We start from the raw sequence: 64,477 nt of genomic DNA, 5'->3' as shown, positions 1-64,477 counted from the left end.
TATGGTAGTTTTGGACTTCTTTGTTTATGGTTCTTTTTGGGTTACAGGGATCTCAATTTACATTTTGATGCAGAGGCTCTCAACATTCGCAGCTTGAATTATATTTATTCCATTAATATAGATAATCAGGAAGCAACAAAATTGGGAGTGATGATGACCCCATTTGATTGATGAAGAAATTTTTATGTTACTTTATTTTAACAGTTTAAAGTTGTAATTTAATAATTATGATTTCCCGACAATGTATTTTATTAATATTGTATTTTATTAATGATAGATGATATGAGTCATGCTGAGTGTTTGATCAATTCAATTTCATGTAATTTTTTTAATGGCTGGATTTTCATATATATACAATTTTATTATATATTTCAGAAAGAACAGTGTTCATGTTATTTTAGTTGAAACTTGCATAACAAAAAATTATTGAATTAATAAATAAATTTTAAGAGAAATAAAAAAAAGTTAAGATGATGAGTTAACGTTTTTAATTTTCATTTTCAATCATAAAAAAATAATGATCAATTAGGGAGTTTGGGTGATTAATATTAAACTAATGTTAGTGCAATAAACCTCTTTATTTTTTTTAATAGATTCCTAAGACCATTTACATTACATAATTATTTGTTTATGAGTTACTTATTATAATTTTGTGGGTCTTATAATTTCATATAAATTTAAATATTTTAAATTAAAATTTACTCCTATGCTAAGATTACTTTATACTTTTTGTTTAACATTTCTGTCAATTTTTTTATTAAATTAATATCATTCTATATATCAGTTTGTTGTTTTATTTTTTTGTTTTTCCCGTTTATTGTTAATGGAAATATGTGTGATTATTCTATTACAGATAATTAATTAGATTCATACTTAGGGAATAGTTGCATTTCTATCTCACTCAGCTTTACACTGTGGTGTTGTTTTTTATCAGGGTCACATAATCTTGGACCAGTCATGGAAATTAATTTATGGATAATAAAATCAATTAATTTGGTTGAACAATCAATTTAAAATATTGATATGGAAGTCACAATTTCAAATTTCTCTATTCAAGTTTCAAATTCAAAATCAATTTGTTTGATTTAACAGTCAATCCAAAATTCGTTTGTGTCTATCTTCACTTCTATGTTTGAAAGTGACCATTTTCTTGACAATTCCTTATATATTTTATTGACATTTAATTAATAAACATATTTTATTCGTATTTTTGTTAATTTTCATTTTAAATTAATAGGTACTTAACAATCAATTTTAAATATTATGTTAGGATATAGACATAATCATAATTTTCAAATTAATAAACATATATGACTATAATCATAATTTAGATGATGTTTATTCCTAATTAGTAGGTACTTAACATTCAATATTAAATATTAGAGTATCAATTTTAACAAATTATTAAAACAACTTCAATTTTGTATTTGTTTTTATTGTAATCATTGTCAATTTATTGATGTTGAATTAATAAGTATATTTTATTCATATTTTTGTTAATTTTCATTTCAAATTAATAGGTACTTCAGAATCAATTTAAAATATTATGTTAGGATATACAAATAATCATAATTTTCAAATTAATAACCATATATGGAAATAATCATAATTTAGACGATGATTTATTCCTAATTAGTAGGTACTTAACAATCAATTTTAAACATTACAGTATCAATTTTAACATATTATTAGAACAACTTTAATTTTGTATTTGTTTTTATCGTAATCATTGTCAATTTATTGACGTTTAATTAATAAACATATTTTATTCGAATTTTTCTAATTTTCATTTCAAATTAATAGGCACTTAAGAATCAATTTTAAATATTATGTTAGGATATAGAAATAATCATAATTTACAAATTAATAACCATATATGAAAATAATCATAATTTAGACAATGATTTATTCCTAATTAGTAGGTACTTAACAATCAATTTTAAATATTAGAGTTTCAATTTCAACATATTAATAAAATAACTTCAATTTTGTATTTAATTTCATCTTGATCATTGTCAATTTATTAACGTTTAATTAATAAACATATTTTATTCGTATTTTTATTAATTTTCATTTCAAACTAATAGGCACTTAAGAATCAATTTTAAATATTATGTTTGGATATATAAATAACCATAATTTAGATGATGACTTATTCCTAATTAGTAGGTACTTAACAATCAATTTTAAATATTACCGTATCAATTTAATATATTATTAAAATAAATTCAATTTTGTATTTCTTTTTTGCCATAATCATTATCAATTTATTGATGTTTAATTAATAAACATATTTTATTCTTATTTTTTTTAATTTTTATTTCAAATTTATAGATACTTAACAATCAATTTTAAATATAATGTTTAAATATAAAAATAATCATAATTTCCAAATTAATAATCATATTCTATTAGGATATGAAAATAATCATAATTTAGATGATGATTTATTCCTAATTAGTGGGTAGTTAATCAAATTTCGTGCAACGTAGTATGGACAGCATGCTTTCCTTGTTTAGATGATGATGATTTATGCCTAAGCACGGGTTAGCTAATAGTCACTGCATTGAATAAAAAACCCCAAGCACAGTGGCTGAAAAGCTTCCGCTTTTGGTGAATAATAAGAAAAAAGTCATCTATCCAAAATTATCACACTCCTTTCTTCATCCAACAATATATTGGTCTATTTAAGGAAGATGATACACAGCATTATTGCACATCTCTGTAGAAGCAGCCACTATAGTAAACAATCTTCTCTATCTAAAATGGAGTTTGTTCTAAATTACCTAAATGCCACTGCCATTGGAGTTCTTTCTATAACCCTCTTCTTTTTGTTTTTGTATAATCCCTTCAAATTTGCATTAGGTAAAAAAGAGGCTCCCAAAGTTGCAGGTGCATGGCCAATACTTGGTCACCTACCACTATTGAGTGGTTCAGAGACACCTGATAGGGTTTTGGGTGCTTTGGCTGATAAGTATGGACCCATATTCACCATCAACTATGGTGTCAAAAAGGCTTTGGTAATCAGCAACTGGGAAATTGCTAAGGAATGCTTCACCAAAAACGACATCGTCGTTTCGTCTCGCCCCAAGCTTCTTGCCATTGAACTCATGTGCTACAACCAAGCCATGTTTGGGTTTGCACCCTATGGTCCTTATTGGCGCGAGCAAAGAAAGATTACAACGTTAGAGATCCTTACATCTCGCAGAGTGGAGCAACTACAGCATGTTCGTGTCTCCGAAGTTCAAAGTTCGATCAAAGAGCTCTTCAATGTTTGGTCAAGCAACAAGAATAATGAGTCTGGCTATGCGTTGCTGGAGCTGAAGCAATGGTTTTCTCAATTGACATACAACATGGTTCTTCGAATGGTCGTCGGAAAGCGACTTTTCGGTGCTAGAACTATGGATGATGAGAAGGCTCAGAGATGTGTGGAGGCTGTGAAGGAGTTCATGCGTCTGATGGGGGTGTTCACGGTGGCAGATGCTATTCCTTTCTTGAGATGGTTTGATTTTGGTGGCTATGAGAAGGCCATGAAGGAAACTGCCAAGGATTTGGATGAGATTTTTGGTGAGTGGTTAGAGGAGCACAAACAAAATAGGGCTTTTGGTGAGAACAACGTTGATGGAATTCAAGACTTCGTGGACGCCATGCTTTCCTTGTTTGATGGAAAAACAATTCATGGCATAGATGCGGATACCATCATCAAATCCAATTTACTGGTATGTATATTGGACCTACTATGAACATCTTTGGTTATCAGTTGAATTGAAGAAGTACTTTTAAATGGTGAATATATTTTTGGAAAATAAATTCATTTTGGTAAAATGTTTGGTTACTACCAAAAATGTGTTTGCAATGAAAATTTTGTGTTACTACTCAGTTTTGTAAAAGGAAGAATTGAATTGCCTTTGTAAATTTAAATTTAACTCAAACTAAAGTTTGTAAATTTTAATCCAAATATGCATTATACTGCTATATGATTAGGTTGTTAGCACAGATGACTTTAAATGGGACTAATAATTTTATGATTAGAACATTGGGCTATGAAATATGAATATAGTGAAAGAGGTTTAAGTTTTTCACAAAGTGAGAAACAATGGTTTAGATTCTCACTTATAGAAACATAGACTTTTAATTAAGGATATCAATTGAATGATTTAAATAAATTTTAATTAGTTCGACTATATATAGTAGATGACTTCACAATTTATTAATTTATTTATGATCTATTGGAAATGTCTATTTTGAGAGAGAGATTTTCAACTTCATGTACTAGAGATTCGAAGAATGTGTAACTACAAGATCTTAAGCATGCAAATATCATATCCATTTGCCTTGACTTATTTAAGCTCTCACTTATACGACATTCTACTTTTGCTTAACATATTTTTTTTTTTTATTTTGATTTGCAGACAGTAATTTCAGGAGGAACTGAATCAATCACTAATACTCTTACATGGGCAGTATGTTTGATATTGAGAAATCCTATTGTATTGGAAAAAGTTATAGCAGAACTTGACTTCCAAGTTGGAAAAGAGAGATGTATAACTGAGTCTGATATAAGTAAGTTAACATACCTTCAAGCTGTGGTCAAAGAAACTTTAAGATTATACCCTTCAGTTCCTCTCTCATCACCTCGTGAATTCATAGAGGATTGCACTTTAGGTGGCTACAATGTCAAAAAAGGAACTCGTCTAATTACAAATATTTGGAAGATCCACACAGATCTTAGTGTTTGGTCAAATCCATTAGAGTTCAAACCAGAAAGGTTTCTAACCACCCATAAAGACATTGATGTTAGGGGACATCATTTTGAGCTATTACCATTTGGTGGTGGTAGAAGAGTGTGTCCTGGAATATCTTTTAGCCTTCAAATGGTTCATTTGATTCTTGCCAGTCTTTTTCATTCTTTTTCATTCTTAAATCCATCAAATGAACCTATTGATATGACTGAAACCGTTGGATTAGGCAAGACTAAAGCTACTCCACTTGAGATTTTAATTAAGCCACGATTATCTTCTAATTGTTATCTATGAAAGCATGTGATTCTTGTCTTAGCTGTTTGTGGAAAGTCCATTGTTAAACTATGTGATCTTCTTTTAGTTAAATCAGTTTTGGCTGATAAATTATGTCGAAACTATGTATAATTGTCTCTCATTTAATAATACCATGAATTGTTAAGGAAAAGTCTGATCTGAAGATTTTTGTTGACGATTATTCGATCATAATGGAAATGGAATTTTTTAATTAAACCAAATTTATGTTTCTATTATTACCAACTTTTTCTAACTTTGATTATATATTGATATTTTAAATTATAATACATACAAGTAAACATTATTTGGATTGTTGACTAATTTAAGATTGATAATAGTACTTGATGCTTAAATGATAAAAAAATATTATTTTGATTTCTTAATGATGAAAAAGTAGTATATCTGTTTGGTCTCTCTCTAGTTCCGTTGCTGAGCTGTGATGGTGTCGTTGAGATTGCGACGTTCCTATGAATGTGGAGAGCAGCTATTGGTTGTTGCTTCCGATGCTTCGTACAGGCATGTGACGATATAATTACCCATCTAGATTTTTATTAGGATCCAAAAGGGGAATGGACCAAATATTTACTATCCGTTACTCAATTGTTTCCTCCAAAACGGGATTCAAAATGAGTGAAGTAAAGCTGGATTTTTGTACGTTAAAGTATTTAATTAATTATTTTTTTAATTGAATGCCTGGACATACTTGTTAATTAATATAGGTATATTTTAAGATTTGTCTTGTTTTTTTTAACTAACAAGTTATTTAAAACTTGGAAAATGTTAAACATACTCCTTAATTTTGAGGTGGATGAGTAAAAAGAAAAGGGAAATATAAAAAATAACTAAAAAAAATAAGGAAACTACTAAATGTGATAAATAATGGGATGAAAAAAAAAGATAAAAAAATATGTGAGATCCAAGGTGAGTTAGAAGAAAAACAAATAAATATTAATAAAATATTATTTTGGTAAGAAAAAATAGATAGAAAAAACATGTACATTAAAGTTACAAATATAATAATATTTTTTAGTTTTTTTTCCCTATAGTAAACAACAGAAAATAGAAAATATTTTTCTGGTGTATAATAGTTCAACCAAATTATATTTTCGTCAAAAGGGCATTTTTGGAATTCACAAAATTGTCACCATGTGGTGTTGTAATAAGGTGTGTTGTAATAAGGTTTAAAGCTTTGTGGGTTCTTTGTAATTCTCTTTTTTTTTTTTCGTGAAAGTTCTATGTAACTCCTAATTGTAAAAGTTCTATGTACGTAACTCCTAATTGTGAGAACCATGGATACTAAATATCAATGTATAATATTATACAAGTGATCCTTGCTTGTTACTTTCTCTTTTTTGTTTTAAGATCTTCTTTATAATCAATTATGTTCAACCATAATCGATTACACAAATATACATATATAATCACGAAGAGAAGCCAAAACCCTAGTGAAGCCATGACAGAAATTGAAAGGGCACTTTACACTGGAATCAATCAAAGCCTCTCCTTTAGTGCACATATCAGGCAGCGAGATTCGCGTTTTCATGGCAGAAGTTGAAGCCCTGCGGTGACAGCTACAATTCCAAAGAGAGACGAAATAGAGAAAGAAATGTACAACTGAAATGATTTGTTTTGCTTCTGGATTTGTTGGACATAGGCTATGTTTGTCTTTGCAATTCTAGCACAACAATGGAACTGACATGGATACATGACTCAATTTGAGCGAGTCGTTTAAACAAAGTGTATTTTTTTTTATCAGTAAACGAAGTGTATGAAAATAATTAAAACCCTAACATTTAATTTAATAATAAAACATATTTTAATATTTTATATATAACTTAATTCATATTAATTTAAATTTAAATTTAATTTATATTATATTATATATCCAATTTATATTTAATTTCTTGGCAAACTAAATGATTTTAGAATTTGAATTCATTATTTTAGTCATTATTGTTTGAAGAAATGGTCCAATGCTTATGTGCCTTCGTTATCATCCATTGGAGAGTCTAATATGTGATCTAAATTTTTAGTATAATACGCAAACCAACAACTCATCACCACCAACACTCTATGTGATAGCTATACTAGGAATGGATATGCGCAGTTTTGAAAGAAGAAGAATGAGAGAACCATTACCATCCACTAAAAAATAAAAGTTTTAGGTACCAAATACACAATAAATGTAACAAGATAAATGATTTATTATAGCAAGTCATTTTTAATGACTTCCAGCAAACCAACTATATATGTGGTGGTTCACCCTAGCCGGAGCCACCAAAAAGCAAACAAAATGTAAGGATACACTGCCAAAAACAAACGTACTCAACAAAAACATGGCATTGACCTCAAACAAAGCAAGTACTATATTAAACATATCAACTAAAATTATATATTTCGTATCAATATACAATAAGACAACTCAATGGCATAATCATCACCCACAACTTTTCAATGGAGACCAATTATTGAGAGACCAACGAGACTATATCAAATTGAATATTGTTTATCTGCCTTAAAATAAATATTAAAAAATTTATTTAAAAAATCAGAAAAGAAAGGATAAAAAATACATATGATCCTTAATATAAGTGTGTTTGTAAAGTTGATTGTTAAACTATATATGTGATCTTCTTCGGTTAAATCATATTTATCTTTGTAATTCTGTTGTAAGTGTCTTATATCCTGGATTAGAGAGTACATGATAAATTATTCTTGAATACAAAAATAGGATAACAAAAGGTTATTCCTTTCACTTTTGAGACATGTGTAAATAAAAAATATAAAATAATAGTAAATGAAAAATAAAGATAATTAATTAGATATTATTTTTAGATGTTTAAATAATCAAACTATACTATATGGACCGTCCGGCAAGAGGCCAACCCATATGACCGAATAAATGGATAACTAACATTAGTTCAACAGGCCAACCCATATGACCGAATAAATAGATAACTAACATTAGTTCAACATCAACACTAATTTCAGTTAGCTAACCGACAGAGACATCTCCATTATAGAGCCATGACTGCCAAAACATACATCTATCGACTGACCGAGGATATGGACACCAACTGTCCCAGGTAAGGAACATCACAATCCAGACAAAACTATATACTACCAATCACGTGGCTTCCAAAATTGTTATTTTTCATATATAAACATATATAATAAAAAATTAGTTATTTCTAATACTTGTGTCTTTTTCTTTAACTCAATTAACTTACAACTTAGGAAAAAAGTTACTTTTCAATGAAAATCAAAATCCATCCGTTGCTTTTGTCTGTCTAATATTTTTATATTTTTTCTTAACAAAAAACTGAAAACTTAAGAGAAATATTCTTCTTTTTTCGAATAAAAATCAAAAGCCCCTTCATTTGGTTGTAGTCTGGTTTCAGCAATTTCAAAAGACTTATTTTTCATATTAGCATGACTTATCTTTTTAAGCTTACACATGTTTTTATTTTCTTTAATTATTTATTATATATTATCTCATTTTTGTAATTTAGATAATTTTCTGTTTTGATATAAATCCATTGTTCCACTAATTTTTTTATGCACTGTTATTGCTCTTATTTTTTACCTTGACGTGCAACCTGTTAGCGACAGAGTATTTGAAGCTAGATTTTGAGGTCTAGCACCTCTAGAGAAAAGGGAGAAGCAGAATACGTCAGAATGAGGGAAGGTTTCGTAAAATTCTTATTGTTTTTTGCTTGTTATTACAAGGTTCTTATAGAATTCCTAGTACAGAATCATTCTAGGAATATTACAATAACCAATTCTGATAAGAAGTTGCTCCGCAGAACCAACAATTCCAAGCAAGGCGATTTGGAGAAGATTTGACAGAAGCTTCTGTTTTGGCCGTTTCCTCATACGAAATCGTGAAGGTAAGTGGGCCTCTTCACCTTTCTCTTGGGCTTATCTTCAATGTGCACCCCCTCTTTTGTGGTTTCCACCCTTTTAACTGCTGCGTCTTCTTCATCCTCTGTTGGTGTGGTTGTGTTCGTATCATCCCTCGATCCTTAGAGAATCACCTTATCCTCAAGGTGATATTCCTCTTGCAGCCTGGTCCAGTCTTCCCATGAGGTCTCATCCGGAGAGAGACCCTGTCACTGGACTAACACTTCCCAAGGAGCTTCCTGCGATGTCCTGCGTTGGTCTAGAATTGCTAAAGGATACACCAGAGGTTGATCATTGAGGAAGGCCGAGGGAAAAGCAACTACAGTTGGCGGCACTGGTGATCCTCGAAAGGGTTTGAGTTTGGAGCAATGAAAAACTGGGTGTATCTTAGCTTCTTCGGGTAATTTGAGCTTGTAAGCAACGGGGCCAATCCTTTCCATAACTTGAAAGGGGCCGTAAAATCGTTTAGCAAGCTTAGCAGAGGATGGGGAAGTACCCTTAGCAGATGACTGGCGGTAGGGCTGTAGCCGAAGCAGGACCCAATCTCCTACTTGATAATGCATCTCGCGATGTTTGTGATTTGGTTGTTTCTTCATGAGGTCCTGGGCTTTGAGCAACTTCTTGTGAATAGTTTGAAAGGTTGCATCTCTGTCAGTCAAGAGGCTCTCGACAGCTTCGATATTTGATGTGCTGGAGATATACTCAGGGAAATTGAATGGTTTCAGGCCAAATGTCACCTCGTAGGGAGTTGTACCCGTTCCCACGTTCCACGAGGTGTTGTGTGACCATTCTATCCATGGAAGGAACTTGCCCCACCTATTGGGTCACCGGTGAACAAAGGCTCACAGTTATTGCTCCACAATCCTATTGAGGACTTTTGTTTGACCATCACTCTGAGGATGGTAAGCAGAACTCATCCTCAGGTGAGTACCGCTAGCCCGAAAAGCTCTTGCCAAAAACGGTTAATGAAAAGGGGGTCACGGTCTGAAACCAGACTTCGAGGTACGCTGTGAATTTTGACCACCACTTCAACGAACAAGGAGGCTACCATGTGTGTCGTATGGGATGTTGGAAGCATGCCTAGAAGAATCCCCTTCGAAAAGCGATCCACCACGACGAGAATGATGGTGTTTCCATGGTAAGGGGGTAAGCCAATGATAAAATCGAGGGAGAGATCCTCCCATGGCCGATGAGGTACCGGAAGAGGGCATAGTAACCCTGCCACCCTCTGTGTTTCATACTTGGTCACCTGGCAATCCAAGCAATTGGTCACAAATTGTTTGACATCCTCCCGGAGGCCTAGCCAACTAAAATTTTCTAAGATTCTGGCCAAAGTTTTCGTGATCCCTGCATGACCACCTGTGGGTGTAGTGTGGTATTCCACAAGCAGAATGGAAGTGATTGGCAATCCTCTAGGCAACCAAATACGACCATTGGTCATCACCAAATCCTGGGAGACCGTGAAAGTGGGAAAATTGGCCGGATTCTGGATAATATCTTGTCGGCGCTGAGTATAGTCCGGATGTGCATTCAATTGATGGCAAAGTTCCTCCAGGAAGGTTAAGGAAGGAACAAAGAGTATCATGAAGAGGGAGGGGTCCTGTTCTAGAAGTCTCGATAATGCTTCGACGGCTTTGTTATGATTTTCGGCCCGATACTGAATGATGTAGTCATGGCCCAGGAGGCGTGCCAGGTACATGTGCTGCTCCGGCGTTTGGATGACCTGAGTGAGAAGTTCCTTGAGACTCCGATGGTCAGTCAGGATGGTGAAGCGTTGACCAAGAAGGTATTGGCGCCATTTCTTGATTGCAGCGGTAATGGCGAACAGCTCGCAGATATATGTTGAGGCACGAAGGAGCTTGGGGCTGAAGGGTTTGCTGAAGAAAGCAATGGGGTGACCGTTCTGCGAGAGGACCGCACCCATGCCAACGTTGGAGGCATCGGCCTCCACAGTGAAATGAAGCTTAAAATTTGTTAAAGTCAAAACAGGGGCTGTCGACAGAGCTGTTTTAAGGTGGTCGAAGGCTAATTGTGCCTGAGGTGTCCACTTAAAAGGGTCCCTCATGGTGAGCTTGACTAAGGGGGCAGCAATGGTGGCGTACCCCTTGATGAAACTCCGGTAGAAGCCTATGAGTCCCAAGAAGCTACATACGGCCCTGGTAGACTGAGGTACTGACCAGTGAAGGATGTCCTCCACCTTCGAAGCTACTTGTTCCACTCCTTTCTGAGAGACCATATGTCCCAGATATTCTACCTGTATCTGCGCAAAGAATCCTTTGGATAGTTTTAAAACAAATTGATTATCGAGGAGGACCTGAAATGCTGTCGCTAAGTGCTGAAGATGAGCCTCAAGGGAATTGCTATATATAAGAATGTCGTCAAAGAAGACGATGATGAAATGTCGAAGGTATTGTCGGAATATGCTGTTCATAGTCGCCTGGAATGAGGATGGTGCGTTACAGAGACCAAATGACATTACCTTGAACTCGTAATGGTCGTGATGAGTTCTGAAAACTGTTTTGGGGATATCGGGGCCATGCATTCTTATCTGATGGTAACCTTGTAATAGGTCAAGTTTCGAGAAATATTGTGCGCCACCTAGCTCGTCTAAGAGCTTGTCGATCGTCGAAATTGGGAACCTGTCACGGACGGTGACCGTGTTGAGGGCTCGATAATCAACGCAGAACCGCCAGCTGCCATCTTGCTTGTGCACGAGAAGGACCGGTGACGAGAAGGGACTCGTGCTTGGCTGGATCAATCCCTTCTGAAGCATGGTGTTGACCTGAAGTTCAATTTCGTTTCTCTGGTAATGGGGATAGCGGTAGGGTCACACGTTCACCGGGGTGGATTGAGGAATTAGGTGGATATGATGATCGGTGTCCCTAATCGGTGGTAGTTCTTGAGGATCCTGAAATAAGGAAAAAAATTTCTGAAGCAAGTATTGAATTGGTTGAGGGAATGGTGGGGTGTTAGAGAGGGGAGTGTGGGGTTCAGTGAGGACTGCGATATGGAAGTAGGAGATAGGTTCCAGTGTATGGAAAAGACGGAGAAGCTGGTGATGATTTAGAAGGCCCAATTTAGCTTCACTCTCCCCTTTTAACTTCACCAAGCGGTTCTGATGAAAGAATTGCATGCACAAGGAGCTGTGTAGTCAATGATGATGGGACCTAATGTTTTAAGCCATTGGACACCTAACACGACATTGGCGCCGGCAATTGGTAAAACATAAAGATCCACAGTGAACTCGATGTCTTGAATTGAAATGGGAACTGCTTCACAAATGGTGGTGCATTCCACGTGATGTCCGTTACCCACCATAACTCGTAAGGGTAGCGTGGACCGGCAAGGAAGGCCCAATTGAGTGACAAGCTGCTGTTGGACAAAGTTATGGGTGTTGCCTCCGTCGACGAGGAGCATCAGGCGGTGATCAGAGATGACACCTTCAAAATGCAACTTTTCGGAGGCCAGATGGCCTGCTAACGAGTGGAGACTGATTTGGGCCGGGTATGGGTCGGGTGCATCAGGTGGGTCGGGTTGTGGGTCATTAGGGTCATTATTAGCTACTGAGGGTTCCTCTTCTTCAGTGATGAGAAGGAAAACCCGAGAGGCACAGTGGTGACCCCGGTGGTACCTCTCATCACATTTGAAGCATAACCCACGCTCACGGTGTGAGGTTATCTCCTCCAGTGTCAAGCGCTTCATAACAGGGGCTGGTTGACGAGGTGGGGCGGGTAACAAAGAGGGAAGGTGTGTTTTTCGAGGGTTGTCACTGGGGTGGTTAGAGTTCGTGCGGGTAATGGGTAGTGGTGGTGGAGGAGGACGTGCACGTGGCGGCAGACGGACATCCGCAAGTTTCTCTTCCTGCAAGCATGCCAAGCCTGCTGCCTGCACCAAGGTCAAGGGCTGAAGGGCCTGAACCTCGCGGCGTATCTCTGGGGTCAACCCAGAGATAAAGCAACTGGGGATAAAAGGAGGCGGCAGCCCAATAATCTGATTGGTCAGGTCCTCAAACTCGGACAGGTATTGACTCACTGATCCCTTCTGAGTAAGCTTGAAAAGGGAACCCGTTGGGTCTTCGTACTGCGACAGAGCGAAACGGGTTTGTAATGCTTGTAAAAAGCCTGGCCAGGAGGTGAACTGAGCGTTGTTGGTCATCCATTGGAATCATGCAAGCGCTTGTCCCTCCATATAGAACTAGGCAATGGTGAGCCTGCCACATTTCGGTGTGCCATGGTACTCAAAATATTGATTAATCTTGAAGATCCAGCCGAGAGGCTCGGTCCTATCGAACCGCAGAACCTCGAATTTCATTTTCTGTAGTGTTACAGGTGCAGGGGTTGGTTGGTGCGGGTTTGGTGAAGGCTGAGGTGTGGGGGAGGGAGAGACCGGAGAAACTCTGTGTAGAATCTCATCTAATTTCAAGGTCACGGTGTGCATGGTGTCACCCAGGCGGAGGAGGATATCTTCAAGGTTACGGGAGGAAGGGTCATGGGAGTGAGGGTCTGTCATGGTAGTATGGACAACGAGAGCACCAAAAATATTAGCAACAGAGTATTCAAAGCTAGATTTTGAGGTCTAGCACCTCTAGAGAAAAGGGAGAAGCAGAATACGTCAGAGTGAGGGAAGGTTTCGTAAAATTCTTATTGCCTTTTGCTTGTTATTACAAGGTTCTTATAGAATTCCTATTACAGAATCATTCTAGGAATATTACAATAACCAATTCTGATAATAAGTTGCTCCGCAGGATCAACAATTCCAAGCAAGGCGATTTGGAGAAGATTTGGCAGAAGCTTCTGTTTTGGTTGTTTCCTCAGACGAAATCGTGAAGGTAAGTGGGCCTCTTCACTTTTCTCTTGGGCTTATCTTCAATGTGCACCCCCCTCTTTTGTGGTTTCCACCCTTTTAACTGCTGTCTCTTCTTCATCCTCTGTTGGTGTGATTGTGTTTGTATCGGTGTGGTTGTGTTTGTATCACAACCTGTGCTTATCATGTACCTCCGTGTCAGTTATTTATTTCCATTTCAATGTCCACAATTTTCATGCAATAATATATATATATATATATATATATATATATATATATATTTGTTTTTAGTTACATTATATATATTTATGTACTGAGTTTTTCTTGAGTTACGATAATTTACATGCATGTTCAAGTATATGGTTATAGATTTCATCTATTTTTATTTGTGATAATTATGTGAATAATTTTCTTTTTTATGTAATTGATAAAAAGTATTTTTTTTTCAACTTTGTACTTATATGCAACTTAAACTTTAGATATTGTATATGAAAGGTATATGTGTTAAATTTTATTTTGGCTATCCCAAAATTTGGTTGAAGCCCCGCTACAATATGTACAAAAAATTGTAAGAGTTATTTTTTTTTTTTAGGATAAAGTACTAGATATATTATTGAGAAGAAATAGGAGATGAAAAATAATCATGAATGACAAGATGATCCACTTGGTGTGGAACTTCCTCCGTCTTTTACATTTCATGAATATTTAGCTGGCATGTCAGATTTTAGTTGATAATTATCTCAATAGTGCACAAGTGCTAATACATAGTAGTTAACTATTTCAATAATTTATTCCATATGATAGTTAAGTTGAAAGAGACAATACATATACATAGCTTCAAAATAGTTTGAGACAAATCTAATTTAACCAAAATGGATCACATATACTTTAATATTCGACAATCCACCAAGATCACATAGCTACCAAAGGATCACTTGCTTTCATAACAACTTGGAGATAAACGTGGTTTAATAAAAATCTCAAGTGGAGTGGCTTTAGCGTTGACTAATCCAAAGCTTTCAGTCATATCAAGAGGTTCAGTAGACGGATTTAATATTTCAAAGGAATGCAAAAAACTAGCAAGAGGGAAATGAAGCATTCGAAGGCCAAAGGATATTCCAGGACAAATTCTTCTACCACTTCCAAATGGTAGTAGCTCAAAATGATGACCCCTAATGTCAATGTCTTTGTGAGTGGTAAGAAACCTTTCTGGTTTGAACTCTAATGGATCTGACCAAACATTAAGATCTGTGTGAATCTTCCAAAGATTTGTAATTAGGCGAGTTCCCTTTTCGATATTGTAGCCACTTAAAGTGCAATTCTCAGTGAATTCACGAGGTCCCGAGAGAGGACCTGGAGGGTACAATCTTAAAGTTTCTTTGACCATGGCTTGAAGGTATGTTAACTTACTTATATCAGACTCGCTTATGCAATTCTCTTTCCCAACTTGGATGTCAAATTCTGCTTTAACTTTTTCCAACACATATGGGTTTTTTAAAATCAAACACATTGCCCATGTAAGAGAGGTACTGGTTGTGTCAGCTCCTCCTACAATTACTGTCTGCAAATCAAATACGTAATCCGAAGAAGAATATATAAGTAGGAGTTCAAATAAAACTCATAACCTCTCAACTTTTGTAAACAAAGAAACAAGGCAAATAAATAGGATACTTTGATTTTTAAGATTTTGCTAGTCTGTGTACTTTTCATGTATCTTCTCTCTATTTTCGAAAGTACACATTTTTTTTTTAATTTTGGGACAAAATTATAGAGATAAGTATTTTTAAATTTAAACAAAATTTGTAAACAAGAATAATAAATATTCTTATTATTAAAAATAAATATTGTATTATATTGAAGGGAAATAAATTAATTTTTTTTTATCGAAATAGTATGTTCAAATTCAAATTTCAAAATTCAGACTTAAATTAAGATCAATTAATATTGTACAAAGTTTAATGTTTGAATATGTTTTTGAATATGTTTTTAATTCTATAAATTTGAGGTAAATCTGTTTTGGTCCACTAAATTCAAAATTAAATTTTTTAGTCATGTAATTTGAAAAAACCGTTTTTAGTTCCTATAGTCCTTCCTACCCAAACACCGGAAGAATAAATGGTCTTAAATGAAAATACACGTGTTAGAATTTTTAATATTTGAGTGACTTGCAATTTGTTAATCCTAGGAATGTCAATACTATTCTTTTGCACACTTTCTTTTTGAACATTTTTTCTATAGTTAACTAAAATTTATAAAAGTTTATTAATTTTGATAAATTTTATATTTAAATCAAGAGAAATAATTATCAAATGATAAATAAGACCCAAAAAAATGTGTAATTTTCAAAAATATCAACCCATCACATGCAGTATTAAAAAGAATATAAATTAGTGCCATTAACATTTCTCTTTGTAATAAATATGTAAGCAAAGTCTCTAACAAACTAAAACTAACATTTCTCTGGTTGATAACTACGTAAGCAAAGTCTCTAACAAACTAAAACAAGTACGTGCATGAACATATGCATACCAGTACTGTGGATTTGATCATGGTGTCGGCATCGATCCCATCAATTGTTTTTCCATCAAGCAAGGAAATCATCACGTCCATGAAGTCTTGAACTCGATCAACGTTTTCATCCAAAGCCCTGTTTTGTCTGTGCTCCTCTAACCACTCACTTATGATACTATCCAAATCCTTGGCAGTTTCTTTCATGGCCTTCTCATGGCCACCAAAATCAAAGCATCTCAAATAAGGAATAGCATCTGCCACAGGGAATACCCCAAACAAACGCATGAAATCCTTGATAGCATTTACACATCTTTGTGCCTTCTCAACATCATCATCATCAACAGTTGTAGCACCAAAATATCGCTTCCCAACGACCATTCGAAGAACCATGTTGAATGTCAAGCGAGAAAACCATTGCTTCAGATCCACCAACGCGTAGCCCGACTCATTCTTTTTGCTACGCCAAACATCAAAGAGTTCTTTGATCGAACTTTGAACTTCGGAGACACGAACATGCTGTAGTTGCTCCACTCTGCGAGATGTAAGGATCTCTAACGTTGTAATCTTTCTTAGCTCGCGCCAATAAGGACCATAGGGTGAAAACCCTAAGATGGCATGGTTGTAGCCCATATTTTCAGCAGCAACAAGCCTGGGGCGAGACGAAACGACGATGTCGTTTGTGGTGAAGCATTCCTTAGCTATTTCCCAGTTGCTGATAACCAAAGCCTTTTTGGCACCAAGCTTGATGGTGAATATGGGTCCATACTTGTCAGCCAAAGCACCCAAAACTCTATGGGGTGCCTTTGAACTACTCAATAGTAAGAGGTGACCAAGTATTGGCCATGCACCTGAAACTGTAGGAGCCTCTTTTTTACGTTGGGCAAGTTTGAGGGGATTATACAGAAACAAACAGAAGAGGATTAGAGAAACAAATCCAATGGCAGTGACATTTAGGTAATTGAGAATAAAATCCATCCGATTTAATTAAGTTTGTGAATTGTAAGGCCTGAAGAGATATGCAATAATGCTGTCCTTAAATAGATTATTCATTGATATGTAAAGAATGAAAAAGTCAAGTGTAGGGCAAGGGGTGAAGAGGACGTACATTAAAATTTAGGGCTCTAAGTCAATATTAATAAGACAAGATAAGTTTATAGGATAAGAATTGAATTTGATTTTCTTGCACATATTTGATGAAGAGGAATGAGGAGTTTAAGTGCATTTAAGCTCCTAAACAAAAATTAGTCTTATAATTAATTAGTCTAAAAAAATTAAAACTTGTGAAATTTTTTTAAAGATTTTATCCAGAAACCGACTCTAATTATATTGGCAACAAGAAAAATATTCGTGATATAATTATAATTTTATTTTGACGAAATGATATATTTATATTTATAAATAGAGTTTAGCATATTTTATGAGATAGAAGGGTATCAAATTAAAATGCATTAGTATCAGTATTAAGAAACCGATGTTTACTTAAAAAAAATACTGATGTTAAAATAAATAAAGGAACAAATGTTAATAATTGAATCATAAAAAATAGAGTAGATTACATTTACCACCATATGTGATTTTGTGAAATTACACGTGCTACTTTTTACTTTTTTTTCATCCTTACATTAACCTCCTTAATTGTTTAAAAAAATTATATTAACACCTCTTATATATTACACTTAATTCGTTAGTTGTTTGAAAAAATATTACTTTGTTTTCTTCTACGGGAGATTGTTATAAATGTTATAAAATGTATAATTTTTTGAATTTTCAAGAAATGTTAGCATAATTTACTCTCACGAATAGGTTAACCGGTGCTCATTTAATGTGTTGAATCCACTAATGTGTTAGCCTTGTAGTAAAGAATTTAGGGTATGTTGTATGAAATTATGATCAAAATTTTCATTTTCTTATTCATGGTTTAAACCTTGCCTTGGACAAAGGTTTTTGGAAGGTTCTTTGTGAAGTGGACGCAGTTTGAGCATTAACTGTTCAGATCATTGATGCAGGTACTTGACCTCTGTCTCATCACCAAGCGGGTCTCTTCTTAAATATGTAGTAATAACTTATATTATATAAAACTTTTTTTTTTATTGAAAAATGATATTTTTTAGATTTGTTAATTTTTGTTAGCAAACAAATGCAACAACCAACCAACCCTATATTTATATTTATATTTATATTTATATGGAGCTTTTCTGTAAATTAATACTCTCTGAAGGAACCCTCAGACATACAAATGTTTGCTAAAATATTATGAATTCATTGATAATTAATTCTCTGGTAACTACGTTGCAATTAATGCTGGCTGGTTGTTAGTTACTGACTAGTTTCTTGCTGTTGCTGTAGCAATTGGTTAACACATACTTTGCTATCCAAATAACTTTTCTTGTAGCATAATAAGGTCATTTTTTATTTCTTCCACCAGCATCACTTTTTAATATAAAATTTAGCATTATTGAAAACTCAATGGGAGTTTCTAAATATTTAATATTTTCAGTTAATATTTATATTTCTTTGCTTAATGTACTAATAGGAGTGTTATATAATCATTAAAACATATTTTTATTAATTAACATAAATTTTTAACATTTTGAAAATTAGAAGTTTTAAATATATCTATTTTAAAATCTTTATATATTTTTTTTTCATTAAAATAATTTATATTAATTAAATTAATTCCACATAATATTTTTCTTTTATTTTACACCAATACCCGCAAACGAGCACCGCTAAATTTTGTTATGAGGATAAGGTTTGACAGAAATGAAATGACTATAAAAACAAAATAAAACGACTTTTTCATTCTCTATCAATGTAGAAAAAGGACAAAAAAACTGCAATAGAATCAAAGGTAAACATTCAATGTATATTTCATAAAAAATCTATTCGAATTTCATATTTTGTTTATTATTTGAGGTTTGATTTTTATCTTTTATTTTGATTATTTTATTTTTAAATTCTGAAATTATTATTTCTTGTTCTTGAAATAAGAGTAAATCTTGGTTTTGCCCTTATATTTCCTTTTTGTTTTTATCCTTTCAAAATCTGTTTTTTTTTTAATTTTTTAATATTAATTCTAAGGTAGATAAATAATATTCAATTTTGTAATCTAGACAAAAAAAGAGACATTACATGCTGCCATAGTACCATTGACAATAATGAATGTTAGTTAAGATGATCCCTTGCGTTATTGATTTTGAGAATTTTAAGGAAATAATTAATGAGTTAATATAAATAAATATTTTAGGAATTTCCTAATAATTAAATAGATCGATAGATTGAGATCAGTACGTCGATGACACAATTCCACAATTCAAGCCATGACTTTTCAACCGCGTTGTGCTCGAAAGAGCATCTCCAATTAACATTCTTTAAGTTATTTGTTTGGTCCCGAAAGTGTTATGTGATTGTATGAAATCTATATACAATTTTGCTCTAAATTTTTTAAAAAAACTTTAAAAAATCACATTTTTATATTTTTTTCTATTTTTAGTTAATTATAATTTAATTATGATATTATTATGTATCAAATAAATATTATTTTATATTGCTAAGATATAATTTCTCATGTAAGATACATATCTTATTTTTAAAAAAAAAATTCTTGTCAAATAGGTTTATTCCAATAAAAAATCAATTTCTTCATTTAAGAAATTCTTTAAAAAAATCTTCATTATGCTCTAACTAGAACATTGTGCTCCATAATCAGGACCAAAATCTCTCAAATACACATGTTGCTCTTGGCTCCTATTGGGTGGTAAATTTTACCATGATTAAGGGATATATCTGGTTGGTCTCTCAATTCTTTGTCGCCATTGAGAAGTTATTGCATTAATCATATTGTTAACATCATTTACACATTGAAAAGTCGTGGCTAATGATATGACAGAGTTGTCTTATTGTATTTTGATAACAAATAACTTTAGTTGATATGTTTATATATACTTTATTTATTTGTGATAAATGCCATATTTTTGTTGAGTATGTTTGTTTTAGGTAGTGTATCCTTACATTACATTGTTTGCTTTTAATTTTGATGGCTCGGACTAGGGTGAACCGTCTCATATGATGTGGTTCATTGATAGTCATTAAAAACGACTTGCTATAATAAGTCGACATTTTAACTTGTTAAATTTATTTTGTGTATTTATTATTTGGTCCCTAAAATTTTGAGTTTTTAGTGGACAGTATTAATGGTTCTCTCATTCTTCTTCCTTAAAATTGTGCATATCCTTTCATAGTATAATTGCCACATAGAGTGTTAAATTGTAGAATTTCAAACCAAAAGATAAGGTGTATGTATGATAATTAAGAAATTTGAGTTAATTTGATAGTCAATTTTGATTAAGAATGATTACAATTTTTTACTTTATTGTTGTTTTTAATGAAATAATGAAGAAATTAATATTTTTGTAATTTTTTATCAGCAGAAGTCAAAAGAAGAATATTTCAAATGCTTTAGAAGAAAATTAATGCAAAAATTGAAAGAAAAAACTTTGAAAAAAATTGAAAGAATTGGACAGCTCCCTTAGCGCACAAGACCAACTCAGCATGCATGCTCGCTTAGTGGCTAACTCACGCTTAGCGTGAAGAAGACCCACAAGAAAGCACAAGGTCGTACTTAGCGCGAACATCGCGCTAAACACATGATTAAACCGTTATTCTCACTAAGCCCCAGAGTGCGTGCTCAACGCAAAGTCAGCATGAAAAGTAAACTATCTTAGGCCTATAAAATGAGTAGGAAGTAGAAGGGAAAAACACACCGAGTCTCAAAGAGCTCTATATTGAAGATATCCAAAGCCTGAGCATCTCTAATAGGGGAAACCCTCATTCTTCAACGATTCCTCCCTTATTTTCTTTTAGTCATTCAATCCCTTCTTTCATCCACATTAGTTCATAAAATGTAAAGTCTCTTGTAACCACGAGAGGCTAAACCACTCTATTGAGAACCTAGTAGCCAACACCCTTGTAATGTAACTTCTTTTACTATTTATTAATGCAATTTTTGTTTCTATTATTTCTTTTCTGCTCTTCATTTTTATTGTATGGTCTGATCATCCATGCATTAGTTTTAGGGATTATGCATTGAGAAATGTTAATTTCTAAAGAACTAGGAAAGAGCATCTAAATAATTCATTACTAGGGATAAAATGATTTTGTTTTATCTCTACATACATCTACATACTTCATGCAATTTACTATTCTATCTTTGCAAAGGGATTTGAGAGAGCGAATAGATAAATGAAGCTCATCATTGTGAGGGATCAGGATTTAGTGTCTTAATAGATGTGGATGAAATTTGGAAAAATATTAAATAGAGAAAAATATTAATATTTCATCAAGAGTAGTTAGGCATGCTAAGCCCCACCATATTTAAATTTTAAAGTTATCATTTGCATTTAATCTTGTTTATTTTATTCTTGCCCTCACTATTACAGAAAAGACATTTAACGATGGTTAAAACATACATTCAACGACAATTTTTAACCGTCTTTATAGTCAATGTCATAGTAAAGTTTAATTTTTTATGACGGTTGTTTTATAATCGTCGTAGAAAAATCTAACTTTCTACGATGATTGTTAATTGTAATCGTTTTAAAAAGTGAACATTCTAAGACGGTCGTTAGCTAACAATCGCCTTAGAATGTCCACTTTCTAAGACGATTCTAGCTAACAACCATCTTAAAAAACGTACTTTCTAAGACGGTTAAAGTTAACAACCGTCATAGGCTTTATAAACCTTTTTCCAAAGTTTTTCTTCATTATGTTATGAATTAGCACGATAAGAATTAGTGCTACATACAAGTAGATACCAGAAAATTAAATATAGGCACAAAAAAAACATTTAATTTGTTATCTTTCTATTCATGCTCATAATAGAGTAATGCAATTTAATAGTTGAGAGTTACATAGTTGGAGGAAGAAATTTAATTAAATTCAGCTAAATGTAAGGGTAGTTATTGATGAGATAAAAATGATATGATGCATTGATTCATGAAAGTCAAAATGCATGTCTATTTATTGTGCCAATAATATAGCAACTACCTACTAGTATTATTTCTTCTAGTAATTTTGAAAAAAATAATCAAACATTAAGAAAAATATGAAGCGTTCAATTTTCATCAAACATATCTAAGTTAATAAATGCGTGGAAAAATAAATATAGGAAATCCAAAATTAAGGACTCTAATTTTAATATAATTTTTAACGCATGACTCTAATTTTAATTAAAGAATAATACCAAAAGTATTCAAAGAAACTTTCTAAATTTATCTTTTAATTTAAAAATACAGCCTGCACGCTTGCATGCACTTGCTCCTTTTTTAGATTAGTAATATTATGTGCTCAAATTTAATTAAGATATAAATTATACCATTCTCATATAAAGGGTTATAGTATAATATTCGTTTTCTTAAATAAAAATAAGAAATAATTAGTTAAAAGGGATTTTGTCTCCTAAATGTAGTTGTCCTAAAGGTAAAAAAAAAAATTAAGAAAATACTGTTAATAATTTTCATCTCCCAAAAAATTTACTAGGACCTCGTATTCCCTCAAGATAAAAAAACCAAGCACTAACCACAGGCCATCAAGTTCAATTTAATTGACTACAACTTCCTAGGCAAATATTAATTGACTACAACTTCCTAAACACTAGTACCCATGAGTACTGATTGCATAATGGCAAATTTCCCCATCTGAGGTTCTTTTAAAAAGTATTTTCCCAAATGGGGTTCTTTTAAAAAAATTTACATGGGGGGTTGTTTTTTACGTAAACTGCATGGGTTCTTTAGCAAACAGCCATTGCCAATGGCGAGTTTGCTGTGCAAAGCCACGTGGCATCAAAACCGCCACTCGTAGTGGCGAGTTGCTTTGCAGGTTCAAGTCGCCACCTGTGCTGGCGAGTCCGTGGTTGGCTTTGGAAACCGCCATTCAAACTGGCGGGTTGGGTTTGCAGGAGGTTCAGACGTAGGGGGTAGGCGGGCGGTGCAGCTACGGTGCTGCAGGTTGCAGCAGCAGGCGCAGAAGGCCAAATCGCCAGTCATGGTGGCGATTTGGCTGTGCTGTCTGCTTCCAAAAAATTTCTGGCCTATAAAGCAATGCAGGAGGTGCTCCCTTGCTTCGTTTTTTAATCTTCACTCTTCACTTCACTGCATTGCTTCTTCCTTCTCTTGCCATTGTTGTTTGCTTCCTTCCAGTGAACCCATATTATTTTTTTCTTGCTACGTGTTTGTGTTATTGGTAAGTATGCTGTTAACTGAATTTTTTTTTTTTTGTGTGATATACATGTTTAAGTATAATTGATATATTAATATTAATTGATAAATTTTTTATATATTGTAGGTGAAGTTTTTGTTCTTCTTTGGCCTACACTTTTTGGTTGCTTGTCTTAGTACGTATTTGAGGTAAGTTAATTTATTTTTATGTTGTTTGGTATATACTTTTATGTTATATACATATATGTTAAATTAATTGTAGTTGAGATATTAATGTTATTTAGGTTAGATTTTTGTAAGTTGTAAGTTATTAGTTGTGTTATATATATATATATATATATATATATATATGTTAGGTTAGTTTTAGTTAATTTATAAATATTATTTTAAGAATATTAGTTAGGTTAATATACATATGTTAAGTTAGTATTAATTGTGCTTTAGGTTAGTTTTTGATAATAATATTTTGTTTAGATTTTATAAATTAGTATGGTATTATTTGTTTTATATATGTGTAGATTTTGGTTAGTATATATATAATACGTTTGTTTAGTTTAGGTGATAATTTTAAATTTTAAGTAGTATCCTAAAATAATAAAATTATTTGTGTTATACGTACATTGTAGTTAATTTGTTAATATGAATTTGTTTAAGTTTTTTTAATTGATATGTTACTATTATTTGGTTTAGATTTTTTACATTTGTATGATATTATTTATGTTATATATATAGTATGCTAGGTTTAGTTAGAATGTTGATATTATTTAGTTTATTTTTTTTAATTTTTCTTAGAATATATGATACGTTGTTAATTATATATATTGTTTAAATTTTTGTTTCCATTGTATTTTTTGGATTTTTTTAAATTTATTTGTGTAATATATGTAATATAATTTAAATTTTATTTATTGGAAAATAAATTGGTAATTTATATAAATTTATGTATATATTTAAATTTTTAATTTTGTTATTTGTATAGTATTTTAGTTAGTAATTTAGTTAGTATTTTAGTTAGTATTTTATGTATTTTATGTTTTTTATGTAATTTAATTTATAATTTTGTTAGAATTTTAATATTATTTAGTTTATTTATTTTTAATTTTTATTGGAATATATGATCCGTTTTTAATTTTATATATATATATATATATATATATATATATTTTAAATTTTTGTTTCCATAGTATTTTTTGAATTTATTTGTGTAATATATGTAATTTAATTTTAATTTCATTAATCGGAAAATAAATTGGTAATTTATTTAAATTTATGTATGTATTTAAATTTTTAATTTTGTTATTCGTATAGTATTTTAGTTAGTATTTTATGTTTTTTTATGTAATTTAATTTATAATTTTGTTAGAATGTTAATATTATTCAGTTTAAAGATTTTTAATTTTGTATAGTATTTTGTTGTTCAAATTTATGTATTTTGTTATTTAGTGACATTTTAATTAATTTTTTGTAAGTCAAATTAATTTTTTTTATGTTAAATTTTTGTTGTCAATTTTTTTGATTATATTTTTTTTACAGTATCGATGGCATCTTTGTCGTCGTCTTCATCAAGTATACAAATTAAGTCTGGTCCAATAGAAGGAGACGTTTTATGGATGCAACCCAAACATGTTTCAGAACATGTTTGGAATACGGAACCAGACAGAAAATTGCATATTTGGCGAGCTGTTCCCATCTATCAAGGTCAAGAAGAGATACCAGAGGAAATTATTCCTCTGCTTCAACAATCAGGCTTTTACTGGATAATGAAGATGGGCTACCTCAAAATAAATTTGTCATTAATTACTGCCTTAATTGAAAGATGGAGGCCCGAGACCCATACATTTCACATGAGATGCGGAGAGTGTACGATTACTCTTCAAGACGTCTCTGTATTATTAGGTCTGCCTGTTGATGGGGCACCATTAATTGGTCAGACTAATCTTGATTGGGGCGAATTGTGTGAAGAATTGTTGGGCGTCAGACCACAGGAGGGTGAACTACAAGGCAGTGTGGTAAAATTAAGTTGGCTGACTCACCATTTTTCAGAAATAAATATCCATGACGGTAACGTAGAATATCTACAAAGATTTACCCGTGCATGGATCCTCAGATTCATAGGAGGTGTTCTATTTGTTGATAAAAGCAGCAGTAAAGTTTCCCTAAGGTACCTTCAATTTTTACGGGAATTTGAACAGTGCAGCACGTATGCATGGGGACCTGCCGTGCTTGCTTATTTATATAGAGAGATGTGCAGCGCCACCGATTACAAAATTAAATCAATCGGAGGTATGTGCATCTTAATCCAAATGTGGGCATGGAAACGCTGCACGACTTTGGCTCCAAAGAGGACTCCTCCTATACTAGAAAATAAACCACTGGGGCACATGTTAGTTGTTTTTAAAAAAAATCATTTGAAAATAATCAATAATGTAACGCGTCGCCACTAATTATTTCATTTTTTTTGTAGGTGGCTGCGACGTGGAAACCAACATATTGGCAATGATGATCTAATAGTTTTCCGTCGCAAATTGGATATCATGAAATGACATGAGGTAAGAAGATCATTATGTATTCGTTAAATAATAAATAAAATGTCATGTTTAAGTCAAAATTAACAATTGTCTTATTGTATGCAGTTTCTGTGGGAGCCTTACACAACAACTGTTTTGTCGATGTTGCCTCCCATTTGTTTGGTTGGTAGTGTGGCGTGATGCGCAGTGGTGCCACTCATTTGTTTCCATGTTGTAGAGTGGCACCAACCCGATAGAGTGTTGTGACAATTTGGCATGCAACAACCTATTCCGGAGTCTCCTTCGCAACCACAGAATATCCATGGGCTGACGCTGAAAGGCAAACAAGATGAAAATTGGTTCCAGCTGTTGGCCCCAATGATCAGTCAGTGGAATAATCAAGCTGACTTTAGGGTCGACATTTATCCTCGACAGGAGGGCCTATTGAGTTTTAACTCAGATTACATGGTCTGGTATAGGCGAAAAACAAAGATGTTTGTCGACCAAAACAATGCAAAGACATCTACATTGGTATTTATTTCTTTTTAAATATTTAACTTCAAGTTTTTTTAAAGCATCGACATTAATTTGCTGACCCTAATAATTGCAGGGTGAAGTTGCGGAGACATTGCAGTATATGGTGTCACCACAAGGGCGTAACACATGGACAGTGGATGATCTCGTGCCTTATGTGGAGAAGCTGACGATTTTATCCGAAGAGCAAGAGAGGATCACTGAGCCTGTGGCACATGGTCCAGCATCAGAGCATCGATTTCCGCCACAACAGTTTCACATGCTTCCGTCCAGTGTGGAAACTCGAGGTTTTGACAGACGAAGGGAGATTGTTCAAGCGGAAGATTTTTCCCAACAAATGGAGCAGCGTGGCCATGGAATGTACTACACGCCACCAACATTTTCTCAGTATCCTTCGCAGATGTATCAGTATCCTTTCAAAGGTCATGATACTGATATGTCTGCAAGCGAGCATTCGTATGGTGGTGTTGCGGAAACACATCCTCATTTTTCATGGCTGACCATGACCCCTTCGCAGCAACATGATGCCCCAATGGTAACACCTAATGCCCCATTAGCTCTGCAATGGAATGTACCCGGAGCAATACCTGATATGGGTGATTTATTAGGTGTTGATTTGCGTCACGAGTTTTCTGCTGAGGCTGAGCAACAAGGGCGGCGACAGCGAGCAAGAAGAAATCCTGATCGTGAAGCTCGAAGGTGGGATCGACCATGTGGCACAGGCTCACGCCATCACGGACACCATAATGACTGATTTTTATGTCTCTATTTAAAATTTGTGTTGTATCTTTGTAATTTGAATTTCAGACTTAATTTATGGTATCTCATAGTACTTGTTATGGAATGTGTTATGGAATTTCGTTTTCAATGACTATTTGTTATGGAATCACCATCGCAGACACCATAATGACTATTTTTATGTTGCGCATCAAACTAGAATAATAAATAAAGTCGTAAAGAAAAATTAAAGTAGACAAATGAAAATAAGTAATGGTACTGACTAACGACAAACACCATTTTCAACTTCTAAATGAAAAATTAAAGTAGGTTTAGGGTTTAGGAGTTATGGGTTAAAGTTATGAGTTATTGGTTAGGGTTATGAGTTAGGTTTAAGGGTCATGGGTTATTGTTATGAGTTTGGGTTATGTTTTATGAGTTATGGTTAGGGTTATGAGTTAGGGTTAGGGTTTAGTAGTTAGGGTTTATGACTTAGGTTATGGGTTAGGTTTACGACTTAGGGGTTATGAGTTAGGTTTAGGGGTTATGGGTAGTGGTTGAGGTTAAGGGTTAGGGGTTATGACTTAGGTTTAGGGGTTATGGGTTAGTTTTAGGACTTAGGGTTTAGTGTTATGAGTTAGTGTTAGGGTTATGAGTTAGGTTTAGGGTTTATGAGTTAGGTTTAGGGGTTATGGGTTAGTTTTATGAGTTAGGGTTAGGGTTAGGGTTTATGGGTAGTGGTTGAGGTTAAGGGTTAGTGGTTAGGGTTTATGGGTAGTGGTTGAGGTTAAGGGTTAGTGGTTAGGGTTTAGGGGTAGTGGTTAAGGTTAAGGGTTAGGGGTTATGACTTAGGTTTAGGGGTTATGGGTTAGTTTTAGGACTTAGGATTTAGTGTTATGAGTTAGTGTTAGGGTTATGAGTTAGGTTTAGGGTTTATGACTTAGTTTTAGCACTTAGGGGTTATGAGTTAGGTTTACGGTTTATGAGTTAGTTTTAGTACTTAGGGGTTATGAGTTAGGTTTAGGGGTTATGGGTTAGGTTTATGAGTTAGGGTTAGGGTTTAGGTGTAGTGGTTGAGGTTAAGGGTTAGTGGTTAGGGTTTAGGGGGAGGGGTTAGGGTTTAGGGGTAGTGGTCGAGGTTAAGGGTTAGTGGTTAGGGTTTAGGGTTAGTGGTTAGGGTTTAGGTTTAGTGGTTGAGGGTCAAAATTAGTGGTTTAGGTTTAGGGTTTATATTTATGGTTTTAACTAACGAATTCATCGAACCCCACAAATAAGTCATGTACAAAAGCCAAATTGTTTTTAACTACCGAATTCATTGAACCCCAGAAATTCAATACATTGAACAGAACGTAAACAAATACAAGTCACTCGACTAACATACATAAATCAACGATTTGAACAACTCCCACACTCAGATTGCATTGGACAGCGACGCCTGTTATGCCCTTCGGCTCCACATCAACTGCATTTTGTTCGGTGCTCAGATGGTTCGACCCAATCCATCTCATTTCTTATCCTTGTTGATTTTGGCCGACCTTTCGCACGAATTGTAGTTGGGTCAGGGATAAGTGTCCATGCGTCATCAGAAGGAGGAATAGCCGCTTCATTCCCAAGAGGCCACCATTGTGCGGAGTAAGCTTTTAAGATGTGCTCGTTTGTATAAACAACATCTATATATTGGTAGTAGTTCATGCTCACGTAACCACAAGTTGCAATAATGTGTGAACAGGGATAGTGAAGCGCAGAATACCTTCCGCATTGACAATGACGACCATTCAAGTTTATTGCCCACTTTTGTCTGCCACGTTGCGTTATAGGGTTGAAGCTCTCCTCTACTTCAAACCTTGTGGAGTGGATATCATACACGCGAACGATGTGCGTACAAGCTTGTTCTTGATTTTTCCTCAGTTCTTTAACAAGCTTTGAACAATATACTTAGCCTTCATTTAACTGTCTTTGGGCTTGGCGGCCACGCTCAACAAAGTACTTTCGACACCTACTGTACGTTGATTTCACCAATGCTGTTATGAGAATGTTGCGACAATCCTTTAAAACCTTATTGATACATTCTGAGAGGTTCGTTGTCATGTGGCCATATCGACGTCCTTCTCTATCGTAAGCCATCGTCCATTTTTCCTTTGAGATGCGATCAATCCATGTTGCTATGGCTGGACTCAGTTCACGAAATTTTTCTAAATTTTGATAAAAAAATGTGCTTGCAAGGAGTGTAGGCTGCATAAAATTAGTTATGAATAACAATTTTAAGTATAAATGAAAGTAAAATAAACGTGACCATCAAATATGAAATCTTACCCAATTTCTTCAACATTTCTTTTTGTTTGGCATTATTGAATTTTCGATTGAAGTTGCTTGCTATGTGTCGCACGCAGTAGACATGATAACCGTGGGGAGGTTGCCAGCCAAGTGCTTCGTTAGCGACAGTGGACTTTATACTCGCATGTCGATCAGATATCAAACAAATACCATTTTTATCTGTGACATGTTCACGCAAGTGTGCCAAAAACCATGACCACGCTGTCAACGTCTCACCTTCGACCATGGCGAATGCTAAAGGAAGGACACCACCATTTCCATCTTGTGATGTGGCCATTAAGAGGGTCCCATGGTATTTGCCGTACAAATGTGTGCCGTCAACTTGTATGATTGGCTTACAGTACTTGAAAGCATCTTTACATTGGCCAAAAGTCCAAAAAACTCTATGAAATTGGCGGTGTTCGCGACTAACCGTATTTCCAACGACAAAATCGTCATGTAGTATTTGAAAATACGATCCAGGAGAATGATTTTGCATGTGTGTTAGCCACGACGAAAGTTTCGCATATGACTCATCCCTATCGCCATATTCAGTAGCAATGGCTTTCTGTTTCGCCAACCAAGCTTTTTTGTACGACACCTTGTACGCAAATTGACTGTTAATCCTCTCTTGAATCAATGAAACTTTTATGGATGGATCTTCTCTGATCATGCCTGTGAATAGAATAACAAAATTTAAATGACAATTAAGGCTAAACAATAACACAATATGAACATAAAATACGTACCTACTACACAAGTGACAATTAAATTTGAATCAAGTTTCTTGTGATCTTGGGTCATGGTCATATTGAGACATGTGTGTGGTCCACCCCATTGAGTGACTTTCCATGAATCAGTTTTTTTAGATAGAATTTCCCTCATGTAGAAAGGGCAAGGACAATCTGCATATTTATTCACGCAACAAACCACATACTTGTCCCATTTGCTTTCAACCACTTTGATACTTTGATGCACCTTCATAACATATTGTTTGACCTCATTCTTTACCGCATCTTTACTATCAAATTCCATGCCAACATATAATTCTTGGCCAACATTAAAACTGGATGGCATCTCCAAACCATAAATGTCCTCCTCATCAAGATGACTCCAGTTGATATTATTATAATGCAAAGCATCATTCCAAAATGGATTCTGAATTCCTTGTACACCTTATAGTCCAAAAAAAAATTCAAATCATACTTATTTGGCCTTTAATACAATTGTCGTTAAATAATAAATGTATTGACGTATTTTTTAAGAGGAAATCACACCTTCTGCTGGATGAACAATTCTTACTGGTGGAATCATGTCGGGGACTTCATTGTCTGTATCTGATATACCGTCAACACTGTCATCTTCGTCTAACGACTCTTCAACGTATGAGTTAGACACAAGATAATCATCATCATCATGATCATCATCTTCGTCAAGATTTAAATTGCTCATATTTGTTGGCGATTGTGTGCATCATTAGATAAATAATTTCCACATGATGTAAGGGAATTTGCAGAATGAAACATTGAACCACTAGCCACATCCTTTTCTATGTACAATTCTAGAACTGACATTTCTTGTTGTTGTTTAAAACTTTCCAGCATCGTATCAACGTCTTCGTCATCGCAAATTAGCAAGACAATATATTTTCCTGACACTAAAAATCTACAACTGATAGCAGAAATAATTTCATTATTTTCTAACTTTACCTTGTCTCTAATTTTTTTCTTCAAAGCATTGAAACTAATTCCACGTTTAATCTGAATCGCTTTTTTACTGCCTTCAAATATTGCACCATCATTATCTTCATATACCCTTCCATTGAAATACAACACTGTTATAACCGAATTCATCGTGTACCTACAAAAACAATATTTTAATGAATTATTCATAATAAATTCAAAATAGTCAAATGTAATCACAAAAAGTCTTATGAAGCAAATTTCAACCTTATGCAGACAAATTTAAATCTCAAGAACGCTCACACTTTTTCAAAGCTGAAATCTAGTTTTTAATATACTCCAACACTAAAGAAATTTAATTAAAAAATTTGATGACACAAATCATTTTACTGAAAACTAGTTTTAATTAAAAATTACTTTAAAAAATTATAATACAAATTATTTTACTAGAAACTACTAAATAAAATAAATTACTTAAAAAAAATTACTTGAAAGCTTAAATCTAGTTTTAATTAAAAATTACTTAAAAAAATTATAATACAAATTATTTTACTGGAAACTAAGAAATAAAAAAAATTACTTAAAAAATTATAATACAAATTATTTTACTGGAAACTAAGAAATAAAAAAAATTACTTAAAAAAATTACTTGAAAGCTGAAATTTAGTTTTAATTAATAATTAATTAAAAAAATTATCATACAAATTATTTTACTGGAAACTACAAAATAAAATATAAAACTAATTTAATTATAAAATTAATAAAAAATATACATTCAAATTGCTATAAAAAATTACTTACATAAAATTACAACACACATTATTAGTTTCCAAAAAGGAACGAATTATTTTTACTTCCAAAAAAGGAACGTATTATCAATTATAATTTTATTGAATATATATAGAACATATTATTTTTACTTCCAAAAAATAAAAGTATTATTTTTTTAGTAATAATATAAATAATTTACACTAATAATGTTTTGATATTTAATTTATTAAAAAAACTTCAATAACCTATAAATAAAGTAGTATGTTTAAATTTAACATAACTTCAAAATGCATGTTTTTTTTCTAGTCAGACCTAACCTATATTAATGATACTAAAAAATTTGCTGTATGGTAAGTACTATTGTTTTTCTTTCCTCCTTGTCAATAACACATTAAACAAATTTATTATGACAATTTGAAAATAATGCAAACATGGATAGTAACGGTGTGAAGTTGAGCACAAAATCAAATAAGGCTATCTGCATCTGTAACAGGCATGGATTCAAATATTTAACCCTCAAATATCAAACCTTATGCAGATAAATCCCTAAACACTCACAGTTATGAAAAAAAAATTATAACAGAAATTATAGCAAATTCCATAACCTTATGCGGACAAATCTTAGCAAACAACAACATACTTAAAAACAAATTATAACATAAATTATTAATTTCGAAACTACAAACTTGATTAAAATATAGACTTAAGAAGCAAATAGAAAACCTTGCGGAATTCCTTAACACTCACAATTTTTAAAAACTGAAGTTTGAGTAAACAGGCAACAGCGTTGAGAAACTGAAATTTGAGTACACAGGCAACAACGTTGAGAAGTATTTCGTGTATTTATAGCCCTTAAATCGCCATTAGAAGTGGCTATTTTCTCTGCCCTAAATCGCCAGTGGGAGTTGCAACTTGCACTCAAATCGCCAATGGCAGTTGCAACTCCCCTTTAGGCCTGCACCCCTGCAAAAGCAACCTGCAAACACTGCAAAAGCAAAACCCTACGTTTAGGCCTGCACCAGCCAACCCGCCAGTTTGACTGGCGGTTTCCAAAGCCATGACCAGACTCGCCAGTCATGGTGGCAACTTCCACCTGCAAGGCAACTCGCCACTACGAGTGGCGTTTTCCATGCCACGTGGCTTTGCACAGCAAACTCGCCATTGACAATGGCGGTTTGCTAAAGAACCCATGCAATTTACGTAGAAAACAGTCTTTCCATGTAAAATTTTTCAAAAGAACCTCATTTGGGGAAATACTTTTTAAAAGAATCCCAGATGGGGAAATTTGCCTAAAACTTTTATCATGTGATACATGAACGTACTATTTTCTAAGTGCATTAACTAATATTTCCAAAACTTCCCAAACAAAGGAACTGAATAATATTCAAGGCTTGACGAAAGGAAAATTGTCAATTCACACATTCACATAAATTTAAAGAAAAAAAGAGAGAGACAGCAAAGATAACTGTTAATGACAAAGAACGGTCATACAATTTCAAAAAAGTGAATGTATATGTCTAAATCATATTATGTCGTGAAATGCACCTCATTTTTGGCTTCCTGAATGACCAATTCAGAAGGTAAAAAAATATTCTGGGAACCGAAGTAACTTGGAGGTGTAGCAAGCAACAGCCACTAATTTACTATGATATGAAAATACTTGGGAATGGACCTATGTTCAATCCAAGTCGCAATTCAGGCCCACGACTCTTGGAAGTGGTTTTTAAAACTTCTACTATTCAACAATTTTATTATATATTTTTACATTTTCACTCATTTTTCCCCAACATGAGAAAAGTCTCATTTCATATTCCTCTTGGAAAGTTATTAACATGTACTATAAAGTATGCCATTAAGCATGTGAGCATAAAGAGAAGATTTCTTTCCAATATAAAAAAAAAGGAGAAGATTTCTTCTTTACAAAAGTAATGTAACTAAGCACGTGCATAAATACACGTTGAGACTTCAATCATATTCTTAATTTAAAATTGAAGAGTTATCTATACATGTTCGTAACATGTATTATTTGAAGACGTACTCAACGGATAACAAGGGTACCAATTTGCATTCCAAGAAAATTCCAATGTAACCATATGCTAGAGTACCTGTTACTCCAAGTATATATATTCCATATACTTTATGTTTATAGCTTCTAGATTTAATTCCTAAATGGAGGTGATGTATTATGAACTTTAATTCAAATAATCAATTAGAAATATTAACAATACACTCTTAAATATCATTTTTTGAATACAGACTCTATTACTGATTAAAATTTATTAAAAATAAAAAATAATCTAACTTATTTAATGAGTGTTTCTTCTAATTTTTTTAGTTTTTAATAAATTTTAAATAATAATAAAATGTGTGTTAGAGATAATGTTGCTAATACTCCTAGGTGAACAATATATTTTAGAAAAGTTTAATGGATCATTTCTATACCCCTTAAATGAGCTGCACAATATTAAAATGGAGACAAGTAACATTTTAGGAACTCAGTTGGTGTGGGAAATTAAGCAGAGAGGATCATAATGTAGGAAATTTCACTCTACAGATTTCTCTTGATCTCACTGTCTAGTATGGACGTACCTGTCTTATGCTTTCCAGTGCCATTTCAAAATTCTGCTTTGTCTTCTCCTGGCGTATGACCTTGGCATGAACCCCCAAATTAAAGCATTATGATACACCAAAATAATTAAGTAAAAGCATTATGATAAAAATAAAAAATAAAAACAAAGGGAAAATGGTTGAGAACCATCAGCTAGTCCAATTATTTGTATTGATTCTATATGTAAAAACATGTTTTTTTTTTTCTATATGAGCTTACCTGCCAAAAGTAGAAGAAAACAATTCCTTTGATGCACAAGAATTTAGCTAGAGGTTTGTGTGGTGCCAGTTCTTTAGCAAACACATGGTAAAAGACCACCAGAGAATACAAGGCTAAATAATATAAGTTTCACTATTTGGTGGACTGACTAAATAATATAAGTTTCACTATTTATTCAATAACACAAATCTTTCCGGTGTTCAATGATGATGATAATGAGATATAAATCTAAGAATTCAGGTAAATTACCAAAACTTCTTACTACTAAAATCAATTATATTCAGTCAAATGTGATTAGAGGTATACATGAGCAAAACAACTTATTTTCTATGTTAAAATAGCACCTAAAAGTAAGGGGTAAGCAGCTGCTTCAGTGCCATCAAAACAAATAGCACCTTAAAGTAATTACCCAAACAAATAGCAGCAGCTTCAGCCTTTGATTTTAATGTTATTCTTCTTTTTGATTTTTTTATTTCTTTTTTGCAAAAGATAATTCAGCTTGAATAACATAACATATCTAGGTTCAGTGGGAAATTAATTGACAGGAACAAATTAGGATTTAATTACATAAATGACCAGCATTGAAGAATGAATACACAAAGCTATGAGCATTGAGCACAAACAGTGAAGCCATATATCAAGTACAGGGGCAACTCACCCAAATAATTTTATTGGAATTTGAAGATTCAGAGTCCTTGGCAATAACGCTGGATTGTAATCTCTGGTACAATGGCACAAGTGCTCCTTGACCAGCAATCTCAAGAATGCTGGAGCTCCCAATAACTAATCCCTTTGGCAAACCCTTCTTATTCATGTACTCTGTCAAATTATTGGCAATTGTCTCTGTTGGATTCTTTGAAACTCCATGCAATTTCTTAAATCCTGTCACATGAATTGTTGTCGTTGTTGTAGTAAAAACATAACAACTAGATAAAAGTGAAACACAAGGACATTTCATCGAACAGGTAGAAGGGAGTAAACCAAGCAAACCTGTGAAGATTTATTTTCATATCTCCTCATCTAAATGCTATTCAAAATAGAGCAAAGATGTTTAAGATGTGAACGGCCATCGGCTCGAACTCTTCCGGCAGCCAAATCGGAAAAATCCGCGGCAGCACTGCGGCCACATCGACGACGAAGATCCCAGAAGAAGGCGAAATGACACATAATTTTCCTCTCCGAGCGACGATTTGTTCGACTCCTTTGAGTCTTTGAGACGGACTGTGCATTTTCAGGTTGAGGAAAAACGATAAAAAAATAAACAAAAAAAGATGATTCACGTTTGGCGAATTAGAGAAAAATGGTGCGTTTTGGAGAAAAGAGTGCAAAAAAGGAAAACGCACCCAGGGTCATGATTGAGCATGTCGCAGATCTTGATGTTCATGGCCCAATCAGGCCCTATGAGCATGTCGCCCGTGGCGCGTTCCACCATGGAATTCACCATCTCCTCCGGTCACCGGTACGATTCGAAACTCTCAGCGAGATCGGCGATTCTCCGATGACCATAAATCGAACCAGCGGTGCAATCCGAGAACACGATTCCGACACCGCGTGCTCTTTCTCTCTCTCTCTCTCTAAAGAAACGAAGATTGATGCGAGAGTTTGGTGGATTCCGTTGCTGAGGGAAAGGTTTGGAATCGGGTTAGAATTAAAAGTTTGAAGTTGGAAAGATGAAAGAGGAATATAAGCACTGAGCTTATGAGAAGGTGTCACGTGTCCGCTGAGGTGCGATTTGCATTTTCAGAGGAGAGAAAATATCTAAAGACAAGGATGATTCTTAAAAACCGTATTTGAAAGGTTGTTTTCAAGGCGGTTTTCTAAAAACCGGCGTTGAAAGGTTGCTGCATTTTTTACCAAAGTGTTTTTTTAAAACCGTCCTTGTTTTAGTGTCGTAAATTTACGCTTTTGCAGTAGTGCCTTTTAATTTCAATTTCTTTCTTTCTTCTATCTGTTGCAACTATTTTTCTATTGCTTACAAATTGGATATTCATCAACTCAAGTATAAACAAAGACCATGTGGATTCGACACTCAGTCTTACGTTTTAACTTTATTACTTGTGACAAATTGATACACTTGCCAATGAGTTAACAATTCATATTGGGAATTTGAATTTTATAACTAAGGTTTAGGTTGCTTAAATGCAAAGTGAAAGATTGTATTTTACTAGATGAACCTTAGTTGAATGGATGCATTGGAAGTTGTTTTTGTTTTAATTTCCAAGAGAGTTTATATATCATAGTTGGTAATAATCTTCACTATAAATAGAGAAGAGAATTAGTGGAAAAATACAACACATGAAGATAGAGTGTGTGAGAAAAGAGATTGTGAAACAAAGTCACTTTGTTAAAAGAAAAATGTCATTGTGTAAGAGTGTTATCATTTCTTGTAACCATTGAGTAAAGTACTCGAGTTTGTATAGTGATACACTATTTTGGGTGGGTTACAATCTTGTAATTATTTTTGTGATAGTGAAATATTTATGAGACAGTTCTGTGGATGTACGCAAGAGGTACTGAATCACGTTAAATTCTTGTGTTTATTATTACTTTTCCTACAGTGTAATCTTTGTTGTGTTCTCACGATCCTTTGTGGGTGTGTGTAATTTTTTTTCCAGTTTAGTCTTTTATTTTTTAAAAAGTTTATTTTGATCATTTATCTTTTTAATCTAATTCAAAATTATTCTTCCGTCCATCTAATGTTGATTCCATTAATGAGAAAAATATTAATGGCTTTAAACTGCCACAAAGTGTAAACTTTTTCTTCCTTCTCTTCTTCTCCTTCTGCACCACTATCACCCCTCACAACCACTCAATCACAATGCACCTAACTACCAAAGCCTTTTGACCTGTGCAACCAAGGTAGATACCACCACCATCAACTGACCTGCTTCCCGAGAATGGTGATGTTGCCTTTATCACGACCCATGTTGACCTCCACACTGTTGTTTTAACTATGTTTAGTATGAATAGAAAATGGGAGATGTTTTAGATTTTATTTTACTCATTCTCAAACAATAAGAGTTTTTGAGCTTTGCATGGTGCAAAGGATAATTGGGGTCATAATCTGTATGATTTTTGACCTCTTTCATTTTTTATGCTATTTCATACATTTTTTTGTTGTATTATGACAATGCTTGGCTAAACTGTCAAGGCTCAAATTATAATGTAGTTTCACCCATGTAATCTGATTCTGAATTTTAATTAAGTTCTCAAATGTTATTCTGTAAATTGTATTGTTTTATTGTCTTACCTTTTACTTCTGGAAACAAAGTGGCTTTACTTGACAAAGTGGCTACTTTGTATCTCTGTATTGTGTTCCTTTAGCACTTCTTGTGCAATTTTATATACACATATTACAATTACCTATTAAAAAAAATTATGTGTTAGTGACCATCTACACATAAAGGACTGATCTGTAGAACTATAGGATTCATAAAATTTACATGATTCAACTGGTTGCATGATATCTCATTTTGTGTGCCTCTCTAATTTATCCTTAACCCTAAATTAAATCTCAAATAACTAATTAAGGTTTGATTTTGGGGGAAGAGTATTTTTAGACCTTGAGCATAGGCTGACAATTAATTTAAGAGGTAATCAGAAATAAATCGTTTGATTTAGGGTTCTTAGTTATAATTGGGATTAGGGGAAAAGGGTGTATGCGAATTCATAATCCGAGGTTGTTTTTATCTGCACATTTCTCTATCAAAATTTTTTGTTTACTTTATTTATATTTCTCTGGTGCAATTGGTGAATAAGTTTCAAACTTAAGATAAAAATCCCTAAAATTATTTAGTTTATGTAAATTAAGTTAATCTAGGAACGCAATTGATCTCTAGGGTACAATATCCTGAATTTTAAAAATGAAGTTCTACTCACTTAAGCCTAGATTGTTGTGCGCTTAAGCAAGCGAAGATAGAATTAATTGGAGGAGTCACTGACTTGCCTTACTCAAGCGAGCTTCGATCCTTAGTGCTTGAGTAAGGGGAAATCAGAAGTTAAATGGTGGAGTCAAACTTGCTTGAGCGAGGGGAAATCAGAAGTTGAATGGTGGAGTCAAGCTTGCTTAAGCATGGCATCGCTTAAACGAGCTAAGTCAGTGAGTAGCTATGGGATTATTGGAGGTACTCGCTTAAGCGTCATATTTTGTGCGCTTAAGTGAGGAGAGTCCGCAACTGAGAAATTTAGGACTAGTGGACCTCGCTTAAGTGAGCTTTTACTCATGCTTAAGCGAGCTAGGTAGTCACGTTAGGCCCAAGCCCACATCAAAATATAAAAACTAGGGCGCCATAAATGAGGGGATTCAGAGCGTTTTGGAAAACAACTTTCTCTGTGAGAGAGAACCATTTTTAGGGCTCTTAGCTTTAAATCTTTATATACTTTTTATGTTTGGGTTTGATTATTATAATCAAGCAACTAATCTCCTTCTCTGTCGAAGTTGGAAATGGCTGAATCCAATTTCATGTAATACTCTTCTTTTAATACTTCAATTTTATTATTCTTCTTCTTCCCTTAATGCATGTTCTAGATTGGTCATATATTACTTGATCTTAGAAATTGATAGTTTAGTCGATAAACATTCGTTTGATTCTCGAACTAAGAAGAGAAACTAATTGAGATTGATTCTAGACATAGGTCAATACCAATTAGGCTCCTTTAAATTCTTAAATGTTAATGTTGGTCATTTAGAATAATTTGCCAAAACATTGAAAATTAATCCAAAGGACTTAGACTCTTCTGCCTAAGACATCAAGGTTAGAAACTAAGATTAATTGATGTTGCTTCATTGAAAAAGGGAGAAATCAAGTCCTACCCTAATTGTTCAAACTACTCATTTTCACAACAATATTGCAAGTATGCTTCATTTACTCTCTTTCAATTACTTGTTTTTATTCTTATATTGTTCTTTTATTATTCAAACACAAACCATTGAGAAATACTCTTACAAAAACTTAGTCTTGTTATTGGAATTGCCTTGAAATTACTAGTCTTCTCGGAGACGATCTGGACCATGTGTCCACATGAAAATTCCCTAACAACATGCACACACATAAGTATTTCATCTAGTAAGTGATATTTTAACATGAGTATTACATAGGATAAAAATTGTTTTAAATAATTATAATTATAATTTAAGATAAATAGATATTTTTAAATTTATAAATTATATTATAAGAAAAATTGCTTCATAATAATTAAATTGGAATTGTGATATAATGTTATTTTAAAATTAAAATGCATCAATGGTTAAGAAAATCAATTATAAAAATAAAGAAAAATGAAAATAGTTTGAGTTGATATGATTGGAAGAGATATTTTGTAGTTTTTGTGAATGTGTACACAACTCCCACTAAGAAAAGAGAGTGTATTGGGAATATTTAATTAAGAGAGTAAGAAAAATGAGAGTATTAATTAAAAACATTTAAGAGTGTAAGGAAAATGTAAATTAAATATTTCAATTTATACTGTACGACTCATAAGAGTAGACGAAACATAAATATGAAAGATAATATAATGTGATAAAAAATATAATAAAATAAAAGGAGTACAATATTAAGTGCTAGAAACAATTTTTTAATACCATTACCCAAACAAACAAAATTTCATTGGCAATTTATTAGGTATCTGTTTTCTTAGGCAATCATGTTTGTAGCCACTAAATATGGATACAAGTTCCAGTAGATAGTCAATCCGTGATTCATCACTACATTGTGGAAGGCTAGTCTATTTTGCTAGACTCAACTCATGTAGGTCATCACCATCATTACTCTCTTCAGTCTTGACCTTCTTTGATGGGTTATAATTAGTTTCTTCGTTCATGTTTTTTCTTTTAAGGCCCTTCTCACAGTTGATTAATTGATTACGCTGCTGTAAGGCCAGAAGCATCAACTAAGCAGCAGAGTTATCTGCATCCTTTACCTTAGATTTTTCATCTCCTGACATCTGAACGATACCATCTCCAGTCTCTATTTGAAGGACACGAATATATCTCCTATTATGAGCGGGACCTCAATTAATCTCAAAGCTGTACGTGAGCCATTGCAGAGGAGATATTAAAGAGTTAGTCAACAAGAAAGATCAAAAGTTATTATTCATTATCATTCATTTATAGTGAATAGATTGCAACAACACTAAACAATAATCTATAACTGTTATCATTTATTATCATCCCAATGGATTTACAATCATGGTGAGTGAGAGAAACACTCTCCATTAAGGAGAAGTGAAAAGGGCTTCTACTAGAAGCTCTTTCTTTCGGAATGTGTAACCTATTATGTTCTGCACTTGCTGAACCAAATTTAGTTCCATCTCCGCAGATGTAGTGGTGATACACTGGGGGAAATATTTTGACCCTTTGTCTTTGTTGTATTTTGTTATATGTGCCTTGGACACTGATGACATTGTATCACTGCAAGTGAGGAACAATGGTCTTTATAAGCCTCTCCAGATTCTGTATTAATTACCAGAATCCAATTCGACAAAAAAATAATCAAAGTATGATTTGACAAAATTAAATAAGTTAATTCTGATAGAAGTCAAAAGTAAATATTTATTGAAACTGTGTATATTGCCACATTTAATCTAACCATCACAAAGGAGCAGTTTGATTTGAAGATATTTTTGTTGAGGACGATTCTGTAATAAAAGAATTTGGATTAAGGTTGAATTTTTTAATTCAACTCCAATTCATGTTTTGATGATCACCAACTTTTTTATTAATTTATTTTTATAATTGATATTTTGAACTGTAACTAATATGATTTATTTCAACAAATCAAAAATTTAAGTTCACAAACGACTCTTATTCCAAAACATGAAAAAGTTTATTAAATTACTATTTTTTTAACATTAATTTAGTCAAGTTGATTAATATGCTCATTTTTTAGACAAAAAATGGTGTTTTCCATCCTTTTGAGACACACTAGCTAGATACATGACACTTGTTTTTGCTAAAAAAAGAGAGTAGAAAATGTAACCTTAGGGCGTTAATTAAAAAGACTGAATATTTTAAATTTTTCATCAATTTCTTGTAGTTTTACATGAAAATTATTCTTGAAATAAAATATTGTGAGATATTTAAAATAAAAAAATATCCAAGTATCATTATCCAAGTTGTAATATGGTTTGTTATGTTATCAGTCAACACGTCGTATTAATAATTAGCGTGTCATAACAGCAACACTTCCATTAAAGAAAACAAATTTCAATGAATGGAGGAATTAAAACGAGTGATTGCTCGTTAAATGCTTAGCAAACATACTAACTCTCGCAAATAATATAAAGTGGGAAGTCTAAATATTATATCTATAGGGATTGGCATAATACTCGATAAAATAATAATATTTATTAATTATGGCTTTTGAAAATAACAATTGTAATGATTGGATTGTATAAATGTAAATAACAAGAGTATAAATAAATAAAAATTATTTTCAAAATTTTTATGAACATATGAAGTATGATAAAAAAAAGTAAAATAACAAAATGTCACTAATATAATTCAAAATCTAACCCCTTGATCAAAATACTCAAATCATAGTCCTTCGGACGAAAAGAATTTAAATTTCTTGACCAAAATATTAATTCCTTAACTAGTCTAATCAAATGATTTTTTTAAGAGCAAGAATTAAAAGATGATTAACAAATTTTATTCCATCGTTAAATATAAAATCCATTAGGTGTTTCTTTCCATTTCTAAGTTCAAAAATATTTTCCAATGACAATTTAAATCACAACATCAAATAAAGAATGATCAAGTCAAAGCAAACATTAATTCATAGAAGAGAACATTTAATAATGAACAATAAATATAGATTAGTAATCAAAATATAATCATAAGAATGGGTTCAACTACATCAACATCCAAAATAGATAAACCTAACTACATGATTGCAAGAAGAAAAAGAAGAAAATAAATGAAAAAATAAATAAAAAATGGTAAGAAAGCCATAGAGGACAAGAGAGAGCTTCCCAGCTGTAACCTAAAATTGTAGATAATTCCCCAACTAAATCTATCTTCTATTCACATCCATGTGCTTAAATAAAGCCAAATGTACTTCATTATTGTTTTTGTGTAATTGAGTTGTGCGCTTACTGCACACAAAAGTTGTACTGATTTAAGTAATAGTAATTAAAATAACATTAGACAATTATCAATGATGAATATAGTTTCAGGATTTTTTTTTTGTTTTGTTAGTTTTAGGAACTAAAGTAACAAACATCACAATTTTAAAAACTAAAATAATCCCTTATTCTTTAACTAATGTTTTGGTAAAGATTTGAATGGATTGAGTAAATTATCATTTTGGGTCTTGAATTGGAAGACATACTCACATTAGTCTTTGAATTGAACGAAACATTTAAAAAAATAATCATTTGAAACTGTAAATCAGCAAATAAATGGGTAATTAAAGTGATAATATTAATAATAAAATGATAATAAATAGTTAAATTTAAAATTTTAGTATTAACATTTTAGTTTTTTTTAGGATTAATATGACTGTTTAATTACTCGAAAAAAAAAGGGATAAGTATGATTGTAATTATCACTTTCACATACCAACATAACTGGGATTAGGACAGGTTTTGTTGGGCGGTGCATGTGGTCAAATGAATGAAGCATCCGGCATATACAAGGGGCAATTGATTGATACGTGTCAATATGAGCAGTGCAGAATTTGTGGTCAAATAGGTTGGCACAGTTTATCAGAAAAAAAAAAAAAACATAGAGCTGTGAAGCTCAATTGTTAGGAACAACACAACTTCAATGGATTTTGGGCAGCTTGATTAATACCATTACATGTGGTTTGGAGACAGCTGCATCGAATGTTATAGTAAAGGCTTTTGGTGGAGGCGATTAGGGATAGTTAATTTTAATTAAAAGACCAAATTGATATACTACTTTTACATCTTTTAGAAATCAAACTAATATTTTTTTATCATTTAAGAATCAAGTAATATTATCAATCTTAAATTATTAGTCAACAATCGAAATAATGTTTACTTGTATTTATTACAATTTAAAATATTGATGTACAATTAAAGTCAGAAAAAGTTGATAATATTAAAAACATAAATTTGGTTTAATTAAAAAATTCCAAACTTCATTCAAATTCTATTATAGCCGAATAATCCTCAACAAAAATCTTTAGATCAGACTTTTCCTTAACAATCCATGGTAGAATTAAATGAGAGACAATTATACATAGTTTCGACATAATTTATCAGGCAAACCTGATTTAACTAAAAGAAGATCACATAGTTTAACAATGAATTTTCCACAAACCGCTAAGACAAGAATCACATGCTTTCATACATAACAACTAGAAGATAATCGTGGCTTAATTAAAATCTCAAGTGGAGTAGCTTTAGTATTGGTTGATCCAAAGGTTTCAGTCATATCAATAGGTTCATTTGATGGATTTAAGAATGAAAAAGAATGACAAAGACTGGCAAGAGTCAAATGAACCATTTGAAGGCTAAAGGATATTCCAGGACACACTCTTCTACCACCACCAAATGGTAATAGCTCAAAATGATGTCCCCTAACATCAATGTCTTTATGGGTGGTTAGAAACCTTTCTGGTTTGAACTCTAATGGATTTGACCAAACACTAAGATCTGTGTGGATCTTCCAAAGATTTGTAATTAGACGAGTTCCTTTTTTGACATTGTAGCCACCTAAAGTGCAATCCTCTATGAATTCACGAGGTGCTGAAAGAGGACCTGCAGGGTATAATCTTAAAGTTTCTTTGACCACAGCTTGAAGGTATGTTAACTTACTTATATCAGACTCAGTTATACATCTTTCTTTTCCAACTTGGAAGTCAAGTTCTGCTATAACTTTTTCCAATACAATAGGATTTCTCAATATCAAACATACTGCCCATGTAAGAGTAGTAATATTTGTTTCAGTTCCTCCTGAAATTACTGACTGCAAATCAAAATATAAAAAAAAAATGTTAAACAAAAGTAGAATGTCGTATAAATGAGAGCTTAAATAAGTCAAAGCAAATGGATATGATATTTGCATGCTTAAGATCTTGTAGTTACACATCCTTCGAATCTCTAGTACATGTCTCTCTCAAAATAGACATTTCCAATAGATCATAAGTAAATTAATAAACTGTGAACTCATCTACTATAGTCGAACTAATTAAAATTTATTTAAATCATTCAATTGATACCCTTAATTAAACGTAAATGTGTTTCTATAAGTGGTTTCTCACTTTGTGAAAAACTTAAACCCGTTTCACTATATTCATATTTCATAGCCCAATATTCTAATCATAAAATTATTAGTCAGGCTAAGAAGAATCTTCGATTCTTTAATCTTTACTTTAGCAAAATCACAGCTTACTTCTACAACATCAATAATTGAAATTGAAGATTTTATATAGTTAGTCCCATTTAAAGTCATCTGTGCTAACAACCTAATTATAACGTACAGTATAATGCATATTTGGATTAAAATTTACAAACTATAGTTTGAGTTAAATTTAAATTTACAAAGGCTATTCAATTCTTCCTTTTATAAAACTGAGTAGTACGTAAGACAAAATTTTCATTCCAAGCACATCTTTGGTAGTAACCAAACATGTTACCTAAATGAATTTATTTTCCAAAAATGTATTCACCATTTAAAAGTACTTCTTCAATTCAACTGTTATTCTGTTAACCAAAGATGTTCATAGTCGGTCCAGTATACGTACCAGTAAAGTGGATTTGATGATGGTATCTGCATCTATCCCATCAATTGTTTTTCCATCAAACAAGGAAAGCATGACGTCCATGAAGTCTTGAATTCCATCAACGTTGTTCTCACCAAAAGCCCTATTTTGTTTGTGCTCCTCTAACCACTCACCAAAAATCTCATCCAAATCCTTGGCAGTTTCCTTCATGGCCTTCTCATAGCCACCAAAATCAAACCATCTCAAGAAAGGAATAGCATCTGCCACCGTGAACACCCCCATCAGACGCATGAACTCCTTCACAGCCTTCACACATCTCTGAGCCTTCTCATCATCCATAGTTCTAGCACCGAAAAGTCGCTTTCCGACGACCATTCGAAGAACCGTGTTGAATGTCAAATGAGAAAACCATTGTTTCAGCTCCACCAACGCATAGCCAGACTCATTATTCTTGTTGCTTGACCAAACATTGAAGAGCCCTTTGATCAAACTTTGAACTTCGGAGACACGAACATTCTCTAGTTGCTCTACTCGGCGATTGGAGAGGATTTCTAAGTTTACAATCTTTCTTAGTTCGCGCCAATAAGGACCATAGGGTGCAAACCCAAACATGGCTTGGTTGTAGCACATGAGTTCAATGGCCAGAAGCTTGGGGCGAGACGAAACGACGATGTCGTTTGTGGTGAAGCATTCCTTAGCAATTTCCCAGTTGCTGATTACCAAAACCTTTTTGACACCATTGTTGATGGTGAATATGGGTCCATACTTATCAGCCAAAGCATCCAAAACCTTATGGGGTGTCTCTGAACCACTCAATAGTGGTAGGTGACCAAGTATTGGCCATGCACCTGCAACTTTGGGAGCCTCTTTTTTACCTAATGCAAATTTGAAGGGATTATACAAAAACAAAAAGAAGAGGGTTAGAGAAAGAACTCCAGTGACAGTGGCATTTAGGTAATTTAGAGCAAACTCCATTTTGGAGAGAGAAGATTATATTGTTTATTGTAGGGGCTGCTTCTACAGAGATGTGTGTATCATCCTCAAATAGATTATTCATTGTTAAATAGACCATTCATTGTTGGATGGAGAAAGGAGTGTGATAATTTTGGATAGATGACTTTATTTTCTATTATTCAGCAAATGCGGAAAATTTTGACCCACTAAATTTTGTCCTGAAGATAAATTTTGACAGAAACGAGATTACTATATTAAATGAATGAAGAAAGGGCGGTGCTTCGGGTTTTTTATTCAATATGCAGTAATTGGTTGTGCGAAAAGTAGTGATGTGTTGAATTTTGATTGAAATATAATTTTGTTTATTTATCTTCTTTGAATTAATAATCACGTTATCGTTGATCACAGTTGGATTCTAATTTGTGATGTGTCGTGGTGAGCTGTTTGGTAGCAACTAGCATTGTTCGTATAGTACAAAGTCAAAAATACTGCACTGAAATGTCAGATTGTGTCGTTGAAAAAAACAAAAGCTTCGCTGGTATTGTTTTAACTTTTGTACCTTGAAACGTGTGTTTCTGTTTAATATGAGCTTTAACATTTAACCAAATACACAGATTGTGTGAGATTTACTTAACAAAATTATATCTCTTTCTAAGATTTATCAAACACTAGATTAGAGTATAAGAGGTGCTCACTTAACAAAAGATGAAATTATTTATATTTTTAACGTTTAACTAAGTACACACAAGTCGTATGAGATTTACTTAATAAAATATATCTCTTTCTAAGATTTATCAAACACTAGGTTAAAGTATAAGAGGTGATCATTTAGCAAAAGATGAACATAATGCCCCACCCAAAACCATACACCCGACGAAACTCATCAACAGCAAGAGGGATTAAAATAAGACATACCCCATATAATGTACAAAATAGAAGATTTTCAATTCCCCAATACCATGTCAGAAGCTAATCTATCTTTTAAATTATTTCATGTAAATATTTGGGGGACCGGTTTCACTTCCTTTGTTTGTTTAGACAGAGATATTTTTTCTCATTATCATTGATGACTCAACTATACTTACACGTGGCTCTGGCTATTTATCAAATTTAAGACATTTGTTGGATCTCTTACCTTGACTAGTGATATGAGGTTAAAATAATACATATTAAGTAAAAAATAATTTTGAACTTGAAAGCCAATTTTATAGAGTTAATTTCATATTCATCATAGAATTTGTAGTAATTGCAGAATTTTAACGATCTAATTTGTGACATTACTCTAGGTTTTTTGATTTGCATATATATTTAGATACTTTTGAATTCATATATGTGTTAACCCAAATCATGTCATGGTTGATTTTATTATGATATTTTTCTTTTTTGCTGGTTTGGGATTATTTTGCAGCCTTCTTTGTTTTCTTCAAGATCTCAATTGACTGCAAAATGGCTCATATCATTTCATTTATAAGAAGAACATTGATACAATCAGGTGGATAATCAAAAAGTTGTAAGGTGTGTGATAATATACATGTGTAACTTGTTAATGGATAGAGCTTTCAACGAAAGTGGAAGGGGAAATACAAGAATCTTTCCCTAAGGTGTACCACCTCTATACAAAAAGAAATTATATTTTGGCCCTAAGTTGTCTTGCTTGTAGAGACAGGTTCCTTGGAGGGATTGTTGGTGAAAGTGATGGAGTTCGTGCACAATATTCATTGCTTAAAATAAATATAGCAACTACTTTCAAGAAGAAAATTCGTTGAATGCATTCAATCATGAATATACTCAACAGTTGTTTAAAATCACTTTCTCTTTGCCCATATTAGAATGGGAGTTTCGAAACCCTAAATGAGAAAATGGGGAAAAGAAGCACCCTTTTGTAGTTAATGGTGATCATTTTAAAGGAAGGGTCGAGGCTAGCAGTGTGGGGGAGTCCTTGCTCTAGCAGTAATGTGGCAAACAAAGTTGTAGTCGATGTGAATGCAGGAGATCTTGAATTCAGTGTTGTCTTAGATACATGCATAAGATGATCAACGATTTGAGGTCCTCATTTTGAGGGGCCATAACTTTTAAAAAATCTATAAAAAATTATTAACTTCATTTTGGTGAACTTTTTAATATACAAGGTTTTTATGTTTCATTTATTTATGATTAAATTTATAAATTTATGAAATTTTTTGTCAATAAATTATTTATGAAATACGTTTCGGTTGTTTAGGGATCCATTTTTTATTTTTTACTCTGAACCCCAAAAAAGTCCAATACAACACTGAATTAGTACTTGAGATCGAGGATGAATCATTCTTGGAGAATGCCTATGACGACCACAAACGATGGCATCAACCTCATCATGGGTCTCCCCTCCTCCATGAGCTTTGGCAAGGTGTAGCGGCAAAATCAAAATCCACCATTGACAAGTCACGTTCAAAATCTCATCCCCATCACATGTCAAACTTCTGGTAGTGTCGGTTTAGTTTAATCCTTCATCTTTTAGAAAGTTTATTTTGATCTTTTATTTTTTTAAAGTTGATTCAATATGGTCCTTTTGTGTATATAAAGTTAATGTCGTTAATGGCATAAAGGTATTAGTAGTTAAAAACTACCACAAAATATAATTTTTCCTTCGTCTTCCTCCTCTTCTTATCCCTTCTCCCCCCTCCTCTCTCTTGTCAATCCTCCCTTTCTTCCTTCCTTGGTGCATCCCATCAAGATTTGTCCCTTGGATAACACCCAAGAAGTTCACATTGACAGTGGTGATGGTGGTGCATTGGTGGTTTCATATCTGAGTTGTTTTGGATGGATTTGGCCTGTGATTTGTGTTTAGGGGGTGTTTGGGTTATAGTTGGTGGTGTTGGGCTTGGCAAAGATGGCACAATGGATTGGTTATGGATCTAAGTTGTTTTGGGCAAATATGAGTGACTAAGGTTGATGGTGCACATGATATGGTGTGGTGGTTTGGATGGTACCTGGGATTATCGGTGTTTGGGTGGCTATGGTGGTCATTGGGTGCGCATCGACATTTTGGTAGGAGATGGTGACACACCAGTTGATGGTGGTATCTAACTTGGTTGCATGGATCATAAGACTTTGGTTGTGGGTGTACGGTGGTTGTGAGCGGTGGTGATGGGTGAGGGTGGTGCAGTGGGAGAAGAAGAGAAGAAATAAACTTACACTTTATGGTGATTTTTTTCCATTAATATTTTTATCTCATTAATGGAGTTAACATTAGATGGGCAAAAGAATAATTATGAATTAATTTAAAAGGATAAGGATAGAAATATTTTTTTTTAAAGATAGAGGAATAAACTGAAAAAAAAAATATCATTTGACATTATTTTTATTACTTTTGGCTTTTGATTTACCTTCATGCTTTTGGAGTAGAATTGGACAGGGTATTTCTTGGCAAACTAAATGATTTTAGAATTTGAATTCATTATTTTAGTCATTATTGTTTGAAGAAATTGTCCAATGCTTATGTGCCTTCGTTATCATCCATTGGAGAGTCTAATATGTGATCTAAATTTTTAGTATAATACGCAAACCAACAACTCATCACCATCAACACTCTATGTGACAGCTATACTAGGAATGGATATGCGCAGTTTTGAAAGAAGAATGAGAGAACCATTACCATCCACTAAAAAAATAAAAGTTTTAGGGACCAAATACACAATAAATGTAACAAGATAAATGACTTATTATAACAAGTCATTTTTAATGACTTCCAGCAAACCAACTATATATGTGGTGGTTCACCCTAGCTGGAGCCACCAAAAAGCAAACAAAATGTAAGGATACACTGCCAAAAACAAACGTACTCAACAAAAACATGGCATTTACCTCAAATAAAGCAAGTACTATATTAAACATATCAACTAAAATTATATATATATTTAATATCAATATACAATAAGACAACTCAATGTCATAATCACCACCCACAACTTTTCAATGCACACCAATTATTGAGAGACCAACGAGACTATATCAACATGCATGTGTCAAAATCTATTTGATCGATTTTGGTCCCGATTATGGACTTTATATTAGTTAGGATATGCATAGATGGGGGGTTTCACCACAACAACGCGGGGTTGAAAAGTCATGGCTTCTTGGGGAATTGTGCCATCCACATTATCTCAAGCTATTGATCTATTTATTTATTAGGAAATTCCTAAATTATTTATGTTAACTCAATATTTCATTAAAATTCTCAAAATTAATAAGGTAAGTGATCTTCTTAAGTAACATTCATTATTGTCAGTGGTAATATATATGTCAGCATGTAATATCTCTATTTTTTCTAGATTACAAAATTCAATATTGTTTATCTGCCTTAAAATAAATATTAAAAAAATTATTTAAAAATCAGAAATGAAAGGATAAAAACAAAAAGGAAATATAAGGAAAAAATCAAGATTTTCTTATATTGCAAGCACGAGAAATAAAAATTTCAAATTTAAATAATAAAATAAACAAAATACAACGATAAAAATCAAACCTCAAATTAAAAACAAAATTGTAAAGTCGAGTAGATTTTTTATGAAAAATGCATTGAATGTTTACCTGTGATTTTATTGCATTTTTTGTCCTTTTTCTACATGGATAGAGAATGAAAATGTCCTTTCATTTTGTTTTATAGTCATCTGATTTCTGTCAAACCTTTATCCTCAGAACAAAATTTAGTGGTGCTCGTTTGCGGGTATTGTTGTAAAATATAAGAAAAATATTATGTGGAATGAATTTAATATATATAAATTATTTTAATAATAATAAAAATATATAAATATATTAAAATATATATATATATATATATATATATTTAAAATTCAAATTTTCAAAATGTTAAAATTTATGTTAATTAATAAAAATCTGTTTTAATGATTAATTGTAAACTATATTATATAACATGAAGCAAATAAATTTAAATATTAATTACAAAATATTAAACTTTTAGAAACTTCTATTGAGTTTTCAATAATGCTAAATTTTATATTAAAAAGTGATGCTAGTGTAAGATTTCAAGAATGACGTTATTATGCTACAAGAAGGTACCAATTGCTAAAGCAGCATCAAGAAACTAGTGAGTAACAAGCAATCAGCATTGAGACGTAGTTATCAGAGAATTAAAAATGAATTGATAATATGTAGCAAACAGTTAAGTGTCTGAGGGTTCGTTTAAATAGTGTTAACTTACAGAAAAGCTCCATATAAATTATTAAGAGGCTTCTCAAAATATTTTTAATTTTTTTTATTAAGTTTATTAACTTAAGAAAAACCAACTATCCAAGTGGAGGCCTGGAGGATTGATACCCGCGTAGTGTATGTACGCGTGCGTGCAGCTAGAAATTTGATTCGAGCGCGGTCAAGGAAAAGGAAAACATAATTTATTAAAAATTAAATTTTCACAAGCATAAAATGTATATAAAATTTTAATATATTATCTATATTTAATATTTTAAAAATAAAATATATACAACTATATTGCGTAACAAATAATAATATATGAAAAAAAGATATAAATTAGATGAATAAAATAATTTTAGATAATTATACGTGAACTTCTTCTCAACATTATAAATACTTCATTAACACCTTTAGTTTTCATTACCTCTCTTATTTCTATTAAATTATGATACTTATTATATTTATATTTCTCTCTTTTTTCCTTTCTCAATGTTAACTAGTATAGTAATTTTTTATATAATTTCCAATACTTTTGTTATAAATTTTAGGGGGCTGTACTTTTTTATATACTAATTTAAGTACACTTAAATTTTTTGGAGAGATCATGCGCCTCGAAGTCCTCCTTTCCTCTTCCTTGCCTTCATATTTTATATATATATATATAGTGGTGGAGCCAGAAAAATTACAAAGCCTGGGCAAAAATTTAAAGATAGCAAATTCACATTGTATATAATATGTAAATAGTAATCAATCAAAATAAAAGAGACTCGTCATTTTGTCAACAAAAATATAGTTTAAAATAAAAGAGATAAACATAATCTTACAATAGCGGGTTAAATAAAATTACGAGGCAAGTGTCCTTTCCGAGACTTCTTTGCGGTAAATGTTCGAATAATATCAATATCACCAAGTGACTTGAATATCTCCCGCTCGGTGTAACATACCATCAAGTCATTGAACCACACATCGTTGATCTTATTGCGCAATTTAGACTTGATAATCTTCATTGCTGAAAAAGCTCTTTCAACGGATGCTGTCGACACCGGCAATATCAAAGCTAGCTCAATAAGTTTATAAACCAATGGAAATACCAAATGTTTCTCAGTTTGAACCATCTTCATAGCCAAACTTTGAACATCTTCACAAGTGGAAAAAGAAGCATTTCTTCTCACTTGAAGCACATAAGTTTCAAGTTGATCCCTAATTGTTCCTCGGTCATCATCAGAAAAGTCTGCATGATAAATATCAGCAAGACGAGCAAGCTTATCAACATCAAACTTGGAGAAAGAGTTCTTGGGGTCAAGACATGAGAAGCAATCAAGTATAATGTTACTTCCTTCACTAAAGCGGTGATCCATCTCCACACATATTTTATCAATAGCAACATAAAAAATCTCTGCACGGTAATGATGAAGATTAGTGATAGTCCTCCCTTCTGCTCTTGAACGACCCCGAACTGGTATTTCGTCATCCATATTTGGTACCAGAATACTTTTAGCAACACAAAATCCTTGGACATCGGCAAAAAAATTATTCCAGCCACTCTCTCTCATTGTGCCCAACCGAGCTTTGACAACATCAACTAATTCCATGGCATTCACAATATTAAGATCTTTTCTTTGCAATATATTTGAAAGCTCGTTTGTGATACCAAACAACTTTAACATTAACCTCAAAATAAAAGCAAATTTAAAGCTCTCCATTTTTTCTATCAAACCTGCTGCTTGAGATGGTCCACGTCCATCTTCATCAACCATACTAAGCACCTTTAACACGGAGGACCACATTTGATCCAAACGAAGCAATGTAGTATGATGTGAACCCCATCTAGTATCCCCGGGTCTAGTGAGACTAGATGATTGGTGTAAGCCCCTTCCTCTAGATATCTCACCACTCTCAAGTTTATTTAAAATATCTTTGTGTTGTGCCTCTGTCAAAGCATCCCTCCTCTTACAAGATGCACTTGTTGTATTCACAATCAAGGTGATGTACTCAAAGAAATCATGAATAGATGAGCAACTACTAGTAACAGACACAACAACCAATTGCAAACGGTGAGCATAACAATGGACATAGAAAGCATAAGGATTTTCATCTAGAATTTTTCTTTGCAAACCATTAAAGTCACCTCTCATATTTGAAGCTCCATCATATCCTTGCCCTCGTATCCTTGAAATAGATAATGTGTACTTATCAAGAATACCATAAAGAGCATCCTTTAATGACTTAGATGAAGTATCTGTGACATGATGTAGAGCAATAAATCGTTCCACAACATTCCCTTTGTCATTCAAAAACCTAAAACAAATTCAACCAGTTTACTTGGCGGCATAGAGAATAATAGGTAATGAAAATTGGAAATTGGAAAATACAACTACTAACCTCAACATCACCGCCATTTGCTCTTTGACGGATATATCACGTGACTCGTCAATAAGCACGGAGAATTGTCTATCACCAAGCTCTTCCATAATCACCTTGGTAACTTCATGTGCACAACACGTTGCAAGCTCCTTTTGAATGTCACCGCAAGTCATTGTGCAATTTTTTCCACCACGGTCAAAAGCATCCCTCACTTGTTCATTCTGAGATTTTACCCAATCTACCATCTCTCTAAAATTGCCCTTATTTAGCGAAGTAGAGGATTCATCATGGCCACGGAAAGCCATGCCTTGTGCTATGAGATATCTTGAACAATCTAAAGAACAAGTCAAACGAATCTTATACAATTCTTCTGATTCCTTGGTTGCTTTAGCAAACTTACTTGTCACACTTTGTCTTTGATTATTATAATCATCGTAGTGCTTGACACATGAGTTGTGCAAACTATTATGACTACCAACATGATCTTTCAAGCCTTGAGATGCATGCTTCCAATCTCTATATCCGCTTTTAGTGAAGACTTCAAAACCAAAGTGTTCGGCCCTCCCGGGTTGCTTAAAGAGAAAGCAATAAAAACAATAAGCTGCATCCTTGATCTCACTGTATTCTAACCATGTGTAATTCTTATACCATGATTTACTAAATGCTCTAGAAACACTTCCAAATGGAGTACGAGGAAAGCTTGGCAAATGTGGTTGCATTGGACCCTTCAATATATATGCCCTCCTCACTTGATCTTGAATATCCGGAGCATACTCATTAATTTGTTTCCTATGACCTGGATCACGCACAATCTCATTTGGGTTAAACTCATTAACCACATTAGGTGGCGGTTCTAATTCGGCTTCTTGTTGTACAACATTCACATTCTCAATACTTGCTCTATCAACCAAAAATCTCCTCATCTCTGAAATTAAATGATCTTAAGTTAATACTCAATTAACAATTAAAATCATAAGAATCAAAATTTAAATAAGAATAGTTTTTCAAAATAAAAGTAATCTCTTATGATTTATAAAGAGTAGGAACAAGCATTATATTATATTCAATTAAACACCATTATAGAAACTAATAAAATTAGATAACCAAAAGAAACCTTTATTGTAGATAATTTATCTATCAATAAACAAATTTACAAGTGGTATGATTCCACTGTAAACGATCTTTTTACTGCTATTATAAATAATACTATATGCTTATAATATTACTAGATACACACTTTAGTTTGACTTATCAATAAAACTTTTATAACCAATGAATCTTGCTGTGTAGTAGCTTAATCTGACACTTAGCAGCACACAAAATGACAAAATATATTATAAAGTAAATATTTTTTATAATGAAATTTATTGAAGTTATCAGTATGATACAATATTATAATTTCACCATATGAGATTTTAGATAAACTTGAAAAATATGGGACCCATTTTCACAATGTTAGTACTTCTATATAACATAAAATATTTAACCTTTCAAAGACAAACCCAAATTTTTCTTCTTCTCTGTGTCTGCTACTACTAGGCGGTGCTGGTGCAAATAAACCCAAATTTTTCTTCTTCTTCTTCTCTTCTCTGCTACCTTTGTGTTAATTGTTTCAATTTAAAACCACAATCAGTTGAAATTAAACAATTACTAACCGAAAAAAAAGGGGAAGGCGGTAGTCGGAAAAGAACCAGTAGGTGTCGATGGCGGAAGCTTTAAGGTTTCTACAGTGTTGCTGCGGTGACGAAGCTTTACTTCTTTTGTTTCTGTTACCTATATTTTTGCCCTTTTAATTTTTAACTCTTACAATTGTTTTGCCCTTTCAATTTCTTGCCCTTTCTTTAATATTTTTCTTTTAATTTTTACCTTTTTTTTTTTTTACCAAATGAATTTGGGCCAGAGCCTGGGCAATTGCCCAGGGTAGCCGGGCCTTGAAACCGCCTATGTATATATGTGTATATATATATATATATATATATATATATATATATATATATATATTATGAAAGATAAATCTAGTTGAGTTTAGCCATTACTATAAAATATAGATTTAACATCGTTATCTTAACATTGATTTTCGATAAAACCGATATTAACAAAAACGTGATGACATAATTGGAAATAACGTGACTTTGTTAACATCGATTTTTTTAAAAATCGATGTTAACATGACTGAGTTAACATTGGTTTGTTGAAAACTCGATGTTAATGAAGTAATGGTAAAATCGATTTTTTTGAAAAATCGATGTTAATAAATGATATGTTAACATCACTTAGTTAACATCAGTTTTTAGTAAAAATCGATGTTAAAACCTATATTTAAAAATATATGAACTGTCTCTATGAGCCATATTTTCTCTCACACACTCTTCCTTACGTTCTTGTTTGTTCGCGTCTCTGCCTCTTCGCCGCGTTTACTCCATCAGCAGGTAAGTCCGTGAGCAGGTAACTCCCCACGCCTCTTCTTCCTCGCATTCCAACATTTTGTCGTCACCACCTTAGCTGCGTTTTGTCTTTTCCATACCTCGTGACAAGTAAGTCCTATTTGGTTTCGAGAAGACGAAACACGCTTGAGGTGGTGACAGCATTGCAACGCGTTTGCTTCATGTCTGAAAATGTGCTCTATGAAATTGATAATGGTGTAAATGTTGGTGTTGTTGTTATTGCGATTCTCTAATGAAGTTTGTATTCGTAAGTGTTAACTCGTTGGCAAGTGTACCAAATCGTCACAAGTAGTAAAGTTCTCGGAAGTCCGAGTGTCGAATCCATGGGGACTTTGTTTGTACTTATATTAATGCAAATCCAATTTAAAAGCAAAAGATAAATTTAAAATAACAGATAAAGAAAGATAGAAGATAAGATAAAGAAAAGATAAAAGATGTAAAGATAAAATTAAAAGATAAAGAATTAAAGATAAAATTAGAAGATAAAAAAGATAGAAGATTAGAAAGATAAAAGGATTTAGATAAAAAAAAAGATAAATTCAAGATAAAATAGTGTTAGGAACTGACTTGCCTTGTCTGCCTAGGATGTATGAGTTTATGATTTTTTTTTTACCAATTCAGGTGATTTTATCCTACCCACATCTATTCATTTACTTGCCCCTGATGCCTCACGATGACAAGCCTATTTTACCTATCTATCTCCCAAATGCCTTTGCAAAGACTCAATAGATAAAATGCATGGAGTTCTAATTCTAGATGTTTGCTTTGACGCATGGGCATAATGCAATCACTCTATGCCTAGCAATGATTTTATTATGATATCTTTTCTTCTTGTTCTATTAGAAGTTATCCTCTCCCGAGCGTCTAACCCCTAAAACTAATGCATGCATATGTTCTTTAAATCTTATTTAGAAGTTACCCTCTCCCGAGCATCTAACCCCTAACAGAATATAAAGATGAGTATGCAAGATAAAAACAGAAAAGAAAATAGGAAAGAAAAAACCTGGTATTACATTGATAAATAGTGAAGAGTACATCATACATCACATTGGCTTCTAGGCCTGCCAGACCCTAACTAAGGGTTTAGCCACTCATGACCATTGATGGCTTTACAATGAGAAAGGGGTGAAAGAAAGAAAGGGAATAAATGAAACCCCTAGGAGAGGGGGTTCTGTCGTGGTGTGTTCTGTCCCTTGGACTGGCTCTCTATTTATAGCTGCTGAAGTGGGCTTTGGGCCTTCGTAGGCGCGCTCAGCGCGTGTAGATCGCGGGCTTAGCGCGCGTGTTGCAGGCTTAGCGCGTGCTTCTGTTAGATCGCGGGCTTAGCGCGCGTGTTGCAGACTTAGCGCGCACTTTTGTTGGATCATGGGCTTAGCGCGTGACGCGCGCTCAGCGCGCGTATTGGACTGGGCCTGCTTCAGATTTTCTTCTTTTCTTCAATTTTTCTGGCCTTTTTGCTTGTTACACCTCCAGTTTTTATATCTGTAGCCAAAATTCAACAAAACATCAATTCTTTAATATTTAAGCGCAAATAACTGCTAAATAATTATTTTTAAAGACAATTTTGCCTTATTTTCTATTATCAAAATACAATTATTTAGTAGTTATCAAAATCCCCCAAATTAAAACTTTGCTTGTCCCCAAGCAAATCAAATTAAAAGCAGGCTCCGAATGCTTCAACACTTTCAATGGCTACAATTTCTCAGATTCCTCCAACTGGTCCTTTCCGCATTTGTCATAATCCCACAATGGAAGCATGAATTACATTAAGATGAAATTGGTTAGTATCGGAAATCAATCAAGTTGGTTTGCCTCACTTTCCTCACAAGGTTAGTGTTTATATCTACGCACAAGTGTCTGGGGTGAGTGTTTAAAATTTATACGACCTGCAACTAAGATTCCCAAATTTTACAGTTCATCTCAATTAAAGTTATTCTTACTTACATTTGGTGGATCACTAAGGACTTTTATTGGCTTGTAATGGGGCCTGGCTAGACAAGAAATCATGGTTTTTCTGGAATTTCAAACTTAAGGTTATAAGAGAGCATTCATCCTAGAAAAACTTATACTTAGCCTAGGCTTTATTTGTTTTTCAGCCTTAACACATATGCAATCTATTTTTCTTATTTCCAACCTTAGCACTTATGGCACCTCTTTTTTTTTTTTTTCTGCCCTTATTTTCTTTTTTCTTTTTTTTTTCTTTTTTTTTTTGGAAAGAGACTTTGGGCTTACAAGCTCTTTTTATTTTTTTTGGGTGCCTTATTATGTGCTACTTTTACATTCCCAAGACCATCTTCATTCTACCCATCCCCCAAATTAGGGGTTTATTATGACTAAAACCTTTATGCTCTCTTAGAACCCTAAAATAAGGTTAGAGATATCACAATTAGGCTCAGGGGTTTTTTTTTTAAAAAAAAAAATAATTGCTAATTTTGGCTCAACAAGGGTGCAAGGGATAAATTTCATCACAGGTTGGCTTTTTGGCTATGTGGCTAAAATAAAAAAATAAAAAAAACATGGCCTTGATCATATCCACCTTATGTAAATAATCTAACAGTCTAAGAATGATGCAAAATTAGGAATTTAAAAACAGACGTTCTCTCATAATTAAGTTCACACAGCTCACCGGGACAAGATAAAGTTATTGGCTTACCCGACCATGATCTCTTTCCATCAAGCTAACCTTTTCTCTCTTTGTGATTCATGTCTCACTGTTTGGCTGACTCTTGCTTCCAGGAAACCAGTATTTTCACAATTGTCATGTAGCATTTCAAGTGTTGAATCCTTCAGAAAAAGCCTAAATAGTGACTTCACAAATATCATGCAATTTTTATTCAATGACTAAATTTAAACTACTGAAATTAAAATGCATAAAATCAAAATGCACAAATTCAAAATAAAGAAAAGAAATAACACAACTATCCTAAAAGAAACAAATTGCAATTAACTAAAAGAGATAAAGTTAGAAATCTTGGGTTGCCTCCCAATAAGCGCTTCTTTAACGTCATTAGCTTGATGGGTCAAATGCCTTCAAGGTGGCATGAAGGTCACAAAGAACACATCTTCCTTGCATTTTCGTCTCTTAGCTAGAGACGCCATGAAACTCATGTATGCTGGAAACACCTTCCATATTGTAGCAAGAAAAGTGCTGGTGGTCAAGGAGAGAAGGACACTTAAGGGTTTATCATGTTTTCCATGTCTTTCTTCCTTGACAATCAGTTGATGAGGAGTGGTATTGACTTGGAGAATACTTTCTTGTTGAATTTCTACTTGTGAGTACTTCTCCCATTGTTGTGCTTTCTCCTCATTTCTTTCTATCTCTTCCTTCTTTTCTTCTTCCACATCTTCCTCAGTTAAAATTACCTTGCACTCCTTTTTGGGCTTCATCTTAGTATTTACCGTAAAGGTTTCGGTGGGCCTTTCAGCAACTAGCTTAGCTAATTGTACTTCCAGATTTCTGATTGTTGCATCAGTGCTCTTCTGATGTGACCTTGTTTCCTGCATGAATTGCCCTTGTTTTTTGGATGAAGCTTAATAGCATTTCCTCTATACTGATAGGTTGCTTCTCTTGCTGACTCGAATCCTGGCTAGGATGCTGATAGGGTGAACCCCCTTGGTTGAAGTTATTACTTGGATAATATCTCCAATCGTGGTCCTGCAAAAAATTATCGCTCTGATAGAATCTTGGTGGTCCTCTTTGATGAAATCCTTGATGATTATGACTGCCCATGTAGTTAATTTCATTGGATGCTTCATCTTGGACCATGCATAAGCCTGACGCATGTGTTCCTCCACATATGTGACATCCCCTTACCTGCATAATAGAAGAGTGAGAAGGACTTATCGCTTGTAGTTGCTGTGGAAGCTTGTTGAGGGTCTTTGTCAGGGCTTCTAATTGTTGGGACAACAACTTCTTTTGAGCCAAGATTGCATCTTGAGTGGTGAGTTCTAGAAGGCTTCTCTTTGTTGGTGCATATGTGTGATCACGAAGAATGGCGTGATCACTAGCTGCCATGTTTTCTATGAGTTCCATTGCCTCCTCCGGTGTCTTTAGCTTGATCTTCCCTCCTGCGGATGCATCTAGTAATTGCTTTGATTGTTGTCGCAGGCCATCTATGAAGATGTTTAGTTACACCGGTTCACTGTAGCCATGTGTAGGCATCTTCCTGAGTAACCCATGAAAGCGATCGAGTGCCTCGCTGAGGGATTCATTTGGAAATTGATGGAATGAAGAAATTTCCATCTTCCCTTCAGTGGTCTTTGACTCTGGGAAATATTTCTTCAAGAACTTCTCTACCACCTCGTCCCATGTCCGCAGGCTATTCCCCTTAAATGAGCGAAGCCATATTTTTGCTTCCCCTGCTAGTGAAAAAGAGAAAAGATTGAGGCGTGTTGCATTTTCAGGAACTCCGGCTATCTTCACCATGTTGCAAATGTCGATGTATGTGGCCAGGTGTGCGTATGGATCTTCACTTGGTAGGCCGTGAAATAGATTCCCTTGAATCAGCTGGATCAAGGAATATGGATATGAGAAGTTGGCCGCCTGCACCTCTGGTCTGGCTATGCTGGTGAAGTATTGAGGTATAATAGGACTAGAGTAATCCTCTAGCGTCATCCTCTTTGGACGATCTTCTGCCATGATGCGTTCTCTAGAGAAGGAATGTGCACTATTCACAAAAGAAACAACTACCGTGCACGTTATCACAGAATAAAAATTAAACTTAAATATCTTTTTATTTTAATTTTTTAATTTTTTAATTTTTTTTTAAAAAGAATAAAGAGAAAAAATTGAAAAATAAAATGAAGCAACTAAAAAAATAATAGAAAAAAGAAAGTAAACTAAAAAATAAAAGTGAAAACTAATTGCTTTAAAATTGGAATATACAAATAATCAAGTACGAAAAACAAAGTCCCCGGCAACGGCTCCAAAAACTTGTTAACTCGTTGACAAGTGTACCAAATCGTCACAAGTAGTAAAGTTCTCGGAAGTCCGAGTGTCGAATCCACAGGGACTTTGTTTGTACTTATATTAATGAAAATCCAATTTAAAAGCAAAAGATAAATTTAAAATAACAGATAAAGAAAGATAGAAGATAAGATAAAGAAAGGATAAAAGATGTAAAGATAAAATTAAAAGATAAAGAATTAAAGATAAAATTAGAAGATAAAAAGGATAGAAGATTGGAAAGATAAAAGGATTTAGATAAAAAAAAAGATAAATTCAAGATAAAATAGTGTTAGGAACTGACTTGCCTTGTCTGCCTAGGATGTATGAGTTTATGATTTTTTTTTTACCAATTCAGGTGATTTTATCCTACCCACATCTATTCATTTACTTGCCCCTGATGCCTCACGATGACAAGCCTATTTTACCTATCTATCTCCCAAATGCCTTTGCAAAGACTCAATAGATAAAATGCATGAACTTCTAATTTTAGATGTTTGCTTTGACGCATGGGCATAATGCAATCACTCTATGCCTAGCAATGATTTTATTATGATATCTTTTCTTCTTGTTCTATTAGAAGTTATCCTCTCCCGAACGTCTAACCCCTAAAACTAATGCATGCATATGTTCTTTAAATCTTATTTAGAAGTTACCCTTTCCCGAGCATCTAACCCCTAACAGAATATAAAGATGAGTATGCAAGATAAAAACAGAAAAGAAAATAGGAAAGAAAAAACCTGGTATTACATTGATAAATAGTGAAGAGTACATCATACATCACATTGACTTCTAGGCCTGCCAGACCCTAACTAAGGGTTTAGCCACTCATGGCCATTGAGGGCTTTACAATGAGAAAGGGGTGAAAGAAAGAAAGGGAATAAATGAAACCCCTAGGAGAGGGGGTTCTGTCGTGGTGTGTTCTGTCCCTTGGACTGGTTCTCTATTTATAGCTGCTGAAGTGGGCTTTGGGCCTTCGAAGGCGCGCTCAGCGCGTGTAGATCGCGGGCTTAGCGCGCGTGTTGCAGGCTTAGCGCGTGCTTTTGTTAGATCGCGGGCTTAGCGCGCGTGTTGCAGGCTTAGCGCGCACTTCTGTTGGATCATGGGTGAAATTTTGATATCGATGACAGATGTCGTACAGGATGTCACGACATCACGCTTCAGAACATGCAGATTGTCTTTGACTGTATGAACAGATTAAGCAAGTAAATAACACAAGAGAATTGTTAACCCAGTTCGGTGCAACCTCACCTACATCTGGGGGCTACCAAGCCAGGGAGGAAATCCACTAAAATAGTGTTAGTTCAAGGTCTAACAGCCACTGTTTACAACCTTCTCACCTAACCACTACCCGTGCAATCTCTACCTAAGAGCCACTCTTAGATATGAGAACCCCGCTCACTCCCTCTCAATCACACTCCCGTGTTTACAAACAAATCAAAGACACACCAGAGATTGCTCTCTGAACAAAAGAGATCAACTCTACACACTAGAGATCAACTCTACACACTAGAGATCAACTCTACACACTCAGGTCCAACACTTGATGTTAGGGTACCATCAAGGTGGCTCACAAAACACTTAAGTCCCAAAACTCACAAAATAACTCTTCAATCCCGGACTTGGTACAGAACACGTGCAGCCTTCATGTTTATATAGCAGTGTGCGTTTCTGGGCTGCAACTACTTGTGCTGGATGAGATCTATCATTTTCCTGAAAATCTGCACTTAAAGATCTAAAAGATACAGTTTGATCTTTTAGTTTTTATCTTTAATCTTTAATCCCTGAACGAACTCTTCTACTTTGAAATTCGAACTTTAATTATCTTTTAATTCGTTCCTAAAGATAGATCATCTAATCTCTTGCTAACTGCACAATAATCTGTTAAAGATATAACAGATTTATGTGTCCAGTATTTTCGGGCCAGATGTCCTGGACATCGTATCCGACATCGTGGATCCTGCAGCTTCAATGCTTTTAGCAACTCCAGTATTTTCGGGCAGGATGTCCTGGACATTGTATCCGACATCGTGGATCCTGCAGCTTCAATGCTTTTAGCAATTCCAGTATTTTCAGGCAGGATGTCCTGGACATTGTATCCGACATCGTGGATCCTGCAGCTTCAATGCTTTTAGCAATTCCAGTATTTTCAGGCAGGATGTCCTGGACATTGTATCCGACATCGTGAATCCTGCAGCTTCAATTCTTCATTTGACATTTCATCTTGCCTTGTGCATTGTGCAGCCCGATCTTATTTTTTGACATAACGTTGGACATCATGTGCAGCAACTCCAGCTTTCCTTCATTGTCTAAGTGCTTATGTTTTAACAAAATCTTAGCCAATCTTTTAAAACTCAGTAGAGCTAAGCACTAACAATCTCCCCCTTTGGCAAATTTTGTCTAAAACATACTTAGACACTTCCTGAGCAGGTACGAGCAGTTATGCAAGTGGGATCAGCAACTTTCATTATCAGAGTAATCAAGCACAGCGGAATCTGTAGTTTAGACAAGTTGCAAGTCGTTTCCAGGATGTCAAGACATCTCACGTGACATCAGCTTTCTGCTCCCCCTGTCTTCATGCTCTTACTGCAGCATCTTCTATCAGCTACTAGTCTTTTCCAGGATGTCGAGACATCTCATGTGACATCAGCTTTTTGCTCCCCCTGTCTTCATGCTCTTACTGCAGCATCTTCTATCAGCTACTAGTAGCTTACATCAGTCATCATCAGCAGCAGCAGTCTCCCCCTCAAAATCATATTCATACAACTCCCCCTCAAAATCATGAATCATGCATACATCGTTTCCTACTGCCATACATCGTATCAATCATGCATAATACGACTATTGCATACATAGTATCCTACTGCTCAAAATCATGCATAATAGCAAGCATAATACTATTACTCCCCCTTTTTAGACAGAATTTGACAAAAGTAGAATGCATGAACTTAAGGTGCAAATATTACAGACCCATAGTAAACAATTGTTCAAAGGGACATGCCCCTATAGCTAGTAACAGTGAAAACAAAAATAAAGGTCTGATGGTCATGGGGTGGCTTCAGAATCATCAT

The 64,477-nt window shown here is 33.6% G+C and overlaps 4 protein-coding genes and 2 long non-coding RNA genes across 6 annotated transcripts; 2 read left to right on the top strand and 4 right to left on the bottom strand.

Annotated features, from left to right (window-relative positions):
* Nucleotides 1-2,708: 2,708 nt before the first annotated feature.
* On the top strand, nucleotides 2,709-5,187 carry LOC114399428 (cytochrome P450 82A4-like). The gene is made up of 2 exons (XM_028361613.1): nucleotides 2,709-3,719; nucleotides 4,413-5,187. Exons 1-2 carry the CDS (start codon nucleotides 2,766-2,768, stop codon nucleotides 5,034-5,036), a joined length of 1,578 nt encoding a protein of 525 aa, XP_028217414.1. The 5' UTR covers nucleotides 2,709-2,765; the 3' UTR covers nucleotides 5,037-5,187.
* A 9,320-nt stretch (nucleotides 5,188-14,507) lies between these two features.
* LOC114399435 (cytochrome P450 82A4-like) lies at nucleotides 14,508-17,271 on the bottom strand. The gene is made up of 2 exons (XM_028361621.1): nucleotides 16,272-17,271; nucleotides 14,508-15,303 (listed from the first exon to the last, which is right to left on the bottom strand). Exons 1-2 carry the CDS (start codon nucleotides 17,226-17,228, stop codon nucleotides 14,674-14,676), a joined length of 1,587 nt encoding a protein of 528 aa, XP_028217422.1. The 5' UTR covers nucleotides 17,229-17,271; the 3' UTR covers nucleotides 14,508-14,673.
* Nucleotides 17,272-31,338: 14,067 nt separating this feature from the next.
* Nucleotides 31,339-36,627, bottom strand: LOC114399568. The gene is made up of 6 exons (XR_003663766.1): nucleotides 36,162-36,627; nucleotides 35,809-36,039; nucleotides 35,477-35,700; nucleotides 34,581-34,640; nucleotides 32,739-32,976; nucleotides 31,339-31,398 (listed from the first exon to the last, which is right to left on the bottom strand). It is a non-coding gene; the product is annotated as an uncharacterized LOC114399568 (long non-coding RNA).
* Nucleotides 36,628-43,947: 7,320 nt separating this feature from the next.
* On the bottom strand, nucleotides 43,948-46,754 carry LOC114400370 (cytochrome P450 82A4-like). Its single transcript, XM_028362805.1, has 2 exons — nucleotides 45,531-46,754; nucleotides 43,948-44,752 (listed from the first exon to the last, which is right to left on the bottom strand). The coding sequence occupies exons 1-2, from the start codon at nucleotides 46,482-46,484 to the stop codon at nucleotides 44,129-44,131; spliced, it is 1,578 nt and encodes a 525-aa protein (XP_028218606.1). The 5' UTR covers nucleotides 46,485-46,754; the 3' UTR covers nucleotides 43,948-44,128.
* An 82-nt stretch (nucleotides 46,755-46,836) lies between these two features.
* LOC114400371 lies at nucleotides 46,837-48,576 on the top strand. The gene is made up of 2 exons (XR_003663937.1): nucleotides 46,837-47,001; nucleotides 47,872-48,576. It is a non-coding gene; the product is annotated as an uncharacterized LOC114400371 (long non-coding RNA).
* Nucleotides 48,577-52,388: 3,812 nt separating this feature from the next.
* Nucleotides 52,389-54,947, bottom strand: LOC114399863 (zinc finger MYM-type protein 1-like). Its single transcript, XM_028362079.1, has 2 exons — nucleotides 54,036-54,947; nucleotides 52,389-53,951 (listed from the first exon to the last, which is right to left on the bottom strand). Exons 1-2 carry the CDS (start codon nucleotides 54,938-54,940, stop codon nucleotides 52,487-52,489), a joined length of 2,370 nt encoding a protein of 789 aa, XP_028217880.1. The 5' UTR covers nucleotides 54,941-54,947; the 3' UTR covers nucleotides 52,389-52,486.
* Between the last annotated feature and the right edge of the window lie 9,530 nt (nucleotides 54,948-64,477).

This window comes from Glycine soja, chromosome 19 (assembly GCF_004193775.1).
Source record: "Glycine soja cultivar W05 chromosome 19, ASM419377v2, whole genome shotgun sequence".
Lineage (NCBI taxonomy): Eukaryota > Viridiplantae > Streptophyta > Magnoliopsida > Fabales > Fabaceae > Glycine > Glycine soja.
Note: the sequence above shows the minus strand (reverse complement) of the source record. Positions and strands in the feature narration are given on the sequence as shown.

Bases quoted from the DNA above. Each gene is read 5' to 3' on its own strand.
- LOC114399428 (XM_028361613.1), top strand. From the start codon at position 2,766: ATGGAGTTTGTTCTAAATTACCTAAATGCCACTGCCATTGGAGTTCTT. The intron at 3,720-4,412 runs GTATGTATATTG...TTTGATTTGCAG, and splicing joins TCATCAAATCCAATTTACTG to ACAGTAATTTCAGGAGGAAC.
- LOC114399435 (XM_028361621.1), bottom strand. From the start codon at position 17,228: ATGGATTTTATTCTCAATTACCTAAATGTCACTGCCATTGGATTTGTT. The intron at 15,304-16,271 runs GTATGCATATGT...TTTGATTTGCAG, and splicing joins TGATCAAATCCACAGTACTG to ACAGTAATTGTAGGAGGAGC.
- LOC114400370 (XM_028362805.1), bottom strand. From the start codon at position 46,484: ATGGAGTTTGCTCTAAATTACCTAAATGCCACTGTCACTGGAGTTCTT. The intron at 44,753-45,530 runs GTACGTATACTG...TTTGATTTGCAG, and splicing joins TCATCAAATCCACTTTACTG to TCAGTAATTTCAGGAGGAAC.
- LOC114399863 (XM_028362079.1), bottom strand. From the start codon at position 54,940: ATGAGGAGATTTTTGGTTGATAGAGCAAGTATTGAGAATGTGAATGTT. The intron at 53,952-54,035 runs GTTAGTAGTTGT...AATTTGTTTTAG, and splicing joins CAAATGGCGGTGATGTTGAG to GTTTTTGAATGACAAAGGGA.